Source organism: Chenopodium album, chromosome 8 (assembly GCF_948465745.1).
Source record: "Chenopodium album chromosome 8, dcCheAlbu1.1, whole genome shotgun sequence".
Lineage (NCBI taxonomy): Eukaryota > Viridiplantae > Streptophyta > Magnoliopsida > Caryophyllales > Amaranthaceae > Chenopodium > Chenopodium album.
The window spans coordinates 68,807,966-68,879,796 of record NC_137841.1 but is presented as its reverse complement, the minus strand read 5'-3'; the positions used below and the strand labels follow the sequence as shown (position 1 = coordinate 68,879,796).

Sequence of the window (71,831 nt, the reverse complement as noted above, 5' to 3'; positions counted from 1 at the left end):
GTTAGCAAGAGTACTTTCTATAGAGAGAATTATACTTCCAGGTGGCAAAGTTGTACTTAGCTGGACAGAATAAGGGGAATTTGTACTTTACAATGATTAATGATGGGTTGGATCATGGGGGGTTATTTTCGTAATTTTAAATCATTAGGCTTAAGACAATGGACTTTGCCTAAATAGTTACTTTTTTTTACTACTAATAATTATTTTTAATCCTTTTTATTTGCACTACTGTTATATGCATGTAATTCATTTGTTTTTGAAAGTTCGAACCACTTAACAATTGTGTTGTCTATAACAATTAATCGTCTTTGACCATGAATATTTTCGACTATGCACAGGTCAAAAATATAAAAAATTGATACACGAAAAATCTATAATAAGGAAAATCTAATAAGATTACACATGTTAAGTTATTCCTATTGTATGAATCATAATGTGGTCAAAGTATATCTATTTTGACCACATAAATAGCAAGTGAGTCCAACTTCCAGAATTAGTAGAGGAAACAATAGGTTGGGCCGGGAAATGTGAAGCTTAATTCAAGAGAAAGAAAACGAAGATAGGGCAACTAAATTGAGACACCGTACCCAAAATGACAATTGGCTAATCTATTTGATAGTATATATCATAGGGGTTGGACTAGTTTCTTGATCTACAGGTGTAGGTAAATTCAGATGAATACAAATAATTTTATACTATTTTATTTGTGTAATAATTTGAATTACATAGTTATTGCGCGTGTGGTGCATGCAATTTATCTATATTAATTAATTAGTTAATACAATTGAACAATAATTATCAATAAGGTATATACATAAAATCCTAATAACGATAGTTGAAATTTTATTTTTATAAAAAAAAAATGGAGTTATATCAAATTATTTATGCTCTAAAAAATGCCTCATGTAAAATGAAGTGCTATATCTAACCATTTAAATTGCTTGATCTTTAATTTTTTTATATAAAATATGACCTAAACAAACCCGCAAACAACATTTGTCCCTTCATTATTTATTTCAAACCCTAATTAAAAACCTTAATATGGACAGTAAGTTCAACCCATAAACCAATTTGCGATTGAAATTATTGAGAGATGAAACAAACAGAATGTTAAATGCTCTTCGTTGCCGAAAAAAACCCTTGACATTACTTCCTTAGTGATCGAAAAACATTTTGGAGATGGAATGGTATAGGTAAATATTGTGCTAAATTTATTAATATAAATCTTAATAATGAAGTGTTAAACCTGTTAAATCATAATATAACATTGATTATTAGAAATCAGAGTGAATTAAACTTAAATTAGAGTGAAAGAATTGGCGAATATTTTATTTTGACCTTTTTCTGTTTAATTTATTTTCCTTATTAGTTATCTTAAAAATTTTGTAGCAAAACATATAATTGCATCAAATTATTATGCTAAACTCTCCACCCATGATATGTTCTATAGTAATATTACTTATTATTATACATATAATAATATTACTGCTCCATTTTAATTTGCCTTGATGTGGTATTCACTTTAGATAAATTTATAAATTTTGTTTGTGGGTGGTGAATAGAGAAAGAAAAATACACTGGTATGTGATGAAGAGAGATGAAAATAACTAAAAAAAGTTATTAAAAATAAATAAATTAAAACATTTGTTGCAAATATGTAAATTCGAACAGGATGAGAATTGTTAAATATTGAGTACGTCAAAAATTTCATGTAAAATGAATTAGACGAACTTTGTAAAGCTAACTAGTTACTCTTAAGTCTCTAACTTCTATCTTGCTTAAGACTTTAACATGTTGACCTAAATATCATATAATTGATCAAACATAAAGCTAAACTAATAACTAATATATAAAGCTGAACTTTTTTTACCCCACACGACAATATCACTTGGAATTTCAGTATTTCGTTAAGTGTCGTGTATGATACAACGACAAATAAGCATTAGCATAACACACATTATACCAAATAAGCAAACTTTGGAAGAGATTTTTAAAGAATATAAATGGTGCTAGACTTTTAAGTTTTAATATCTTACATATATGAAATAAAGTACATCAAGTCTTGTGTGTGGTTAGCTAGCTACATGATATGAACATATTTGTTTAATTTATAGGAGTAACCTTTTATTTTTTCATAAGAGAAGCTTATTTTGTTTATAAGAGTAACCTAATAATTCATTATATGAGAAACATTAATTATAAATAATAATAATAATAATAATAATAATAATAATAATAATAATAATAATAATAATAATAATAAAGGTAAACCCCATTATTGTTCATTCGAGTAAAATCTATTTTCTTTTATTATGACAATTAAAAGCTCTACTTGCTCAAAATTTCTCGTTAAATAATATAACCATCTAACTAAGGGTCTGTTCACATTTACTTAATTTCAGTTCAGCTCTAATCAGTTCAGTTCAGTTCAATTCAGCTCCAATCAGTTCAATTCAATTCAGCTCCTAATTTCCCTCTCTCATGTAACATTCATTTCAGCTTAGTTCATTTCACTTCAATTCAACTCCAATCAGTTCACTTCAGTTTCGTTCAGTTCAGCTCAGGTCAGTAAATGTGAACAGACCCTAACTTGAGTAATCTCATAATTTGAACATTGCTATAACCCTCACTACTCAATTAATTGTCTTGTATGTCAAGTTGTCACACCTCAAGTATGATTGATCACATATACTATGTAGGAATTTGTAAATTTATATAATTTTCTTATAAATTAATTTGCAATTTTTACATCATAATTTTTGTATCTAGAAAGTACTTTAAAATATGATACATTTAACTACATCCCAACCTCTACTTCCACACCCTCTACTTCCACACCCTCTTCAAGGAAAAAAGTAACATAAGTGGAATAGCGGTAATATTGGGATCAATTCCAATGGCTGACTACCGTACAATGTACATGTTCTTATGACATTATTCTTTTTATTTTAATTCAGATAATTATAAGATGATTATGAATTCTTAATTATATTTTTATAAATAACAAAATAAAAGAGACTAAAATTGATCTTAAATTCAACTCCTTAGGAATCGATCTAGCAGGTTTGTCGCTGCGACTCGTGCATTAGCGTCCAAGTTTACAGCCGGATTCTCTTCCCCTTTACTTTTTTTTTTTTTTTTTTTTTTTTTAAAAAAAATCTTTAAATTTTTTTTCTTTTTATTTCCCTTTATTTAGGGAACTGTGCCCTTTTTTTTGTATTTTTTTTTTTTTACTTTTTACATTTTTTTTAATTTGTCTAATTTTATCCATTTAATAATTCATTTATTGTTTGTTAATTAATTAGGATTATCTCAAGCTCTACCAGTCTACCCCACTTAATAAGCACGATGTTACAGCTCACCATGTTATAAAAATTAACAGTTGGGACGTCACTGACGTGTCATTCAATGATTGGCTTAACTAATTTTTATTTACATTTAACTGATTACGTTAATTTATGTCTAGAAAAAAAGTACATTTTTATATAAGTGGATTAGCTGACACGTGGTAGTACCTGATTAGGTATGGACTAGGTGAGTGGGACCTTCAATGTAGTGTCAATCCCGAGGTGTAGAATATGTGGATAATCTTAAGGAATAATCTGAGTATGCTACTCAATTACTCATTAATAACACAAGGAAATGTAATAATAGTAATTCATCCCCCATCCCCCCCCCCCCCCCAAAAAAAAAAAAAAAAAAAAAAAAAAGATAAAAGAAAAAGATTAGTATATAGTTTTGTGTTAAGTGGTAACATAATGTGTAGTGCAAACACATTCAACCTACTCATTACTAATTGCATCCAACTCACTTCATGTACATGTAAAAAATCCATTTAATTTGGGATGGATATGATCCCAATATTATATGAAATCTTTTATCGCTTTTGTTTGGAGCAATTTCTCATAAGGTTATTATCATTTTTTTTTGTCTTGAATATACTACTGTGTTACCTTTATTTGGTATGATTTGTGCGACTAGATTTCTTATATTAAAGAACAAATTATGCTTATAAATTTGATCTCAAAATTTTAATCAAGTGAATTAACTAAGTTAGTTAGCACCTATGTACGTTAGTTAATAACTATAGCAATACATCAGATTGTTTTGCTATAAGGCTATGCGTTGATAACTTAATTTGAGCCTTGATCTATCTAATGACGATTCCTCCTTCAAAAACACATTTGATAGAAATTTTATTGAGGTTGGTAGCCATAGGCCACAAGTGACCCTAGTGCCACCAAATTTGCAAGCAAATACCTTCAATAATACCCAATTGAGAGTTCCTATTCAACAATTGTGACACCAAAATCATAAAAGGGCATAAGAAGATACATGCATCTAGCAAGCTCACTCCTTGTAATTGTCAATAATGATTTAGTAATGTTGGCTACTAAATTCAGCTAATGTCACGCCAATCATTTTAGTAAAAAGATTCAAGAATTATATTTTGCTATGTGTATGAGATGTACTCCGTAGCATGTATGAAATGAGAAAATTAATTAGCTTATTGATTTTGTAAACAAAGCTTAGCTTTATTGCACGGATAATGAATAGTTAATTAATGAAAACTATGTAATTCTCCCTTAATCGTAAATTAGTTGACAGTTGATGATCACATGCGCATATTTACTTGTCCGTTAATTAAATGTTATGTGCAACTTTGAGGTATTGTTTGTGAGCGAGATGTGAAATATTTCAAATTTGCACATAACATTTAACGGATCTAGTATAATAATTGGTAAGTTTTTCAATTAATTTGTTTATATTTTCGATAAATATTTTCACTCTATTTCTTTTAATTACAACAGTTTGACTTTTACACTAGCAGCGAGAAACTGAGAATTACTTAATTTTGACCAAATATATAATTGATCACATATATGAAAAATATACTTTAACACTCTTTTACAAATTATTACCATTTACTTATATATATTAGTAAAAATATATATGATAAGAGAATGAAAGCTAGACCTATTAATTTTCGACCCAACCCGTGAACCTGACTTGTTTTCCTAGGTCTTGAACAAATTTTTTTGACCCATAACCCGATATAACCTAAACCTATTTAACCCGTAAATTTATGGGTCAAACCTGACCCAACGACCTAATTTTATGGTTTTTTTTTTTAAAAAAAAAAAAAACAAATACTACTATATATATTTTTGAACATTAATTTTAGTTTATTGATTAAGTTTGATTATTTGTCTACCATCAGACATTCATTTTTATCACTTTTTCATTTATCTATCTCATATAACTCTTACTCAAATCCACACCAATTACCTCCTACACGGCTACACCAATTATCGATCCACATTAATTACATCCGTATAACCCACATCACCGCATACATACCACCGATCGATAGGTACGATATACTAAAATTATGTCAAGAGATATTATACTCCACGTATATGATTATGTTGGCCTCTTCCTTAAATAATGGGATGTTTAAAAGTTTTATTTTAAAGTTTATTATCATTTTTTATTAGTTAGGAATTGATGAGCTTTAGTGAAATTGTGACGATTTAAATTATGTAGTATGTAATGGCTAAAAATAATATGGTGAATATGTTTGATTAAAAAATTGAAAAAAAAAATAGCAAAGTAAGCTTCAAAAACCCGTTGGGTTCACCCGAACCCGAAACTTAGGGTTAGGATTGAACATTTCTCGACCCGTGACCCGATCCGAAATGACCTATGACCCGAAGTGACCCGACCCAAACTCGACCCGATTGACAGGTCTAATAAAGGCATATAAATAGTTTAAAAGTAAAAAAAACTAGCGACTAAAAGAGAACATAGGAAACATGGTTAACAAAGGGAAGGAAAGATTAGAGTACAATGCCTAAGTTTGAAAGTTAACTTTACACAATTACTAATTGCAAGCTTTGAAAAGAAAGCAACATAAAGACAAATATCTACTTGCGATGATATTATTGTTTATGAAGATATTTTTATAAAATTTACTAGTAATTATTTTCCATAAGATAATTAAGCATGATATATATACATTCAATAAAAGTTTCAAAAGGACAAAATTATATAGAGAGTGAAGGACAATCATGAGATCGCAAGGCTTGATGATCAATGAGCATATTGTGTCTAGCTCGATAAATTTTTTTTTTGACACAAGCTCGATAAAATTAGGATTTACCTAAACACAATGATAAATATAGCTGATGCAGTTAGGCTTTCAATTGCAAGTTGCCATAATGATCCATCTTTAATTCTTTATAAGCAGTCTATATTTTTTTTTTTGAAAGAATTATAAGCAGTCTATATATTACCCCCTCTATTCCCATTAATTAACACATTGAAATGTGAAATGGATATACGGAAATAATGGTGGGTTATTGCCATTTTTAGTAATATGCCAATTATTTTAAAAAGGAAAATGTTATATATAGCCCTTAGGGCTACATATAAGCATTAAATTTATACTTGAAAATCGTAAAAAGTTAAGAAATCATCAAAATATAAACACTAATAACACTAATTTACGCGTGTTTTTGTCATGAATTCTTAATTTTATACAATTTTCAAGAGTATATTTAATGCTAAGGGTTATATATAACATTACCCTTTAAAAAAGGCTTAAAAGTGAAAGTATATCAATTATTTAGGAACGTCATTAGGCCTTGGCAGTGGCCTAGTGGGGGGGGTGGGGGGGGGGGGGGGGTAAAGAAGCACCTTTTTTTACAGGAACTTTGTGAGAAAAATGGAATTATCCCTATCATGAACTCTCTACACGGTTTACTCTACTCCCCAACAAAATGGCATTGCTTGGTGAAGAATAATAGAGCTCTTAAGGAGATGATAAATGTAATAATGTTAATCAGTTTTGGCTTGTCTATTACTCCGTCCGTCCCTTAACTACGTGCCTATTTAAAAGATTTATTACTCACATAATAAAGAAAAATAGACACATAGTTAGGACGGAGGGACTAATATGTAGGGATGAATGTATTTATGTGTTGAACAAAGTGCCCACAAAAAGCTACTCGTACTTGATACTCTCTCAATCCCTATATTTTTGTCCCATTTGACTGTGCACGATCTCTAAGACGTGTATTAAAACATTCATATCTTATTTTCATACACGTAAAAATTATAAAAACGTGATATTAATAAAATATACAATGTTCCAAATCTAACAAAATCACTCATGACTAAATTATCTTTTACATTCACGATAATTTATGGTAAAAGTTTTCAAAGTTTGACCCCAAACATAGCAATGGGACAAAAATAAAGAGACGAAGGGAGTAGTTGATATAACCCCCTATGAACTAATGAATTATATATGGAAAGGCTATGCTCCTAACCTTAACTACTTGAAAGTATGAAATTAAAGTATCTTGCTAAAGTTGGTTTACCATTTTTCAAACGAGAAAATATTGAACTTAAAACTTTTGATGAAATATTTGTTGGTTATGCTTGAATGATAGATTAATGTATAAAAATCTAGAGATGCTTAATTTTTTTAGTATGTTTTCTCTTTAAAGAAAAATTATGTTTCTCATGATATGCCTTTTGCTTCTTCCACTTCATCTACTATATATGCATGTGCCTTCTCATGTCAAACTAATGAAAACCATCGATTGACACTAACATACTAATTTATCAGACATTCTTTTGAACAACCATTTTTTTTTTTTTATTATTATTATTTTTTATTTTTATTTTTAGAGGGAATTCTTTAGAATTGAACAACCTAAAACTTGGAAAGAAGAAAGAAATTTAAAATTAAGGGTCCGTTCTCATACGTTGAAATTAAATTCAGTTCAGCTCAATTCAGTTCAGCTCTTAATTTCCTTCTCTTATAAAATATTCATTTCATTTCAGTTCAGTTCAGTTCAGTTCATCTCAGCTCAGCTTAGTTCAGCTGAGTTCAGTCAATGAAAACAGGCCCTAAATCATCTATTGTAAATTTGTAATCTTGATTCTTGAAGGGACTTCCTCATTGCGAAGTTGTTTCAGTTGGGAAAATGACCTAAAATACAACAAAATACAACGTAACCATTCCATTAAGCTAACACTTACTATAAAATAATCCAATTTATATCTATTACTAAAGTAAAAACCACTATTATTTTTTTTTTTCCTTTCTAAATTCCTTCAATTTCTATTTTTTTTTTAATTTTTTTTTTATTTATCTCTTCTAATTTAAATTTCTTTCTAATTTTTTTATTATGTATTCCTTCAATAGTATATATGACCGTGAAAAAAAATAAAAAGAACTTTTAGTAACAAATGAGCCGACAATAAATATAAATTAAGCATTAGCACAATCTCCATTTAAATTACTCCCATCATTTTTAAATACTTGCTTCATTTCTTCATTTGCGGAGTTTTAGAAGAAATTGGAAAAAGCAATAAAATATGGAGGTAGTGGGTTTGTGGAGGAATAAAAAATTGTAAAAAGCAAAAATAGTTGAGAAAATTGAAGAAGACAGGATATGAAATTAATAAAATATGATTTATGTTGGGTCCATTAATTGAGAAAAATAAATTAAATATTATAAAAACTTTTCAAATAACTAATTGGAGCAAGAATTTAAAAACGGACTAAAATGAAAAGTGGAGCAAATATTTAAAAACAGGGACTAGCTAGTTGATAAATTTAGTATGATGGGCCTAGCTTAAACTAAAAGGAACCAAATGTAGGGTTCCCATTGATAGTTGCTTAGAGAAGAGGGTTTAATTTTTGAGAAAAAACATAAGATCAACTAATAATACACTTTATTAATTTAAGTTTATGGAATAATGATGAGTTATGATTTTTGATTAAATTGCACTTTTTTCCCTTTTTATTTTAAGAAGGGACTAAAAAAGGAAGGGAGGATGGGTACCAATACCAAACGGCACGTGATTAGGCTAAGAATACTGTCAGTTAAGGTCACCCACATGTGAGGGAGTGTCTTAGATACCGTCAAAAAGCCAAATCTAACGGTGGTCAATGCCACGTGGCAGGAATCAGTGGGTCCTTTTTTCTTTTTCTTTTCTGTTTTCTTTCACCGTCTGATCTGGAAGGGTTTGATCGATACAACGTGAGCCCACGTGCCACGCTGTCACGTGATGTGTGTGTGTGTGTTTTTTTTTTTTTCTTTTTTTTCCATTTTATTTTATTTTATTTTATTTTTTTGTTATGTTCATGTACTCGTACTTGCGTATCTTGTGACCCGCACGTCGGTGGAAGTCGTAGATGTTATTCCGATACTCTTCTTGTCTCCCTTTAATTTCTTTTGACCTTCATACGTTTTGTGCACTTCTTATACTATATCTATATGTGTCCTTCCGTTTGGAAAAGCGTATATTACTATATTATACTCGTATCAATTACTACGTATTGAACATGATATACTAGCTCGTTAAATTAAATTATACTAGTATTAAGAAATATATATTTGGCTAAATTGAAAAAAGTTTTACCTCGAATTTGATATTTGAGATTTGAAACCTATCAATCTAAATGAAAATGCTTGGGTTTAGATATTGCTTACCTTAATTGCCTTCTTCCCTACTCCAAAATACCTAACTTGCTTATAATAAAACGACTAATGAAATCGAAAGAGTTAAGAGTCCTGATAATAAGATAATAATAAGGTTCTTCAAAAATGATCAAATCATACTATGTATGCTCAATTTACCAAAGATAGACCTACTATGTAAAACTTACCTCATTACTCCAAAGCTCATGACACATAGATGTTGCACCAAAATTTTAATGGTGTTTATGAACAAAAGTTTAGATATTGGTAAAAAATTAATGACTAAGAGTCTGTTCATATTTACTGACACTACAAAAAAATGTCCATATAGAAACGGAATTCTAGCGATGGAATTTTATCCGTTTCATATTTACTGAAATGATTGGAGTTGAACTGAAATGATTAGAGGTGAACTGAATTGAATTGAGCTAAAATGAATATTTTATGAGAGAAGGAAATTAAGAGCTGAATTGAATTGATTGGAGCTGAAGTGAACTGAATCGATTGGAGCTGAAATGAATTGAACTAATTGGAGTTGAACTAAACTAATCTGAAATGAACTGATTGGAGCTGAACTAAACTGGACTAAACTGATTAGAGCTGATCTGAACAAAACCGAACTGAAATTAAACTGAAGTGTACAGCCCCTAAGCTACCTGGGTCAATTTGCACCCGAATGTAAATAAATATAGAAAGTGAAAATCATGCAAATATAAATTAAGCAATTTATTTTCTATAAGTAATAGTCGAACTTTATTGAATCATATAACTATGTACTTGGATTTAAAATAATGCAACACTTGTTAATGCATATATAGTTCTGAACACACTAGATAGTAAGATTAATACCAGCAATATTTTATTTAATAATTATGATAGTATACACACTATATATGTAGTAAGATAAATACCAGCAACATTTGATTTGATAATTTTGGTTTAGATTCAATAATAATAATAATAATAAAAGTGCAAAAGTTAATTGTTTCAATTAACTTTGAAACTGATGATGAAATAATCAATATGAAGTATTAGTTATTAATTAGATTTAAAATCAACAGTTGGAGAGAACAGAGAACAAGTAAATGTGAGTTGGCCTAGCCTCACCAAAAACTTGTCCAAGTAGATGTAATCCCTACCTTATAAAAAGTGGGAAGTTGTTCTTATGAATAGTGGTCGGACCTTTATACCCTCAAAATTGTTTATTTATCTTATTACCCCCACAATAATTAACACCTTCTGCCTTCAGCTTTCTCTCTCCTCTCCATGTGTCTTTCTCTCCTCTCCATGTGTCTTCATCTCTCCAAATTGCCGAAGAGAAGTGAATTCAGATTTGCAAAATTCATCACTCACTACTACAAAAATAGGCAAAGAGACCCGTTCAAATATGCCTTAGAGACCGCACTTGGACGGGTCTCTATCTCAGGGGTCTGTTTGATTAAGAGACCGCATCTAAGAAGGGGTCTGTTTTTAAGAAAGAAGAGAGCCAATATTTGAGAAATGGGGTCTGTTATCCTACTAATTTTTAGTATTAATTTATAGGGGAAGAGACCCGCCCTTAAAGAAATGAGGTCTCCCTGCCATATATATAATAGATCCCATATCAAAGTAATGGGGTCTCTTTGATCACTATTTTAATAAAAAAAAATGGCGGTTTATTATTTTGTTTTGAAATTTGAAATTTATAATTTAAAATTTGAAATTTTATACTCTATTAAATTTGACCAAAAAAAAAATGTAAGTAAACCAAATCAACAAAAGAATGTGTAATTGCTTAAAATTAATCATCAAAAAAATTTTATTATCTAAATGAAATTGTTACAAGTTACATTTATAAACTAATTTGAAATCTACAAATACGAACTAATATTATAATAGGAGGAATGTATTATGCCGATTTGCAGTCCTCAAAGCTCGAATAAACCAACGATATCTACAATGTTATCTGCAAGTTCAATTAACAATTTATAACAAACAAAATTTAGAAAAGATTAATCTCAATTTCATCCATTAAAACAATAAGTCAATAAAGTAACAAAAATGAATTAGTAACACATCTGACATCTCTAAGCCTCTCTAATTCAAAGAAATCTAACTTATCAATGCTAAGCGTAGCTAACCTCAATATTTCCCAACAAGCTATGGACAACACTTTAATTTTGCAACAACATACCAATAAAGTACTTCAAATCTGCAATTCATCAAAAATTCAAATATGTAATTATAAGTAATTAAAGTAAAACTTATACATTTCAACAACAAATTAACCCACGATAACTGGAAATTTGTACTTAGTAATTCATAAGAAATTATAAAAAAAAAAAAAGCACTTTATTTCATACTCCGTATCTTCTTTTTCTACATTATACATGAATTTTAAGAAGTTAAAAAAAAAAAAAAAAAAAAAAAAAAAAAACCACCAATCCATTAATTCTTAATGACAAAATAAAGCAAATTGATATCAAATTAATCGAGCAAATTAAAGTAGGACAATCAAAATTTTAACACATACCTTTATCAAATTTAGATATCAGTAACGATTTCTAGTCTTCTTGTTCTTCAATCGACCACCGCTATCGACCCGCCTTCACTTATACAAACGTTACCACCACTAACCACCGATTGTCGCCAATTAATTTTTCACCGCTATCGACCCGCTAATATTGTTTCCTAATATTGTTTTAGTGTGACTTGGAGAGGAAGGAGAGGATAGAGATTGAGAAAGATTAGAGTTAGGCGGAAATGACGAGGAAGAACAGATGAAAAATCCAGGGAAGAGGAATGAATACTTGCCTACTTGGTGACTATTAAAGTTTTAAAAAATCAAGGCAAGAGGCCCGTCAAGTCTAATAACGGGTCTGTTATCTTTTTCTTTCTAATTTTCTTACCTAAGTATTGGGCCCTACTACATATTAGAGATCCGTTGGATTTGACAACGGATCTCTTAATTTTTTAATTTTTTTTTAATCTCCATAGTGGTGGGGCCTAGTACACATTACAGACCCGTCATCTATAATATTAGATCTCTTACATAAATCAAACCTGTTGATTGATATGACGGGTCTTTTATTTGGGGTCCCTTATCCAAATTTTGTAGTAGTGACTTCAATGGAGAAAGTTCTAAATTTACATCCCTACCTTATAAAAAGTGGGAAGTTGTTCTTATGAACAGTGGTCGGACCTTTATACCCTCAAAATTGTTTATTTACCTTATTACCCCCACAATAATTAACACCTTATGCCTTCAGCTTTCTCTCTCCTCTCCATGTGTCTTTCTCTCCTCTCCATGTGTCTTCATCTCTCCAAATTGCCGAAGAGAAGTGAATTCAGATTTGCGAAATTCATCACTTCAATGGAGAAAGTTCTAAATTTACAATTCTCCATTGAAGTGCTGAATTTTTAAATTCTGAATGTACATTTCCAATTGAGAAAAAATGATACAAGAGATGACATCAAAGGAGCATGTCGTGGTCCATCGGCTGGTGACGACCACGGTGAGGAAGGTGGTACGACAGCACAGCTGCCTGTCGAGGGGGCGGCGGCGGAAGATGACGACCGGACTTTATGGGAGGTGGGTCATCGGTGCCTCTTTCTCTCTCCTCTCTATACAGTGCAAAAATATAAGGTTTGTACAAAATATTAGCTCTGAATTGTAGCCAACAATTGGTTTAGTATTGATTTATACTCACAATTTTCCCACCAATCAGAGATAGAGTGTGTTCTTCTTTTGATAGTTCAGTATTGATTTAGAGTACTTAGTTGATAAATAATTGAGTCTGGTTTTTTAGTCGCATAGTTTAGTACAGAGTATTGATTTTTGCTCCTAAATTTGCCACCAATCAGGTCTGGGCTATTGTTCATTTTCAACTGTTGAAATTTGTGACTATAAATTTGAAGGTTGTGAATAAAATTTGGATAGGCAAAAAGGGTTATGATTGTTGTTTATTTGATGGCTATATTTGTAATAGTATAAATACATTGATTAAATTATTGATTTTTCTAGCTGGGAAATTCATAAAGTAAAATTAATATGTAGTTCATATTCGTGTAAATCAATGGCATGTTTGTGAATTAGTGTGAGTCTTTTGTTCAATTTTTATGTGTAAAAGTACACCATTTGGTATATGATTTCAAACTTTCAATACATCTACTCTTAATTGTTCTATTTTCCCTTGATGAATTAAAATGAATTTCCCAACATGGCCTTAAATATTGAGCGTAATTACCAAAAGTACTTCATTTATTCTTTGTATAGAATTGATATGTTACCGGATCCCTTTTTTAAGCTAATGAGGTTTGATGAATTATTGTAGTTTTTTTTTGTTTTGTTTTTTCTTATAAAGAATCACTTTTAAGCTGACAAATGAATTAACTTGACTCTTATTGCATCAATATGCTGGTACATAGAGTGGAAAATAAGGGTATTAGTGTTCAATTGTTCGCCATTAGTTTGCTGAACGGTAATCATGGAAGGTCAGTTTTAGTGATATTTAAATTTCATTGTAGCAGTAATTCTTAATAACAAATGCTATATAAAAGCCACTTAAAATTAAAAAGTGTTGTATGTGAGATTAATTTGATCAAGTGTGATTGCTGTAGGCCCATTGTGATTGCTGTATGCCCAAAGGGAATGGTGCCTTATGTAAGGAGGTTGTATGTCCAGCTTAGAGACGTCAATGGTGCTGGAATCAACTCTAGCCTTGTCGTTTACCAGGTTTGGCTCTTTTCATTGATTCTTGCTTATGCATTGTTGGCGGTGTGGCTCTTATGCCTTTTCTTATGCTTGAATTTCCACTCAATATAAACGTGTTTCGTCACTGCAGAATTTGTGTTTTGTTTAGTATCTTATACTTCTGGACAAGAGCGTTACAGTATGTACTATTCTTTTCTATCAAAGAAGATAATTTATATCTACAATTTCTCAGTTACTATTAATTTTAACTTCTATCTCTAATTGGTAACTCAGTTAAATGGATGAATTTGAAAGGTCTACTCAATTAATAAGTAATTAAATGAGAAATAGAATAAGTCCATGACAACATTAGTTACTGCCTACTGAAGAACCAAAAGGTTGTTGATGCAGGATTATGGTACAAAATAACCACGGTGAAAGGTGGAAGAAAGCAAGTAGGGATTCAAGGGAATAATCAAAGGTTAAAAGAAAGCAAGAAAGCAGGAGTACAAATCAGAGCTATTTACAAGCAGCAGGTTCTCGAATTGATTCTCATTTTACTTGTCCAACAACTGAAATTTTCACTTTTATATGTGATGGGTTAGCACAATGTTTCTTTTACCCCATGAATTCCCATTTTTTAAAAACTGAGAAACTTCACATTATTTAAATAAGGGTATTTCATATTGTAGCAGATTTCCCAGAATATCCTACAACATCAAAGACAAGAATGAGTGCTCGACAACGGGCGATTTTAGGGATTCCAAAACCTAAACGCCAAAAGCAATCAAAGACAGGTGAATGCCTCTAAATAATAAGCTATGCATTTCTCTGAGTTTTAAAGAATTGTCTCGACTGAATATTTATTTAAAACTGCTTATAGCTGGTACTGCAATAAATATCGGCCAATCGCTGCCTACTAAGCCCATGGAGTTTCCTGCCCCTCATTTTTGCGATAAGTGTCGTGCAAAAAAACTAGCCTTTGAGTCATTGCATTTTTGTTGCTGTGATGGTGAAGTTGAAATTGCTTCTAATGCTTTACCCCCTGAATTAGATAAACTTTATACTTCTAATGACGATGATTCGGATCATTTTCAGACATATTCTCGCCTTTACAATAACCTCTTTGCTTTTAGCTCAATTGGTGGATCAATAGATGAGGATATTCATAAAGGAATATATGCTTTGAAGGTTCATGGCCAAATTTATCATAATATTCCTGACCTCTTGCCTGATAATGAACCACCACAATATTTACAGCTTTACTTCTACGATGCTATGTTTGAGGCAGAAAATAGACATCGTCTTTTTCCAAACTTACGTCCGAGTATAATTTCCTTGATTATGGCTATTATGCTTTTGAATCCATATGCCAGGTTTTTCAAGTCTCTTCGGGAGACTGAAGTCACTGAAGAGACTGAAATCAGGCTCAATAAACACCCCGTTCTTGATCAACGTGTTTACAATGCTCCGACATCCGAAGAAGTAGCTGTGATATGGAGTGAAGGTACTTCATCTAGCCAAAGCAACAGCCCACATATCATTGTTCATGGGAAATCAAACAAGAGCCATAGGATATATCATTATTATGGTTGTTACGATCCTCTACAATACCCGCTTCTATTTCCTCGAGGTGACTGTGGGTGGCATCACGGTTTACTAAAAATGTCTCACGGAGGACGGTCCCAGGTGGAAGACCTTTCAAATATTGTCATTTCAGACAATGTTCAAGAGGCAGCTGATTTGGTAACTGAAGAAGGTTCTGGTAAGACAACTAATTGTGACTACTTACACCAAAAACATGTTATTTCATTTATGTCATTCCCGTATTAATCATGTAAATGTAACTACTTTTATAAAAACAAATGGAATTGCAGCTGCTGCTCGGGGGAAGAAGGGCAAGCTTATTTCTTGTAGGGAGTATTATGCATACAAGTTTCAAATGCGTGCTGGAAATTTCATCCTACGGGCTGGGCGGCTGTTCTTGCAATATATTGTAGACATGTATGTGAAGATAGAGAATACTCGGCTGGATTTCTTTAGACAAAATCAGGCACAAATTAGAGCTGAGCTATATCAGGATTTAGTAGATACACTTGAAGGCGGTGAAGCAAATGCATCGAATGTAGGTCAGTGTGTTATCCTCCCTCCTTCATTTTTAGGGGGGCCTCGTGATATGCAACGACGTTATCTCAATGCTATCGCTCTTGTACAACGTTTTGGGAAACCGGACTTATTCATAACAATGACCTGCAACCCAAATTGGCCAGAAATCAAAGCAGAGCTGGCACACGGGGAAAAAGCACAAAACCGACCCGATCTTGTAGCTCGTGTTTTCAGAGCAAAGCTTATAGCACTGAAAAAAAAATAAAAGAAGAACAAGTGTTTGGAGAGGTGGCTGCGTTCATTTATGTAGTTGAGTTCCAAAAACGTGGCTTGCCACATGTTCATATGCTCATTATTTTAAAGCCGGAATTTAAGATAAAGCATCCAGACTCATTTGACAAGTACGTGTCCGCTGAAATTCCTTCCCATGAAAACCCACACTTACGAAAAGTGGTCTTAAACCATATGATACATGGCCCATGTGGGAAGGATAACCCTGAATGCCCATGCATGAAGCATAGAGGAATGGAAGGGAAGTGCAAATACGACTACCCTAAGTCTTTTTCTGATATTACAACAAGCCATGAAAGTGGGTATCCTGAATACAGACGCCGGGACACAGGGGAGTCTATTGTGATTCGAAGGAAAAGGTTGGACAATCGTTGGGTCGTTCCATATAACCCTTATCTATCTGCCTTATTCGACTGTCACTTGAATGTGGAGGTATGTTCAACAATTCAAGCAGTTAAGTACCTTTACAAATACGTTTATAAAGGACATGATCGGGTATCATATAACGTACAAGCTTCATCAGGCTCTGTAAATGAGATTGATCAGTTCCAAGCAGGTCGTTGGGTATCCCCTTGTGAAGCCGCATGGAGAATCTTTGGGTTTGACCTGTTTGAAATGAGCCCACCAGTAGTAACATTGCAAATTCATCTGCCTAATCAGCACAGTGTGAGGTTCTCTCCCAATGAACAACTAGCATATGTTGTTTCAGATAGGCGCCGAGCCAGTACTTCATTAACCGAGTTCTTCAGAATGAACAACACTGTCCCAAACATACCAAAATACACATATGCAGAATTTTGTGAGCATTATGTGTGGAATCATGCTACAAAAACATGGTCTAAGCGGGCTAATGTGCGAACTGCAATAGGGCGTCTGACTTTTGTGGCTTCATCCGAAGGGGAAAGATATTTTCTCAGGCTGCTACTAATCAATGTAAGGGGACCAAAATCATTTGAAGATTTACGAACAGTCAACGCCCACCTTTGTGCAACATTTCAGGAAGCAGCCTTGAAACTTGGCCTCCTGGCAGAAGATGACGCCGTTGATAAATGTATGGTAGAGGCTGTTACTGCACATATGCCAACAGCTTTGCGTAAATTATTTGCTACAATATTGATTTTTGGAATGCTAAGAGATCCCCTAGTCCTTTGGCAGAAGTACTACATTCATTTGTCCGAAGATATCAAACACCAAAATCCAGGAATGGAAGACAAAGTGAAGGCCCTTACTGTGCAAGGGGTTGAGCGTTTCTTAGAAGAAATGGGGAAAACTTTGGAAGAATTTGGCCTAGGGGTGTTGATAAGCAATGCAGACTCCGGACTACGACAAACAAAGGATATTGCTGATGCACTCAATGCCACAATACCGGTTGAATACATTGAAGCCATTGACAAGCTCAACCTTGCCCAACGCGATGCCTTTGATTGCATCATTAAACATGTGCAGCTTAACAAACCTGGTTCATTTTTCGTTGACGGTCCGAGAGGCACTAGCAAGACATACCTTTACTATGCATTGTATGCTGCTGTTAGAAAAATGGGCAAAATAGTACTTCCAACAGCTACGTCCGGAATTGCTGCCTGAAACATAGTGACTGGGAGGACAGCCCATTCACGTTTTAAAATCCCCCTTGATCATACAGCTTCCATGTCTTGCAATGTATCTAAACAAAGCAGCTTAGCTGGTCTTCTACGAGAAAGCTCCTTGATTATTTGGGATGAAGCATCAATGGCAATCAAGGAAAACGTAGAGTCATTAGACTTGCTGCTTAGGGATTTATGTGATAGCCGTACATCTTTTGGAGGCAAGGTTGTCGTCTTTGGTGGGGACTTTCGGCAAGTATTGCCTGTGGTACCCAAAAAATCACAAAAAGAAGCCGTACAAGCGAGCTTAGTCTCTTCTTATCTATGGCATGGTTTCAAACGAATACACCTTAGTCAAAACATGCGAGCACGTACAGATCCTGCATTCTCTGATTTCTTGCTTGCTTTAGGGGACGGTCGTATGCAAACAGAAGAGATAGCTGACATTCATCTACCAAGACAACTGGTTGTGCCATTTGAGGATGAAAACTACTCTCTGGACCAGCTTCTCAGCCAAATATTCCCAGAACTGACCGCAGGTGGTTTCAGTTCCAGCATCTTCGCCGAACGTGCAATCTTGACTCCCCTCAACGATGATGTTGATGAGATAAATACTCTGCTAATTGCAAAACACCCAGGTCAGGCTGTAACCTATAAGAGTTTTGATGTGTTAATTGATGAAAATTGCAAAATGTACACAACTGAATTCCTAAACACTTTATGCCCCGGAGGAATGAGTCCACATGAATTGGTTCTAAAGGAAAATTGCCCCGTTATTCTGCTGAGGAACCTTGCTCCAGCCTTTGGCTTATGCAATGGGACATGACTCATATGCAAAAGATTCTACCCCAACATGATTGAGTGTGTAATTGCAACTGGCCATCATACTGGTGAATATGTATTTCTGCCACGCATTGACTTGCGGCCCTCTGCCTCAACTAATTACCCGTTCCAGTTCCAGCGAAAACAATTCCCAATCAAGCTTTGTTTTGCTATGACAATCAACAAAGCCCAGGGACAAACACTCACTCAAGTAGGGATATACCTTAGACGACCTTGCTTCTCTCATGGACAATTATATGTTGCCCTTTCTCGGGCCCGGAATTCTAAACATGTAAGGGTACTGACCAAGCCTACAACTGAAGATCAGCATGTATACAGTGCAAAAAATGTTATTTCGTTTGAGATCTTACTACGATCAGGTGTTACACAGCAATCTCCTTCAAGGTCAGTATAATTACAACCTCCTGATTTATTTTTTATAATGTATGTCGTTTACCTAATGTGTAGCTGCTAAAGTCAAACCCATTCTTTTATGACAGGAACAACTGAAACAGGAACTTCGGTTTGGTTATCTTCACGATGTCCCCTATCAAAATTTCGGCCAATTTAAAATTCCAAATGAAGGAGAATATTTCAATAAACTTAGTTCATCTTAAAATTTAACAAAATGTTATTGTTTCTTGAAACAATCTATTACTTCTTCTTCTGAAAATGACAAGCAACTACTTCCTAATTACTGTGTCTTTTGTTAAGATTTCTACTTTGAATGATATCTACATTATATGAATGTTTTCTTGCTTCAAAATTACCCCTTTATTTCTTTCAAAATCATTTAAACATAACAAGAGAATAAGATTTTGGTGCAGGGCAGATGGTACCCACCATATATGGCTGCTCTGATGCAACTATAGTTCTTGGAGCATGCCTAAATGTGAATTCTGAGTTAGATGTGAAACTGACAGCACAGTTGTTATGACAATGATCATGTCAACAAGCTCTAACAGTAGAACACTGTGACCGAGTTCATGTCATCTCTGCAGCAAAACGAATTTGTATTGCCAACTGTCGTGAGTTATGTTTTACTTGGGAGTCAATCAAAGACCTCTTATTATTGGTGATAATCATAAACTACAGGTATGCCACTCTTATTTGCAACTTCGCCATCAGTCTCCTAATGTATATGCTCCATATTTATCTATGTTTAAAAGTACGGTACCCAAACTCACGGCCCACAACCCAAAAAAAAAGAAAATAAAAGAATACTGGCAGTTGGGTCGGGTGGCCTTAGTGCCATCTCACTAAACAGGTCTTTCTATCTCTAAATCTATTTTTCCTGCACTCTACTAAAATAGTTTTGGTTGATTGCATCCATTCATCATGTGAACTTGTTAATATATGTGAAATGTCAACACAGAGTGTATATCATGTTCATAGCTTAGGCATTCCAAACGATACCATGGAGTTCCATCTTCATTGTAAGCTTATTGTCTTTAGTTCTCTGATAATTGTTATTGATTCAATTCTTACTGCTTATGAGTATAAATCAAAAGCAGTTCATTTAATAATTCTTACTAATAATTTTTACTGCTAATTGCCAATCACTAATTTACAATGGGGAAACTGCAAATCTTACCACTCTTAACTCCAATTTTTGTCCTAAGCGACTTTTCTTTTATAATAATAATTTACTGTGATTTATAAACCCACCAACTCTGCTATAAGAATTTCACATTTCCTACTCTTGTTATTACAATCTTGCTGTTTTGCTTTGATTAACTCTATTATTTTCTGCAATTTTGATTTCCTGAGTTGATGATACATTCTTTTTAACTTAGTAATGGCAGATTATGAGAGAAAATATAGTGGGTGTTTAATAATTTGGTTCATTCATTTTGACATTTCTACTCTTAGTATTACAATTCTTCAGTGCTGCAAATGTCTGCTGCTGCTGCTCTCTCTCTCTCTCTCAAAATTCCAGCATATGAGCGTTTACAAAAAATTATGTACTATCTTTAAGTATTTCACAGTAATCTTTTACTGGATGTTTCTGATAAATAGTTTTATTCATTTTTATTTCATTTTTTATTTTAAATTTTTTTTCCACGGGGCTTCCTACTCTGAGTGGGATTAGTATCTAAATTTCTTTTGAATTTTGTTCAGCTTGCTAATGTTTAAGTAACTTTTCTATTAATATACCTGTCCTATAATTTGCAAGTTACAATCCCAAATAATACCATAAGGCATTCAATAGAATACATTAACATGTTACTCATAATTGTTGGCAGCCTTGGGAATTTGTGGTTCACCATGTTTTGCATTACCAAAATTCTAAACAGGGCAAGCTACTTAAACGTTTTTTTAGCAATGTCAGACAACCAGAATATAAGAATGCCAACCAAATAAACCATTAGGTTGTTAAATTGAGAGGTTATAGTACATTTATTGCGCAGCATCTTCTGTTAACAAACAGTCACAGGAAGCTTCAAATACTACTTAGAAATAATTAGCAATAATTACTCCTAATTACAAATAACTACAATATAATTCTTTTCAAATTCTTTGCATTAAGTTCCTATTATAAATACAATTAAACTCTAATTAAAACCAAGCACAGGAAATGCAAAAGTTTGAAACTGAAACATTGGTCTTAAACAACAATATATATCTATATATATGTGGTTTATTCTCTGTCATTTCCACCAACGCCATCCAAAGTATCCTTCACTTTTAAAAAAGGTCAGTATTGTTTAGTAAACAAGTATTATATCACATTGGTCATATCCATATTGTTTCTTAACTTACCCTTTCTGTTTTGCATTGTACATATATATTGCTGCAGAGTTTAACCATGAAGCCAGAACAAACTTCACTCGGGAAACTAACTCCAAGCACCAAAGCTTACAAAGTCAGAGCCAAAGTGATAGAAAAATCTCAGCCACAACAATCACCAAACAAGAAGCGCTACCAACGCCTTGTATTTGAGGATACTGAGGTTTGTTCACTTTCTTACTAGGCACTAAAACCAGTAATATAAAATTTACAACTGCTTGTAATTATGCTATCGGCAATAAAACCAAAAAACATAAGGAAAATACAGATCTCATTCACAGATTTAATCAACATAAGGAAAAACTCACAACTTCAACAGCTAAAAATCACTTAAATATTCAACATGACATTTATTAAATTAGTTTATGGAATTGTCATGACTGCCGAGCAAACAAATCTAAGAGTTAAACACTATAATTTACATTCCCATGCAATAAAAAGACTTAAAGAAGCAGGGTCACTTTAGTTATGATCAGGTCGATTGGATTTTTATGGCACATATATTCACTTGAACTATGCTATGCAAGGTAACCATCTTGGAGGTACTCTTTTTGGTGATGAAATAGACACTTTCAAGGACGTCCTGCAACTAGGGAAAGAATACAAGATCGCAAATGCTCCACTTAAACCAATAGATCCAAAGTACCAAAAAAGAGAAGATGAGTGCCAGATGACATTCGGCGGACAAACGATCATCGAACCACTGGACCCAAATGCAGGTCCAGTTCTGCCAAATTATGTCTCCATCAACTTAATTCCAAAAACAAGCTTAAAAAATGAACGCTTTGGTAAGTACAGTGCTAACCAACATCAACTATATTGGTAACAACACTTTATGTAGCAGTCACTAACCGTATGTAACATGTCACACAGATTTGCTTGCTGTTGTCCTTTACATAGAAGAGGTCAGGAAAGTACCAACATCAGGAGGAAACATGATGGATGTACGTGAAATCATAGTCACTGACCAAAGGTACGTAAACAATGACGATAATAACCTATTATAACAATGTAATCCACCATTTATACAAAACTACAAAAGTATCCATGACTCTATATGCCATGATAAACAACACTGAACAGCCGCTCACCATCTCAATGTGGGGAGGCCTTGCTGTTATTGACACTGAGAAGCTTGCAGGTTGGGTGCTAAGCCCAATAGTTGCAGCCTTCACTCACTTACGACCAACCACATATAAAGGTAGCCTATCATTTCTTGTCAAATTGTTAAAATACCTTAACACACTGCCTAATTCAAAACCTTAAAACATGTAGGGTTCTCCCTTGCAAGCTCAATGTCAACTACTATCATCTCAGATCCTACGGGGGAGGAAGCACATGCTCTTCGAACATGGTAAGCAATGAAAAACACAATATACTTACAATATCTAATGCTAATCAATTGTACTAAATTCGTTCAAAACATCTTAGGATGAAAGAAAAACAAGAAATGCTTCTTGACCAGGCAACAAAAATACTGCACATCAGAACACCATCAAGAACAACAACAGCGAAAACTATCTATGAAATTGAGCAAAAAAATGTAAGGACAACAACCCCCACCCCGCTACATAACAAATACCTACCTATTAGCAGAGAACTGATGCATTTTCATACATCGCAGGCTGCAAACACAATGCAAGAAGAACGCCATTGGATACAAGCCACTATTCCTGATGCTCAGTTGGAAAATCTGCTAGCTTACTTAGGATGTAACAACTGTGGAAAGCGCTGCCAAGAAGCAAAGGACGCAACTTTCAAATGCCTACACTGCTAAAAAAAAAATAGTACTGCCGCAGTCAGGTAAGAATCAACTCAAATCAACAAATGCAACAACTACAATAACCAAAATACTAATGTCCTTTTACACACAGGGTAAATTTCACAATCGATGTGAGTGACGCCACTGGGACACTAAGACTCACTGCTTTTGCTGAAGACTGTGAAAAGCTCATTGGTCTCCCTACTTCAGAGATATATGAGAAGAAAATGGCGGTAAGAACGGAAAAAAAAAGGGGAAAGGCCATATAATTCAAATAAAAACTTAACAAAAACAGTCCTAAAAAAACACGCTTTCTGATTTTATTTTGTGCATTATTGGGCAGGGTGATTGGCCAGAATTTGAAGATATAGCTAGCAACCTAAAGGTGAGGACCATCAAATTCCAAATAGCACCAACAACTTCTCTAACTAGAATCGGTGTGCTCAAATGGGCTATCAAAGACGTTGAGATTTGACGACACATGAAAGTCCTACAACAAAAAACAAGAAGTAGTCGTTTGTCCTTAAACGACACCTTATACTTAGCTACATATTTACAATAATTTAGTACTACCATATAAGAATACTTACTGCATATCATTATATCTATCTAAGTACTCCGTACTATTAGGATTAATCTTAAATTATGTGCCATGTAAGAACTCTTTTATTGAAATCAAATAATAAATGGCAAGTTTAAAGATCATTGCACCACTCCAATTGATAGTCACAACACCAACTCATTGCAATTACACATTTCAATTACTGTACATTTCAAGCTAATAGCACCACTCCAATATGATAGCCACGTAAACCACAATTCCCTTTACAAAACAACAGCCCACAAACAACTCAAATAAAAAATAATTAACCCAAAAAACAATTACCAAAACCTCATAAACAAAACACAATCTAAACAAGAAAAGGCAAACCGCTCCGCGCGCATCGCGCGCGTTGGCTCCCCTAGTTATGTAAAAGGTCTCAAGTGAGTTGGATTTTATTAATCAATACTTGTATATGTTAGGTATTATTTCCTACTTATTATTACTCGTATTATTACTCGTATTATTACTCCTCAACCCCGTCCTTCAAGAGATTGTTATATATATTCGGGTTTATACTCATTTTCATGATTGTTTTTCATTTAATCGTCAAATGAAAAGCAAAAATTAACCTTGGATTAGTTAGGTGTATGGTGCACCCGGGTGTGTATAACAAATTCTATAATTAAAGGTGCTACTTTCAAGCTTAGCTTGTGCTCAATTCACTACTTTAATGCTCGAAATTGAGTTTCAAGCAATCACTTTAAGCAAATAAAAACTTTTAAAAAAATCGGGTGTACAATAATTATTGTACATCCATTATAAAGATAACCTAAAGTGATTAAAAGTTACCCCTGAAATGAATAAAAGTTACCCCCAATATGCGTTAAAGTAACCCCATTCAAATAAAAATTATCTACGCTTTATTAGTAAAGAATCACATTTTAAATGACTATAAATCAATTATTAGTGATTGAATGTAATTAAATTACCTTTATAAAACTTTTCTTGTTGTTGATTTATATAAAAATTGTATTATGTTTAAAGTTACCCAAAAAAAGACAAAAAGTTACCCTAAAATTAGCTAAAAGTTACCCTTATACTGCTCGATGTACACTAATGTTAGTGTAAACTGGATGTATACAAAATTTTTTGTTAAACAAATATAAGTTCAAAAAATTATTAGAGGCATCATATAGTTGCTATCCAATCCAATATCTAGTAAATTGTGGTTAGTACATAGGTGTGGACGTGTGATAACCAATGAAGTAGAAATACTAGTATAATTATCAACTCATCATGGTTTTTTTTGGCCACTATGCAAGACTTGACTCACTTGATAAGAGATTTAATTTAGTGGTTTAAAGATTTTAAAGGTTTAGGATTTAAATTTCACCGAGTAAAAGTAGTTGGTGGTGGGAACCCTTCACCTTACCTAGATGTGATAAAAAATCGGGCCAAGCCGGGCCTTAACACAATTTCTCGTGTTCAAACCCGCAAAAAAATAGCGGGCTTGTCGGGCCAAAGCAACTTTTCGGGTCGGGTTCGGGAATTTTAACTAAAAATACGCTTTTATGCTTGTCCTAACCCGCCCTGTTTTCGGACCGGATTAGCGGATTGAGCTAATGTTGATCACCTCACCCCACTTCCATACATTTAAGTATTAAACACGTAAAACAAGCTAAAAAATCGTTAAAATTGAGGTATGATCAAGGTCCTTAAATTTTCGTTGATTATAGTAATTAAGATCAACAAAAATTTCTATTTCCCAAAGACCAACCCATCAACCCAATGGGCTTGAAACTTTGAAAGCAATCAGTCCAATTTTCTCAAAGTTTTGGTTTTCTTGGTTTCTCTTGAAAAAAGCCCAATTCTAAAAAACTCAACACTCCTTCTTCTTCCTCCAACTTTACAGTTTTCAGTGAAAAGTTAGAAAACTGAGAACTGAAGGAACAAAATTCAGCATCTGAGAACAAAAAATTGCAGATTTTTGCAGGATAATTTGATTGATAGATCGATTACAATTAATTGAAAGCAATGATAAGAAATCCATTTCAATGGCTGAATACAGTAGTTACAGAACCACATTATTTCTTCCATTTTCTGGTTTTCTTCTCTTACCTTCCAATTCGTATTTCTGCTTCTTCCATTTTTCCTCATGATGTTTCTCTCCTTCTTCTTCGCCGGGTGATCAATCTTTTTCTCTCTCAATTATTTAATTGTTTGTCAATTTTTTTTTTTAATTTACTGATTTTTTTTTTATTATTATTTTTTTTTTGGATTTTTTCAGGAGATTCAAGCAATTCTTGCATTTACTATCTTTTCTGTTGTCAGGGTATTTCTTATTAAATTTATTTATATTTAATTTCAATATTTTTTTTTAGCTGTGATATTGATTATAAAATGGGTGATTGATTTTGAATTTTTGATCTTTTGTTGAAATTTACCCAGATGGTAAGGGAAGAAACATGGGAGGGAGTTATTGCTGATACATTGCTATTTGGGAAGGTGATACCTTGATTCAATTTTTGCTGAAATTCATTAATTTTATTATATGTTATTATGTTGAATGTAGATTGTATGAGACTGTGAGTATGATTAAAGTGATGGTATTAGGAATTAGATCAGCTTGAGTAATAAAGTAAAACCCTTCATAGATTGGTTACTCGAAATCGTGTGTGCTTAGAGCCCCAATTGTCTTAGTGCACCTTGCAGGTAGGCTATAGGAGCCCTATCGCTTTAGTGTGCCTTGCGCCTTTGTTCTTACACAAGGCAAATACCCATTTTGTTGTTTCTATAGAAGATTAAGGAACTATGGGAGAGTTGGAGTTAGGCCAGGTAGCTAAAATTATAGCAATCGACTCTCTAAGATAGTCATATAGCCATATCCGGCTTTAAAGATAAAAGGCAATGGATTATAGAACCGCCAGATGGTTTCATGTAGTTATCTAGTTATCCCTTGAGAAAACCTGGTTAACTTCTGCCCTTGTTTTCATGGCTCCTTGAAGATACAATGGCCGATCGAAATTCTTGAATGGGGATCAGATGCTATAATGATCAATTTTATCACTTAACTACAGCAACAAAACATGTTTAGCTACCATCTTTTACTTCTTGCTTATGGTTATGCTGTATATTGTAGAATTTGGTTAATGTCAATATATCATTAGGATTTTCACTGTAAAATATGATAAAATTATTTGAATGTGTGATGCAGATGCCAAATAACTAACAAACTAAACCTTGTGAGGTTGGTAAACATTAGGGTTGTGTGACTGACATGTCATAAACAATGGTAGCAACAACATCAAACCTTGTATGAATCTCACTATATGCATGTAATGCACCTAAGTTGCTGAGAAACAGTAAAGTTTGATGCAAATTAGGTAATTGGGGAAACACTTTTTTTTTTTTCCTTACAGGTAGGAGCCGTAGAAATGTGGAATAAAGACAATGATTCAGTAATTTCATTTAGAAATCTGAAATTTTAACATCAACAAAAAGTGCAAATAAAGAAGGCATTAAAGGTAGTTTGGTTTTAAAAAGAGACTTTTAAAGAAAAGGTCTTATTATGCATCTAAAAATTCTAGAGGGGTAAATGCAGGTCACATAATAGGTTTCCCATTGAATTTCCTTGAGTTTTGAGCTTCCAAGTTTTGGAAAGGGGAACTTTGGCCTTACTGGGAGATTTAGATGTATACAACCTTATACCTAAACAACATTATCACATAAGTGTTATTACAAAATGACCTTGTTATCAAAAAAATTATATTCTGTTAGTATTATAAATGACGGATAGTTGTTTCATTGACTCTCTATTCTCATGGATATCTTTATTTTATAGATTTTGTGTTTCACTGGGGGTTAAGTTTTCAGAAAAAATGTTAATTATGTTTTTTTTAGCGTGAATTTCACCTTCTGTTATATTAGTGATGGATGATTGCTTAGTTTATTATGATAATATTTGAATTGAACCTATCAACGAACTTCTGTCATTATGTCCTTCAACATGAATATCACATTCTGTGTTTTATCTGCAACGGATGATTGTTCAGCTTATTGTGACAATACTTGAATTAATCAAGGAGCTTCTATTGTTATTGCAATTCATATAATGTAATATGATGGACTTGAAACTAAGAGAAATCTTAGAGTGTTACTGACAGGGATGCCCATAACAAAAAAAAAATTCCCGCCAATTTTATTGTAATAAAAGCAGAGTACTCCATAGTTATGGTAGAGATGTTGCTGATTGAATTATTTAAATCTTTGCTTGTTCTAATTCCAGTTTTTGTTCTGACTCCAGGCATTTCTTCTTCTGCTTGCTCTATATGTGGATTACCATTTGGCTTTATGGTACATGGTGGCATTTTTAGGTAGGTCTTGTAATCTTTGGCTTTTAGTAGCATGTTTGCATGTGGGCTGATACATTGACATAAAAAAAAACGAGAGCAACTTTGGATAAAGACACACTTTATAAGGTCACAAACATATGAGTAATGAGTGTGTGTGTGTGTGTGTGTTTTATTGGAACAAATCCTTTGCAAACCTATAGTCTTATACCCACAAATACTTAAGTTTTGAGCGCTTTCTCTAAATAATGCTACAAAGAGTTGCAATTCCAAGTTTACAGCTATTTTTTTAGAAATTCCCAATCTACTGTCCACGTCAGCAAGTGGAGAAAAAAAAACTTTTTTTATCGGTTCATTGAGAAATCGTTACTTGAACTCTTAAAGTAGGGGTTTTTAACTGTAAACCGTTACTTCATGTAGTGGTTTTTTAATAAGAAAACTGCTACTTGAGGGCTTGTTTGAATTTTTTTTTGATTTTGTTTTCTCTTTTTTGAAAACAAAAAATCAAAAATAAGAAACAAGAAAAAAGTGTTTTTACTTTTCTGTTATCAGTTTTCATAATAATCGTGATTTTAATAATTTTGAGAAATTTTTGATTCATTATATGACATACCTCATATGATTTGAAAAACAAAAAACCAAAAACAAAATATCAAAGTGATACCAAATGAACTCGAAGTAGCGGTTTCTACTTTTTTTTTTTAATCTTCAGCTAGCTACAAGATGTTCTTATCCAGTCATCCAAAATTACACAGAATTTCACTTCCATCCCACCTCAAAAATTTATCTAAATTTAAATAATCAAAACTCAAAATTAAGGCAATAAAAAAAAAAAAAAAAACAAACAACAAACAAATTATTAAAAAAAATAATAAAAAAAATCACATAATGGTAATGTTTAAAGATTGATAGTACTCAGAGAAAGAACAAAATCAAGTAAATTTGGTTAGGTCTAGATTAAATAATTACAAAAAAATTACATTTGGGCATATATTACATTAACCTTGCTGCGACAATCTATGACCAAGAAGGCTGTAGAGAAGGTGGCAAAGGTGGAGGCGAAATCAACCTTGAATAAAACATAAAGATTGATAAAGAGATTTGCAAGATAAAACCATGAAAGCATCCAAAATCTGAAATTAAAAAAAAAAAAAAAAAAAAAAAAAAAAACTATTTCTCAAACTTAATTTATCTATGCCCAATTTGAATCCACCCAAAACTTTGAGGATGAAGGACATTGGAGAATGAAATTAGAAGAGAGAATGAGAGAAGAATGTGTAAGATCTGAATATTGGATAAGTATGATGGCAAATTGGCATTAAATCGCTGATATGGACGGTATATTGGGAATTTTAAAAAAAGTAGTTGCATACTTGGAATTGCAACTCTTCATAGCATTATTTAGGGAAAGCGCTCTCAAGTTTTGGTTTGTTTTTAATTAATTTATTTGGAGGTTATCATATTTTTTTTGTATGTTTTCTTTTTAACCAGCTCTTATTCATTCATGTATCATGTAAAAACATCACAAGTGTCTAGCCCCTTACTCCCCAAGTGACATAAATGACTTTGAAGCCATTTTTGCACCAGTCAAGCTAATGAGTGGAGTGTTTTTATTTTTTGGTGACTTGCTTTAGTTTTGGAATCACTATGTTATACAGTTTATGTGCTGAAGTTGGTTGTCACCTGTGACTGACTCAATTTTGGTATTTTCTTCTTGCAGTACTATATATACTCTCTCAGCAACCTGCATTTCCTGAACTGGGTAAGCCCGTAAATGTACCCATACATCTCTCTCCCCCACCCCAGCTTCTCTTTTTAAAATGAGATATCCATCAAAAGTACCTGAGCTCTGCCATTGATCTTTGCATGGTTTTCCATAGGTGTGGCAAAGACTATGACGCCATTGCAATTGGAAAGTACATTGATTGAAGGGGTTTCATCAAGATATTGGCTGGTGGGTGAACTCTTCATTAGATCTTTTCATGTTTCACTTCTCATATTGAAGTAGAAGGCTGTACTTTCTGTTTAATGATGTTACGATAGCATTTGTAAACTGCAACCTGTTATCTTCTATCCTTCTCTCTCTCTCCCATGCTCCTTTCTTAGGATTTGTGGATTGTTGCTGTAAGTTCAGTTTTTAGGAACAGGAAATATTGACCATTTTGAATCAGAATGAAATTCATTTGCTGGCTTACTAGGTCTGAAAAATATCAATATCCCACTAAGTTAAAGGATTAAGTCTATTATGGGGACACAATGCAACATAATTTGAGGAAGTCTCAAGGTATGGGACTTAAGTCCCACATTGATTATTTGGAGGGTCTGGTGTGGAGCTTAAATAGGTCTATTGGCTCTACTCCCTTTTAGTTAGTTTTTGGGGATGGTTCTCTTGTATTAACATGAGGTACCTTCAATTATCTTGATTACCTTTGGATTCTAATCCTACCTAGTATTAGCTTGGCTAATTTAAGGACAATGACTATATGATCCCTTGGACTTGGTGCTTTGTTTATGAACAATCTGCTTCATCACATTTTTATGAGGATGTTATGGACTGATTTTCTGATTATGTATTTGTAAATAATTGAATAATAATATTGAAGGAAGGTTAGAAGCTTGATTGAATTTGAGTCAAAGGATACAAAGATAAGTAATAGCTTGAGGCTATAAGTCCTCGACCAATAGTAACTTGAGGTTACCAAGCTCTAACAATTCTAATTCATAAAAAGCATGCCTTCCCCGTTTCTTCCCCCTTCCTATATTATACAGATTACTACTAAGAGAGTTGACCATAAAAGTGAATCTCCTTTTAATTGCTATTTGTCCTTTACTACTAAAAGCTCAAACATTTAACTTGAGATTGTCTTTGTTACTACAATTAGAAGCTTCACATGTTCACTTGGTCAGCTCCTTGGTTGCTGTAGCTTAGTTGCTTTTTTTGTTCCTTCTTGTGTAAGTTTGGATTGCTGGTGTGAGTGGGCTTGGGCATATTTTTACGCATTTTTTACACAGAACCTGCATTTTTTACGCAGTCATATAAGTATATACCAATTACCAAATTTGTAGTAACATACAACAATTCCTTAATTTGGATTTTAGTATTGGTGCACTCATTAACTGAATATCCTTGTAATCATTTGAGCCAATCATCATGTTATATAAATACTGAATTTCATGTCAGTTTGGTGACTTAAAAGTTCTGTATTCATGCATACTTGTTCATGTTTAGTCTCATTTTTCTCATCTCTTTATGGCCTGTTTGGTGGGGGGGGGAATAAAGATGGCAATAGTAGTGAATTTATATGTAATCTTGTAAGGGAAGTCCCATGTCAAATTGTCAATGTACTTGTTAATGCTTGTCTAGGTTGAACATCTCTTTTCTTTGTGAATTTTCAATACCATCTCTAAATTGATAATTGGATGATAATGGAAAATTGAAATAATAAAAAAAAAAAAACACATGTTTGGAGGTGGAGTTGAATTACAAAGGAATTTATCAAGGGACTTTTAAATATAAACTCATTACCATTACTGTCATTCCTTTTCACCTATCGAACATGTCGTTGAGGCTTTTAATGGTTGAGGACTCATTACTGTCACTCAAATCATTAGTTTATTATGTCCTACCAAATGGCTTGTCAAGTTGATGACTCTTTGAATTCCACTGTTTCAGGTTGAATTTCGTACTTTAAGTTCATCAACGTGTGTACGGAATAGTCGGAATTTTCCTGAACTCTCTGTTACGTAAGTGTGTGTGTTTTTTTTTTTTTTTTTTAATAAATAAATTATCTTTAAACTTGATGCTAATCATTCTGTCCTAGAGATGTCAGATTCTGATGAAATAATCTTATTTCTTATCTCTCTGTTCTACTGAGTACTGACAATCATTCTTTAATTTTGAATATTCAATGCAGATATGTAAATGATAATTTGTCCTTTGGTGTAGTTGATCTTGGGCTTTTCCCTAACGTTGCTGACAAATTTGGAATTTCCCTAAAAGGTAAATTTTTGCCACGGATAGGATTATTTGCGTGTCTTTTTCTGTAGATTTCATTGCTTATGGTTGGTATTAGTCAGTAATTGGAATTAATGATACTAGGAATGCTATTTTTTAAAACATGTATCTATAGGAAATGTGGGACTTCCAGCATACATATTATTTGAGAACGCTACCGAGGTAACTCGCTACCCAAAAGTGGATTTCGATGCAAAAGTTTTTCATCCTTCTGTAACCAAGGTACACACACTATATGCCTGATAACTGCATTTACTGCTTTAATTTAGTATGTTAATTGATGGTTGAAGATGTGTTAAATTAATAATGAGGAAGACCTTTTTTACTTGTTAATACATGCTAGTACTGATTCCCAAACTTTCCCCCTCTTCAGTTTTCTGTACATGATTGAATGTATGATTTTGACATTCCTTGTGTCTGCATATTCTGGCTTATTGGATCTGCTCTCTATATGCCTAGTTGATCTGGTACTTTGCCCGTGGATTATCATCAATTCATCACCTCATTCATAATTTTAGGATGACATATTAAGGACTTCTTGTGGCATATGTATGAGCTTTATCAAGTTTAAACTCTAAAGAATTGGTCTAAATATAACATCCCATATCCCTATGTCTATCTGTCAATGTTATTTCAATCTGAAGGCGAATACAGCCGCATCAACGAGTGATCTTTACTCTTCTAGTTTGGGTTGGTTTGCACAGACTTCTCTCTTCATAAGGGCATAAGGCATGCAAACAAAAGATAATGACTAGGATGAGGAAATTTTCTACTGTTCAATCTAGTGTATCAGATTCAATTCAATGCTATAGTCGAAATGACTGTTGGGGCATATATTATGTTGAGGACCCATCCCAATTAGTTTTTCCAATTTGGCTTCATCACACATACTAAGAAATGTAGTAGGAAGTGGTTGAATGTTAGATGTGACCAAAATTTCTGAAAGTGGATGAAGCTAATGAATATAGTGATTGTAGGAATGGTTAAGAAAATAGTATTAGGCCCTGTTTTCTTCACCTTAAAAAAATAATATTAAGTAAAAATAATTTCAGTTCAGTAAAAATAAGTTCAGTTCAGTAAAAATAATTTCTGGAGAGAGGAAAGGTCATAAGCGAAAGTGGTTCCAAAATATTTGATTGGGATGGACCAAAAATGGAAATATACAATAAAACTGGGACAGACATACTTGCTAGCTAGTACATGAATAAGATGCTCCATTTATTCCGTGATAAACTGAATAATATGCGAGTTTTAAATTCCGACATTTTTTGCCTGTGCCTAAAGGCAGTGGATATTCACTTATTCTATTGTTTGGGGGCATGAAGGATTTACTGGGTGCAGTACCTTTGTTTCACCAGTAGTTAATCTTTTGGTCTTGTTTCAATGTGATCTGAAGATTGCTCATAGTCACTTTTACATTTATTTGTCAATATTGAATTTTTGCTGGAATATATGTCTGGTATTTCGAGATTTTCACACTTGTTTGTCGATATTGAGTTTTTGCAGGAATATTTGTCTCGGCATTTTGAGCTTGATCGGCTTCTACTTGAATATGTACATAGCAAATAGGCATATGGTCAAGACTCAAGAGTTGTATCTCCTCATGTTGTAATTCTTATAGTTCTCCAGCACACGAGATGTATTTGTAGGCCTTTTTTTTTTTTTTTTTTTTGAGGGCAAGATGTATTTGTAGCTTAAGCTTCATTTGTTTGATTCATTGCTGGAAGTTTTCTACCCAAAATTTTGTCTTTGTTGCAATCATATACGTATATATGTATAAAATCCAAAGCTTTTGTATTTTATCTATGCCCGAGTTATTACTAATTAGTTAGGGTCAGAAAATGAGAACGACTATAGATCAATGTATTCTGTTTTATCCCCCGGTAGATTGGATTTGATCTGAGAACAACGGAACTCCTTAAACAGAGCTCTTTGTTTGTGAAGTCAAATATGAATGTTAGGCTAAGAATTAAGTGAAAGTTTAACTTGTGCCATGCAACCAGAATTACTAAAACAGTGCTTACATTGGCTCGTGAAAGAAAAAATGGGCACAACCGTGCAAAACAGCACTTATTCGCCATGCCAATCATACTGATAATGAATCTTTGTCGTACAAGTTTTATTGATAAAACAAAATTTATTAAAATTAACTACCTAATTATCCTCACTTGAAAATTTGAATAAACTGCTGTAAAACCCAATTAGGTCATGATGATACAATTCTAACTCAACTTAGCTTAACTGACCAGAACAAATCAACTTGTATCAGAAGTTACAACACAAATTTTAAAATTTCTTACATGCCTTTTTCAAGCATCGCCCTCACTCTTATGGGTAAACCATAGAGTCTGATAAAACCACCAGCATCAGCCTGATCATAAATCTGCCCGTTCTCAAATGATGAGATATCTTCTCTGTACAAGCTATACGGACTTTTTCTACTGGTTACCGTGACAGACCCCTTGTACAGCTTGAGCGTTACTGAGCCAGTAGTTGTTCGTGTAATTTGCTCCATGAAAGCATCCATGGACTCACGAAGAGGGTCAAACCATCGACCTGCATAAACAAGCTCTGCATACTTAAGGGCAAGAGAGTCTTTTACTTGTATTGTTTCCCGATCAAGGGTCAAAGCCTCAAGTTCCCTAACAGCATTAAAAAGGATGGTTCCACCAGGAGTTTCATACACCCCACGACTCTTCATACCCACCAATCTGTTTTCAACCATGTCAATACGTCCAATTCCATGTCTTCCTCCAATCTCATTGAGCTCAGATAATAGGGTTGCTGGGGAGAGTTCCTTTCCATTAAGTGATATGGGGGAACCAGAGACAATGCCAATTTCTATGTATCTGCACATTCATTTAATAGCAATGAGGACAAAGTTGTAGAAAAGGAATTCTTAATGACTAAATCAAAAAGATATATTAACAAAATGCGTACTCGGGTGTGTTTGGCGCATCTTCTGGATCAACACTCATCATGTACATATCCTTCTTCGGCTCATTCGCTGGATCTTCCAGGATATCACCCTTCAACATCATAAGGAAAAGTCAGATCATTTCTTGAATTCAAATTTCCATCAACAAAAATAGCAATGCAAGAGACAATCATCAAACAGATTTGTTCAGCGTTGGATTCTCTATTTTCTATGGCAAGTATTTCATAAAAATCATACAATTATGAATTACTACTTTGATCAAAATAATTAATGACTGAATAATAAAATTGGAGTCAGCAATATAATTCTCCACCAAGAATCTAGCATCAGATTCTGTAACTAACCTAAAACCTAATGCAAGCATCAACTCTCCCAGCAAAATTTCCCAGCACAACACACATCTAGGAGCTTTTGAGACTGAAAGGAAGTAATATGAGAAATTTACCTCATGGCTAAGGTGCCACAAATTCCTGTCTCTGCTATAAATAGATTTTTTTGTTACAGGAACAGGTACGTTGTGTTTTTTAGCATATTCAATAGCATCTTCTCTTCCTGTGATGTCCCACTCCCTCCATGGTGCAACAACATTGAGAGCAGGATTAAGAGCGAAGAACGTAAGCTCAAAACGAACCTATAATTGAACAGAAATAATGGTTTGTCAGAGAGAGAGAGAGAGAGAGAATGAAACACAGTTCTCACTCTACACTGTTTGGAGAGGGTATAACATGCCTGATCATTTCCTTTTCCAGTGCACCCATGACAAACAGCATCAGCTCCAACTTCTTTAGCAATATCCACCATAGCCTACATAATAAGCAGGAAGCGCATTGAGTCTTTACTAATCTGTTGAATTCTTCACGTACATGATTGACAAAATAGATGGTAGTATTTTAGATGGTAGTATTGACTCTCTCTCTCTCTCTCTCTCTCTCCCCCCCCCCCCTCTCTCTCTCTCTCTCGAGAGAGAGAGAGAGAGAGAGAGGGGGGGGGGGGTAACCAGACTAACTAATATGCGCACCTTTGCTATGACAGGGCGCGCCATTGACGTCCCAAGCAAATACTTCCTCTCATAGACAGCACCTGCACGCAAGCAAGGATATATGTAGTCTTTGACAAACTCCTCTTTCAAATCCTTCACCACTAATTGACATGCACCACTCGCCTTAGCCTTCTGTTCCAAGCCATCTAATTCTTGCAGCCCCTGCAAAAAATTTAATTATATATCATGTAAATGTCCAATTTCACTTATATCATTCAAGCACATTGTCATTTGTAATAAAATTAGAAATCTTTTTGATTAATTGCATCAAGTAAACTTGTTAAGAAAAAAATTATAATGGCATTCAAACCATAAAAGAAAATACCCATTTCAGCAAATAGAAGAATAAAATGAAAAGTAAAGGTTCAGAAAAGGGATATTCAGGTGAAAAAAAAAAGCCATAACCGCATTGAAAAATGATAGCCAGTGTTAGTCAAAGATTGAACCTGGCCGACATCAGCAGTAAAACAAACGACTTCGCAGCCATAATTTTCCCTGGATCAGAGAGCAAGTATTCTCAGTATGCGCATACTTAAACCCAAAATTTCAAATTGAAAACAGAGCAGCTATAGGGTGAGATAAAAGAACAGAGAGGATTATGTTTCTTGATTATTAGCTGTTATCCCCTCAGCTCTCCAAATAAAAATGGGACATGATCATGACCCATAGGCTCCAATATATAATAAATCAGTTCATCTCTATAAACATAATAATAAAATAATGATTTGGTACGACATTATTTTCATTTTCAGAACCTTATGGTGAGATTGGAGCCATTTGAACGAAAGGCCCAAAAGTACACAGATCTACTGGCAATTTTTTCCACTAGCCCTTCAAATTTTATAAGACAAAGGAAAGGAAAGCATAGTAACCCATAATCTACAAAAATGGAGGCATGAAAACAACTTAAGTATACAATGTCCATTAGCAATGCTTAGGGTTTGGTAAAGTTAAGTGATTTAGCCAGCTAATAATCTGCAAGTCAATCTCCATTGCCTTCCACAACTAGGACAATTTGCATTGAATTTTTGGCACTAAAATACTCTCCCTAGGAGCAACAAGTAGCTTAGCTTGTTTAGTGAGTGACGTTCAGCATTCTATTAACTCCTGTTAGTTAGAGTTTGTTATCATTAGATGGATAAATTCGAAAGCAAAATGTATATGGATTTTTTATTTACAGTGAGCTCAGTTGAAATAAATAATTCTATAGTTTCCTCCTCTCTCTCAGCCTAAAAGTCATAATAGTGAAACTCAAAGCCTAAAAAATACATCTATAGACAAAAGAGTTACAAAATACCTCAGCCAAGGAACAATAACTGATGTGTCCAAGCCTCCACTATAAGCTAAAACAACTTTATTCAATTTTCCACGCAGACCTCTACCATTTGTTTCTACCTCTTTTTCACTTGATAAAATTGCTTTGATAGCTGCAACAGACAAATTAGGTCATGGGGATAACAAGGTAAAAGTTATAGCATAGAATCAAATCTAATTAACGCAAACCATTCAATAAAAGACAAGTTCATAAACAAGCAACTTTTCTAGGTTGCTCGGGAGCAGGGTCACACAAGATACAAGTGCAATAATACCCATTCTTTTTAAGAGAAAACCTATACAGAACAATATCTACAAATTTATATTCTCACCCTGTTTCTTCTGAACTTCACTTGTGCACCTGCTATTTTGGATAACTGCATTGCCACAGAACTCGCTCACATTTGCACCAAACTGACAAAAGATAACCAAGAATATCAAATTCAAACATGGTCCCAATGAAAGAACAGAAAAAAGGAAAGGAAAAGATGATGCAGAAACACTATGCTTTGCTTAAGAACACGGCATATAAATAGTTAAATTTCAAGCAATTAAGGCAATCCATGTACCTTGTTAAATATTGACAATCTTCTTGAGCAGCATAGTTTATCTTGAGCCTGGAAGAAACCTACAAAACAGATTATTGATCATAGTAAGTGATAATCGATAAGAAAATCTCAATAAATAATGTAATTTGTAACTATAAAGGGACAATGATGTAGCCGAGATTTATAGCACCAACATTCGAAAGACTTTAACCAACTAAGCTAATCGGCATCCACACAAAAACAGGATAACTACAACAATACATTTTGTGCGAGCTATATTTGAGAAATGGCAAATTCAACATAGAGTCTAGTATTTACATCAAAGCAAACATCTCCTATCTATCCCCCCTTATAATTAAGTAATCCAAGTATAGCTAACTATTGCAAATATACAACAAATCCATTAAAGGCAACAATTTTGATGTAATTAAACGCAAACCCATTGTCATTTCATCTTCAAATTTCAATAATTTCCATCCTCCATTACCATTTCCATTTCAATTTCTATGAATAGTATTCATCAAATAACAAATACCCATCATTTTAATTCACTAAAAAATAGATAAAAATCCCATCATTTTAATTCACCAAAAATATAAAAATCCCATCATTTTAATTCATTTAAAAAATAAAATTTAAAAAAAAAAAAAAAAAAAAAAAAAAAAACCCAGAACAGCTAAAGAGTGAAGAAGATGGAAATGGGTACCAGAAGATTTAGGAGAACTGAAAATTGAATTAGAAGGAGCAGCAGCAGTAGCAGAGAAGGCATGCAATTGAGCCATCGTTCTTATCAACTTGGTTCTCTCTTTCCCAGAAAATAGTCGTCTGAATTCTAAAATTAGAGGGGTTTTTAGGGTTTAAGAGGAGTTCCAAATAAGCAGCTCACAAAGATTTATGGGCAAAGCGGGTCATGTTTTCGGGCTCAATGGGACCAAACAAAATATTCTGGTTTTAGATATTCCTTAAAGTATCATTTCATTTGTTTTTTTTAGAAGTTTTTAGAATCTTACTTTGAAAATTATCTCTAAGTACGGACGGTTCATTTGGTAATCCGTTATAAACAATAGTAATGGTTTAATGGGAATGATTTTTTTACATGAATTTTAGAGAACAGATCATCGGCTAAGGTTGTATTTTCGCCATGTTCGTTTTATTAGTTAAGGTATAACACTATTATCATTCGCTATCTATGATGATATTGTGGTTGATAGTGATTAGTTCGATGTTTGTTATTTTTCAGATATTATAAGAGCATGTAACACCATAACTCACCTCTTGGCAAGGTGGAATACGGAGAATAGCACATAATATGTACGTTTTGAGTTCCTTTCTATAGCATTATAATTTTGGCAGATTTGGATATTGCTTGATTATAATAGTGCTTTTTTAAAAAATAATAATAATAAATAATTCAAAAATCACTCTTAAATCATCTATTTTTCTTCATAAATTTTCATTTGCATCTAGTATCTTGTGGTGATGGATGATTGTACTTATATGGAGATTTATCGGCTATTTTTACACTTAAAAAAAAAAAAAAAAAAAACATTTTCATTAGCATTGCCTCACTACTTGCCGACAAAGTATTTTTCACCCAGTAGTAGTTAGATAAAATGTGTTATGTCACAGCTTCAAGTTTAAAGCTCTCGCTCCCATTTATAATTTATATTTATAGCTCATTTGAATTATTAGAAAAAAAAAAATATATATATATATATATATATATATAGGCATTTCTTTCATATATTAGCACTCTACATATATTTAGAATTCTGCAATATTAGGGTCTGTTCTCATTGGCTGAAATGAAGTGAACTGAATTGAATTGAATTGAGCTGAACTGAACTGAACTGAACTGAAATGAATATTTTATAAGAGAAGGAAATTATGAGTTGAACTGAACTGAATTGAACTGAGCTGAACTGAACTGAACTGAACGAATTTCAACGTAAGAGAACAGGCCCTTAATATTTCTAAATTTCTGAATTTCAACGTAATAGAACAGACCCTTAATATTTCTAAATTTCCTATTTAAGATCTTGCTAACGAGCGCCTCGGGGCGTTAGATAAGGAATAATTATATTGGTTGAAATGGTATTAAGTTAGGAATGCATGACAAAATCACGCGTCGTTCGGTGTAATTAATGTTAATTTTACTTTAATATTCCCACTTTTAATTCTCTTATCTAACGCCCCGAGGGCGCTCATTAGCTTTTGCCTTATTAAATTAGTTCTAACATATTAATTTTGGGTCAAGTGAGATCGGACCGAATTAGCTCGGACTAATACAAGCCTATTAACAACGCGGGTCAACCGGTCAAGTTTTTGGTTGGATGTGGGCCTAATAAGAAAATAAAGAAAAGGGTGTTTTTATTGACAAATTCATCACAACTGGCTCAAGTAGAGCTACGCCGCCACAAACATCATATCACTCATCCGTTTTTTTTGTCGCCGATCAGAAACCAATCACCATCACCATTTCTCTTTCCTAATCTGCCAACTATACAAATTCGATTTCTTGATAATTTAACAACATTTTGTCCTGAAAAATACGTGAATAGTATAATTAAATAAGGAATATCCAACATAAAAGACCGCATAGCGCAGTGGATTAGCGCGTCTGACTTCGGATCAGAAGGTCGTGGGTTCGACTCCCACTGTGGTCATTTTTTTTTTTATCCCTTATTGAAATGCAATTGACGTATAACGTATGTGATATAATGAAAATACGAGATAAGTTTAACAAGACATCATAATATCTTTAGAGACCGTTTGGCTAAGGGTATTCAACAATGGGAATGAGAATCAACTACCATGAATCCCTTTGTTGATGTTTGATAGACAAAATCAATCATTCCCTTTACCCCTCCCATTACCCCATTTTCCTCTATCTTCATTCCCCACCCCCTCCAAGGGAATCACTCAAACCCCCAAATTCCTCTTCACCCAACTACCTTGACCAAATTTCTAACTACCTTGACCACTCTTAAAAACACCAACTAACTACCGACGCCACCGCCTAGCCATCATCCAGCCACCCTGACACCACCAGAACCACCGCCTAGCCACCCTAACACCATCAGAACCATCGCATAGCCACCATCCACCCACCAGATCTACCAACTGACCACCTGAACCACCGCTAACCACCATAACATCGCCGACGCCCCTGCCGCCACCATCGAAACCACCTAAAACCAACATTCACCACCGAAACCACCCAAATCCACCCGGAAAAAAAACCCATCTTCCCCAAATTACCCAACTTCATTCGAATTAACCCTCACCCACCACGTTCACCACTCATTACCCACGAAATCTCCACACCCACCATGAAAACCACTACAAAAACCACCCCAAAACCCTAACCATCTCAACAAAAAAAAAAAAACCCATAAACAACCCCCAAACACCCAAAAAAACAACATATGAAACTATTAACAATCAACCTAGTAGATCTATCAAACAAATCACTTAAAAAAGAGAGAGAAGAGGGACAACATCAACAATTAGAAGGAAAAGGAGCGGCGGCGCGGTGGATGAGGGAGGGCGGCGGCGCAGTGGATAAGGGAGTAGGTCGCCGGCGGGGTGGGGACCGACGAAGTGGGTGGGGGATCTCGGCGCCGCTGGGGGGAGGGGGTTGGAGTTGGTTGTTGGTAGTGAGTTGGTACTTTCATGTGAAGTTCCATTTCATTCCCTTTCTCCTTTGTGAACAAACAACCTATAATAAATAGGGGAGTTGCTTTCCATTCTCCCTCTTTCCCTTTCTCTTAGTCATTCCCTTTCCTCTTGGTGAACCAAACGACCCCTTAATTATCAATAAGAATAAATTTTAACAATTGAAAATTAATGATCTATTCATTGAGATGATTTCGACAAGTACCCACAAGACTATATTTTTTCTTATATATAAATCACAAACATTAGTCAAAATATGACAAATGAATAGTGCAAAAAATAGAAATGGAGCAAGTATTTAAAAACGGAGGGAGTACCAAGTAGAGTTTGGTCTAAAGACACTTTGAGGGTAGGAATTTTTCTTACCCTTCTCCCCCACTAAAGCGTAGTGTCTAAACTAGCCCATAAACTCGACTGGGTTGACCAGTGAACGATTCCAGTTTGATAGGGAAGTTCATCTCACCTACATTTTTTGACAATTTTTTTTTTTTTTTAAAAAAAAAAAAAACCTATACTGTACCCTTTTTTCGTATTTATAATTTAGTAAAGAAGATCAATAAAATGATGTAAATGGTGCCTAAAGTCAATATGATACAATTAAAAAACGAATGAAGAAAATGACAAGTTTAAAAATGGATCGAACCTGGCCCATAGTCTTCCTAACAAGTTACAAGTGAGCTAAAAAGCCCATTTTGGTAAAATTTAAGTAGAAGCTTGAATTAATGCTTAAATACCCATCTTAAATCTATGGACCAGCAAAGTGGTCCACTAAACCATTTCCAAACATTTCAACATCAGCTTCAATGCTTCATCTCGTAGTATGTCAACCTTATACTTTGAACATGTGTATGATATTATGATGTATAGTTGAATTATGATATATAACTAATATAAGCATTCTTAATTATTATAGATTAATCAATCTCCTCGTGCTGTATAATCTAACGGGCTAGGATCAATCAAGTATTTCAAACCAAGAGATGTAATTTTAAGTAAATATCTTTATGCTTTACTATATTTATGTACACTACAACTCTATATTTAAGACCTGTTAACTAAGATTGTTATCACGTTTTTAACAAATCCAATGGTGTTGTAATGCTTTAAGTTGTCAAAAAGTTACTAGTTGTTGGTTAATGTTGACAAAATATAAGAAAACATCTCTTTATTAACTTTTGTAACTTATATGATTATGTTTTCCAAATGATTGGATTTTCTTGATTAAGCCATCTAAAAAGGTAGAGCTCTTTTTTCCATCCAAGAAATTTATCATGTCAACAAATTGAAAGAGAATTCTATGTATTCCTTGCCTAACTAGCTAGCAAAAATACAATTCAAGTTTTACGTAAACCACATTAGATTGATTTAATGTAAACTTAATACAAGTCAATACATAGATGTTGTGCGATTTAGGCTGGGTTTCTAACTAAGCGGGCTATGTTGAAAAGTCGATCTTAACATAAACGTATTACTTACATATATTAATATATAGCCTTCTTAGTGTGTCGGTCCATGTGGGTTAGAATTTAATTATAAACATGGCCGGTGTGGTTCGTATTTTGCTAGTCCAAAACTAGAATGGAGTACGATTTTCAATCAATAAGCTTTGTTTAATTGGCTTGTTTTAAGTATCAATAGCTTCATATATAATAATAATAATAACTACAACAACAAAATGTTTGTGGTTCACAACTTCCACTTCCAAGCTTGCATAGTCTCATTTTAATCCAACTTCCAAGCTTGCATAGTTGCATTGCATTTAATTAGATTAAAGTCGTCTATATTATGGAGGATTTAACAACATCAACTCACAAATAAAAGCATAAGAATACAATGGACCCACCAAAGCAACAAACAGATTTGATTATCATCTTCAAACCAATAGTGTTAATAGTGTATCATAGTTGGCAGTGGGGTTCTAGATTAAAATTCAAGATACGATGGTTGGTGTGGGTGGTGATAATTTTGTGGTGGGGTTTCATTTATTTTTTCAATTTTAATAGTAACATCAATTCATTCATTAATAAAAATCATACAATATGTTATAAAAAAAATAAATAATAATAATTTAACAAATATATAGCATATTGAATTGAATAATAAAAAATAAAAAAAAATTGTATAAATTATTAATGTTAAGTGGATCTTGCACTGTGGAAATCTCTCGCTTACTTTGGTGAAAAATTGTTTTGTACGGAGTATAAACTTTGGCGGATTTGAGTAAAGTATTGTTTTGTATAAATTATCAAACTCCATACTAGTTAAAATTTCGTGTTAACAAGTACTACCTTCAATTATGAAAATTATTTACTCACTATTTGCACAAATTCTAAAACAATATTTAACCAGCTGTATATTCAATTTTGTATCTAAACATATTATGAAAATTTAATGTTTGAAAAATATAAATCAAGAAGTCTAACGTGAAATGACTATGTTTTGAAGTATATATACATGCAATATTGGGGATTAAGGCCTGTTTTGATTTACTGAATTGAGCTGAACTGGACTGATTGGAGCTGAACTGAACTGAACTGAATTTTATATGAGAGAATGAAATTATTTAAGAATTGAACTGAACTGAACTGAACTGAAATTAAGCTGAAAAGAACAGACCCTTAATAGTCAATACAGAGTATTTACTAACTTTGGTATGGGTATGTTGATCAAATTGGAGCACTACCAAAGTGAACAATTATAAATAAAGCACTACTTAATTCATAATTCGAGTTTTACGGATACAATAATTTAGCATGATTCAAATTTTAAATATTTCATACTTCAATAGATCTAGGTTCTAGACCTTCTTTAATCCAGATCCAGATACCAGAATTGGCGAATTGACACCTTTAACCAAAAGTAATATGCTGCCGTCGAATATTTGATTGAATTAAAAAAAATACAAAACACAAGAAGCTTAGGCTATCAAATCAACAATAAAAATTATACTGTATATCATATGAAGTGATATGTCCTTTATATAAATGTGTTACTTTCCGGCCATTAATTAATATTAGGCTATCAAATCATACTTTCCGGCCGTCTCCAGTGTGAGCTAGAAAGCAGTAGACCAGGTGCTGTGTATAGCATATTATGGTATATACGATTATCAGATTTATTTTTGCAGTGCAGAATTTATGTGATTTGATTTGACTAACTAGCTAGCTACTGTACTAGTCATGCATTTAGTAGGCGTATTCTTTTGCGAAAAGATTAGGAAAATTTGCAAATTGCAGCCATTTAAAGTTCGTATTTTGTAAATTACAGCCATTTAAAGTTCGTATTTTGTAAATTGCAGCCCAAAAGTTCGTATAAATTGTAAATTGCAGCCCGATTTAATTTTTTCATCGGTTTACATGTTGAAAAATCTTCGGCTAAGGTTTTAGGGGTCATTTTAGCCCTTAGGGGCCCGAATTGAGCTCGGAATCAGAAAAAAAAAATAACGTAAGTGTCTCATATTTATAGTTTTCCACAAATCGATACATTTTTGTTACGCAAAACGAGATACTTACGTTATTTTTTTGCTAATTCCGAGCTCAATTCGGGTCCCTAAGGGCTAAAATGACCCCTAAAACCTTAGCCGAAGATTTTTCAACATGTAAACCGATGAAGAAATTAAATTGGGCTGCAATTTACAATTTATACGAACTTTTGGGCTGCAATTTGCAAAAAAAATTTAAATGGTTGTAATTTGCAAAATACGAACTTTAAATGGCCGCAATTTCCAAATTTTCCAAAAGATTAACCTAAATATAGTGTATTGTGTATATTTGCCATGTATTTCAATTCTCTCCTAGGAATTCTTTTCTTGTCAAAATTTGAAGTTGTGCCTCGCATACATAATAAGGTAAATCTTGTTGAATTTCGATGAGTTCTATTTTGTCATAAAATATGTTTAGTACAAGTTTAATCCCGTGTCCCTATCTGATCTGATCGATGAAAATAATAGTAATAATAATAATAATAATAATAATAATAATAATAATAAAAGGAAGTAGTGTAAAAACTCTAATTTATTACAACATCGTCTCATATTATATATGATTAACAGTATGATAGCTCAAATAATACACCCATATTTGGTTAAAGAGAGATTAACACAAACATAATTTTGACGAGGAATGATCAGGAGAAAAAGTAATTTGTTCAATCCTTTATTTTATTTTTTTTTCTTCTATTAAAAAAAAACCCTTTATTTTTCTACAAATGCACTTTGCTTTGGTTTATTTTTTAATATGTTTCGTTAATTAGGAGGAAAATATAATCAGGCTATGCTAGGTTAATTGGTCACATGTTGTGGACTTTAATTAAGCACAACTCAACCAAGATTTTTTGTTCTAGGCCAAGTCCATTCATCATGTCGAAATATATGTAGCACAATTAGCATCTCGTGTGATAATATGATTTGAGTGTTTTTCTTATACGTTGACTAATGATATATTCTCTTCAGCTTAATTTCAATTCAGTTCAGTTCCTAATTTAATTTCCTTATCTTATATAAACAATTCAATTCAACTCAATTCAGTTCAGTTCAGTGAATCAGAACAGGTCCTAATACATTGTATACTCATTGTCCATATAAGATGTTTGTCATGCATGTAATTTGTGCCCATGTTATGTTGTTATGGTGCCTCTTGTTAACGAGAAAGACTAAAAAATCAATGAGCATGTTATTTATTTTTTTTCACAACAGCAGAAATAAATGTTTAGTGCTGTTTTTATGTGAGAATAGAACTAATTTTTAAAAGTACAATGTACCTATAGATAGACCTGGCAAACAGGTCATTCGGGTCGGGTTCGGGTCGGGTCAATTCAGGTCGGGTCAAGTTCGGGTCAACAAATGTTCGGGTCGGGTTCGGGTCGAGTCGGGTCAACTCGGGTTTCGGGTCAAATTCAGGTCAGCACTTCGGGTCAAGTTCGGGTCAGGTCAAGTTCGGGTCGGGTTAAGTTCGGGTCGGGTCAATTCGGGTCGAGTCTTTTCGGGTCGGGTCAATATTTAGGATCAATTTTCGGGTCAATTTCGGTCGAGTCAACTCGGGTCGGGTCTATTCGGGTCAAGTTTGTGTTGGGTCACCAATATAAATTCACTTTAAAAAAAATAGTTGGAAAATAAAGTAAAATCGTTAAAAAAAAAAAATCGTGAGTACCTATTACTTAGAAAATAAAGAAGTCTTAAAACAAGTAATTAACCATTTCATCCTATTCTCTTATTATTCGGGTCAATTCGGGTCGGGTTGATTGGGGTCAATCAATTCGGATTAAAATTGGGTCGGGCCACTTCGGGTTTCGGGTCATTTCGGGTCGGGTCAAGTTCGGGTTTCGGGTCAATTTCGGGTCAGGTCATTCGAGTCGGGTCACTTCGGGTCATCGGGTCATGTTCGGGTCAACTCCATTTCGGGTCGGGTTCAGGTCGGGTCGGGTTAGTTCGAGTTCGGGTCATTTTCGGGTCAATGATTTCGGGTCAACTTCAGGTTACGGGTCGGGTTATTCGGGTCGGGTCAATCGGGTCGGGTCAGGATTGCCAGGTCTACCTATAGAGAACATGTTCCCTCTCTAACCTTTAATTTCTACTTGCTTGTTAATAGCCCTGAATTGATAGAACATGCATGTAATTATGAATCTCTTACCTACTATTATTAGCGTTTATAGAAAATGAGGATAAATAAATAATGTACTTATGGCTAAAGGATTGAATCCACAGTTTTAACCTGGATTGAAAAATGAATCATATCCAAGTTTAGTATGATCAGATTGCAAATATAGTTTTAAATTAGTACTAAAAATAACTATCATAAGATTGTACTACAACATTAACCAATGATGAACTTTTTATATTTGTTTGACAAAAGTTTAAGGTTAAGTTTAAGGTTTTTTCATCCACTAAATCATGTGTGTGTGACATATTATATTTTTTTTTTTATTTTTTGACAACAGCGTGTGTGACATATTATAAGTATATAAGTTTTATCCAACGTTTTGACCTTAAGAGCTCAAATAAGCTTATTTTTATGCATTTGTTAATTGTTATTAACCGTTAGTTAAAATAAGGATACAATAATACTATTCATTTATTTACAAAAAGAAAATTACATTGAAATAGTTTTAATTTATACGTACCATTAATTATAATTTTTAGAGTGTATTCTGTATTAAAATTATTTTATGGATCGGAATGAATTTGATCCATTCAAGTGTATCTAAACTAATTATTTAAAGTTATTGTACTTGTATTTCCAAAAAAAAAAAAAAAAAAAAAAAAAAAAAAAAAAAAATATCTATTAACATATACTAAAAGCAAATCCATCTATAACACTTGTCATTACCTTATAAAAAATTTTCCCGCCTTTTTCACTTATCACTTTTTTTTTTTTTTTTTTTTTTTTTTTTTTTTGCAAAATTTTTTTTTTTTTAATCCTATTCTATATATACCTAAATAAAATATGTTGAATATATTTTATATAACTTATATTTTGATTGTAAAAAATATTTAACAACCGTGCATTATTGCACGGGATTTTAACCTAGTTGTACATGTAATTGTAAATATATAGAACTTAATTTAACTCATTATTTTTCTAGATGAAGTTAGATAATAAGTCAAACAATACTTTGTTTTTATTTATGTAAAAATTGCTTTTGATAAAAACATTTTATTTGGATGTGTAATATTAAATATATTTGATGGTCTGATGATCAAATACAATGGGTGTAGTATTAAAAATGTGCAATTTGCAAAAAGCTAAGCAAATACTCCATAAAACTTAAAAGAGACAATTATAGTGAAATTAATACTCCGTATTATATTACTCGTATTAAACATCAAAATAAATTTGACTAAATTCGAAATTGAATTTAGCTCATCATAGTTTTCAACTTTTCACTAGTCTATATATCCTAATAAAATATACGTAGTATAAATCAAGCGCAACTATACTAGAATAAAATAGAGCATTATAATTGTGTTTTTGCCCTTATATAATCAACTAAAATAATTGTATTTTGGCATATATAAAAGCTTAATTATTAAACTTAAAACTCTTCTGCAAAATTCACACTCCTTATCTAGGAGTTAGAGCTACCAACTTAATAATGTGGAAAAATGAAGCACCATATATAACCCATCATGTAAACTCTATCTATATCATAGGGGCAAAGGGATATCATCATGTATAATTGCAGGTCTTATGTTAATTTCATAGGTTAATTAGCAATAAATTCTGTTACAATATTAACAATTCCAATGTTATTGTAACACTTTATACAACCAAAAGTTTACTAGCTACTGGTTAATGTTTACATATGTGACAACATTTTTTGCTAACTTTTGTACAAGTATGAAATTTATACGTGTAAGATTTTGTCTTTGAAAATCATTGGATTTGTTTCTCAGTGGGTAATCAAATAGTCTGTGAGAAACCCTACCTTTGTCATGAGCAAATCATGCTTAAAAAGTCCCAAACTTGAACAAATATACAGTTGTATGTACTATAGTAACTATACATGTTACCTCCAGACCAAGTGGCTGGTGATAAGCATATTAATCTTGGCGTGTGTATGTGTGATGTTGTAGTAGGGCCGCAGGGGTGGTCGAGCACTATATGTTGTCAGTTTGTGCTTTCAGGGGTATGAAATAATTTGTAATTACCCGTAAGCTTATTAGTTATGGAGTACCACATTAAAATATGAAAATATTATTAAAACAAATTCAATGATAAAATCTACGTACGTTCGATTCTTATCAGGATTCAATTCATTCAAGTTCTATTAACCGTCTAAATCATGTTCCTTCACTTAAGTTTACAGTATCAACATGATTATTCCGTCAACATGATTACATATTAATTTCAAATAGAGTTTATTCTGTATAAGAACGGACATATTCGCACGCACGTAGTGCACTCGATCCTACATCCTTAAATTAGGAAAAACGACACACGCACAAAAATAATGTGTAAGTGATGGAGAAGGGAGTGGGAGTGGGAGTGAGCGCATGAAGGAAGAAGCAAGAAAGAGGGCATGCATGGGATATTGAAATGGGAAGGAGGTGAATGTCTTGACAAAGGCAAACCAATCACTAAAGTCCGTTACACTGACGATACCTCACTCTCGTCCCTCCCTAGGAGAATGTCTTCTTACCTTTCCCCTCCCACGCCGAAAGTGACACGCATTCTTTCCTTCTTTTCTGTTTTTTTTTTTTTTTTTTTTTTTTTTTTTTTTTTTTTTTTTTCCAAATAAAATAAATGGAGTATATATAATTATAAATTGTATGTATAATTTATTTTATGGTGAAGAAAATAAATTAATAACCATGGGATCTTCCATTTAGTCCTTGCGTGCCTATAAACTACATAATTTTTTTCTATATTCTAACATTAGTGCCATATAATACTTGAAGTATATATACTTCTTGTAGTTTTCAAAAAAAAATATATACTTCTTGTACTTTTAATAACATGATTAAATCATCAAAACTTGTTGCAAACTTGGATAAGTTTTCTACTTTTAGTATGGTTGCATATGTAACAAAACATCTAAATAAATATTACCCCTTCATTCATTTGTAAACTTGAGTTCATATAATTAGCCAAATGTCTCTCGTACAATACAATTTCAACAACCTATTCGAACAAGTAATTTTTACAGCCTTTACTTGTAACATTAGTTGCTTTGCCCTAGCTAAGGGTTTAGTAAGAATTATTCAATCGAAATAGGATTCTGCAGAGTTTAGTGATTGAGTCGTGACAAAATAAGAGAGTTAGAAAGGGTCACTTGGTAATTAATCCTGACTTTCTTAATTAATTACGCTGTTGTTGTAAATTTCTAAATAATATTAAAATAGGTAACGTTCACTATAATTTCAATTTAAGAAATAAAAAAAAAAAAAAAAAACAAAAAAAAGTGGTAAAATAAGAAAAAGGAATAGTAGTCGTGGAAAAGGGCAGGAGAAATAGAAAAAGAAAAGAATAGGTGGGTGGTGGCTGAAAAAGAAGAAAGAAAAGGAAAGAAGCAGCCCTAAACAAAGAGTCGACCCATGTGAAAGTGATATTTTAAGTGAAATGAGATGGTCTCACTCTCACGCGTGCGGGGCCAATTAAGCTAAGCTATCCTCCTTACTCCTCTTCTCGAGTCTTTCTGCTCTCGTTAACCGCACGCAAGGCCCCTCCACCAGAGGAGTGGGCCTCCGACTGCGGTAATTAACCCACTAGAGAGTACAGATACACATAAATATATATACTCGCGCGTATTAAATTAAATGTGTTAGAAATATGAGTGTATGACACTGATACATATATTTTCCAATATTGATCATATCTCATATTTCTAACAGAATGATATATATAATTTGATAACTTTTAATTGAAAAAGCTAATTTAACACTCCTCGATATTTATCATGGTATTAGAGCAAGGTTGGGTTGTGTTGTGATCTGGGCCAATATTATGGACAACTCACATGTGAGGGGGAGTGTTGAGCCCATGAGAAACTCACATGTGAGTGAAAGTGTTGTCCCACATTGAAAGAATATAAAAGTGAAGAGAAATATTGGGATGTGTATCCCACATTGAAGAAAAAGAGAAAGTCGTGTCCACTTTATAAGGCTAAGGGGCTACTCCCCTCATTGCCATATGGTTTTGAGGTGGAACCTCCTTGGTCGTATATAGTGGACAGTTGTGACGGGTGTGGCCTAGGCCCGTTTATCACTTTTGAACAATAATACTCCTCATTTAAAAGTATTAAGTATATGCATTATGCAATAATCTAACTTTAATTTATGAGTGGTCCTCTAATTGGAATTATTATTATAGATAAGATCTATCAAGTTGGCAACGAAATTAAGAGATAATTTTTAAATTAACTACAAGTAAAGTTTAATGTTTATATTTAGTATTCATTTGTTGTCATTTTGACCTAATATATTAGGGATTTGATGTCATGGATCTTCTCCTTAAAGTGCACTTTTCAGAGTTATATTATTTTAACATCATCCCAAATTAAATAATTTGTGCTGAATTTACAAGGGATAAAAAGATGGGTAATAAAGTCATGATCAAATAAAAAGTCAATAGATACGAAGTAGGTTTTTAGTTATTTAATTTTTATTTTTTTTAACCAAAGTGAAAGTTAAGAGACCAGCTGAAACTTAAAGCTTACTGCTGTTACTTTTCTTTAATTCACATTTCACAATATTATAATTTAAGATATCTAATCTTATCTAACAAGCAGAAACTTTAATCTATGCAGAAAAAATATTGATTTATTTCAAAAGAAAGTTAAAATTTCAATTATAGTGTAAAAAGTAGAAACGTGGTTTGTTATATAAGTTTATCTTTGAAATGCAAAGAATCAAAAACCACTAGCATTTGTCTGCCAATATTATGCAACCTCAATTGACCAATCAGTGGCTGCCGCTACTCATTTTCATACCTTTGAAGGAACCCTAATAAAATATATACTCTTGTATATAGTATACCAGTATAATAATGAATGAGAATAAGTCTTATATAAGTCCGACTTATTATAAATATTAATCAAAATATTTATGATAGGTTAATAAAAGTTTTTCTCCAAAATTATTATAGTCATTTTATTCTCATAAAATTGAGTATTGCTATAAATTATTATAAATTTAGCTCTCGTAATGTTATATAGAAATACTATGCATATTACGGAATACATTTTTAATTAACTAATGAGGTCTAGACCTAATATCAAAGTTTGAGCTAATACATGTCTGTGATGATATAGGTCACATATTCAAATCACTCTTCTTCATTGATAGTTTGTAATGTCCATTAGTGACTCATTTAGACGAAAATAAATATAGGCCAATCCATTTCCACACATAAATAATGTACTTTTACTAGATTGTGGCAAAATCATTGAATTTTCTGATTGCTTAGATGATGACGAAGTATTGACTCATGTATAATTGATTCTTCATAAAACGACATAGACTTTTTAATGGGGTTGAAAATTTAGAAGCAAATTAAAGTTGTGAAACATTCTCTTAGTTGACCATATTTGACAAATCATACGATGTTATATTTCAAAAGAAAAGGAATTTTATGTTTTTGGCATGATGATGGTTTATACTATTTACCTTTGCTCATATCACATGCTATCAACCACCAAAAAGTTTTGTAATGTTTCTTAACAAATACTCCTTGCTTTTTACCATACAAATTGAGTTGTCTCCCTCACTTATAATTTGATTTTAAAGGATAATGTTACTCTCTTATTCGCATGCCTAAACATAAGGAATTACCATGCATTTTTCTCCATCTTCAAAATTTACGGAGACATCAATGAATGAGAATCATAGGTTGGAGTTTCACCGTACCAAACAAAGCGCAACAAAATATTGATCAATTTATATAAAGTGTAACTCGATTTCTTATTATTTGCAATATATGAATTTTCTATATCTTACAAATAATATCCGATCTTTTTATTGTAAATAATAAATAACAGAGATAGTAATTATTTTACTTTGTGTGTTTATAAATTTAGGCGAAACAAGTCGAATAAGTTAATTAACCTCCATGTTACTATTGACCCTTAAATCTTGAATCATGTAGGAAATTATTCAACTTTGGCATGTTGTAAAAGAACGTATCTATTAAGCTCAAACTTACAGTTTTGTATGTTATTACTACGTAATTATTTTGAAAATCAAACAATAGTTGTACTAATAGTTTCTCAAATTAAAGTTGAGAATAATTAATTAAGTTAATAAACGCCGTGATGTCACCTCACTTTTTGATTTCAATTAACCACTGCACCATATATAAATCCTTCTTTGATGAAAATGACTCTCTTCTTGTTCTTCAAACGAGTAATAATCAACTTAAAGTAAATAATTCTGTAATAATTACTAAATCATTTTTTTTATTATTCCTTCATCAATAATTGCATTTTCATTTCTTCATATATAACTATTCAAATTTCATACATTTTCAATAAGTTATTGAATATGCATGCATGATTTCAGTATGATAGATTGATAGTTACAACTTATATGGAATATTTTTAGTCAATACATCTAATGCTACTGCTTAAAAGTTTGCCAGCATTATGTATATATATCCAAAAGGAATTATTGTATGTATGTATTACTTATTGTAGTTTTTTTTGGAAACTTTGAATTCAGATCAGATGAAGATAAATAGATATCATACGTTAGAAGTTTGAAATGGTCCTCCATTGATGACATTCATAAACATCTGATGATATCAACTATCATCGCTCAAAGTTAATTATTTTGTGTACTGTCGAGTAAAAAGTACTCCGTATGAGTTATTTACTATTAGCCGAATACATTACCAAGCACATTATTCCATATCCATATTGATCCATATAGACTTATAGTTATCACATTCACACATCAATTTCATCGATCTTATCTGGTTACACGAGTAAGGTAAGTACATACACATTTAAACATTTTTCAAGATCACACATACAATTATATATTAAGGGTCTGTTCTGATTTATTGAACATAGCTGAACTAAATTGAATAGAGCTGAAATGGATTGTTTATATGTGGGAAAAGGAAATTAGGAACTGAACTGAACTGAAATTAAGTTGAAGAGAACAAATCCTAAATCAACAATAAACAATGACATGTTTGATTGAGAATGTTGAATGCAAATTGCATTATGTAGAATGAATTTAGAAACTTATATAACAGTCTCTCAGCTCAGTCATATATGGTGTACGTAAAAACTTTAAAACTTAGCAACCTAAATTACGTGATCTACCATTCCATAATACAATTAATGATATAAGAAGATTAAAAATAATATTTGGTGACATAAAGGATGATTTAGTAATGAATAGATTTGAAAATGAAGTAGTACAAATTAAGCATAAGATAATAAGATACGAAATGATCATATAATAAACATAAGAAATGGTACATAAACACCATGGCATGGCGCATGCAGGAGGCCGCATTATTCTGTTCTTTAATCTTCCTTTAATTTCTCTCTCCTAACTACGCAGTTTTTGCCTTTTTTCTTGTTTGAGATTCCTTCTTAAAAAAAATAAAAAATATAAATAAAATATAATAAAAATAAATAAAAATAAGAAGGAAAAAAAATTACAAAAAAACAAAGGATTAGCTTTTTCCCATTACGCGTGACAAGCTTTTTTCTGTTTGTCTTTAGAGTTTTATGGTGGAGTGGCCCTTAATCCTCATGATCAAATAATCTTGCAATAATTTCGTTTTTTTCATTGTACTAAGTCAACTAAAGTAAGTTATTTTTGTCTATTAAAATTACTTATTTCATACTCTTACAAAGAAGTCTAATGTGGACAATCAAATTGGGGTCATGCATGTGTATGTAAGACATTGGTTCATATATACGTGGAGAATGGATGGAATTTGAGGCTCATATTAGTCATATAAGATTATTTTTCTTGTGTACGATGATATATATCTACAATCATCTTCTTATTACCTTTGTTTATTTTGTTTGCTCTACTTAGACCTATTCACATATACTAAATTGAGTTGAGCCGAACTGAACTAAACTAAATAGAGTTAAAATGAATATTTTATGAGAGAAGAAAATTAGGAGTTGAACTTAACTGGTTGGAGTTGAACTAAACTGAAATTAAGCTGAAGTGAACATGCCCATTTTAGTTATTGAGTACTATAAATTTACAAATCAAGAAAATTTTTGATGAAGGTGTGTCGATGTGTGTATTGATATATAGGTGGGTGAGAATAAGAAAAATATTGGTTTTATTAGAGAACGTGAACACTATTAGATAAATTATGGGGTAAGATGAAAGATAAGATATCTGCCAAAAAAAAAAAAAAAAAAAGGTTAACTAAAAGATTGTACGAGTAAAAACAAAATTGAATTAAATGTTTTTCACATAAAATAGAATTAAGTGATAAGTACAATAATTCAGTCATCAATAAGTTGTTGCTAAATAATTTGAGCATAATAAGTCACTCGTCAACCATATGGAAGATTAATCCCCTGATAGATCATCACAAAACATAATGTAGTAATTAATTTGATCTAGAGCTTGTTAACATCACAGAAGAAACATCATCAAGCACTTTCTAGGAAGCTTAGGATTGATTAGGTTTCTATCGCTAGCTACTTAAGATTAGGTTTCTATTGATAGCTACTTAAGACTCATCTACGTATGTACTCATAGATTCGTAAGAAATGTACTTCGTATATATTTTGTCTTAAAGTAGTACAAGAAAATACTCTTAAATATCCAATCTTGTCAACCAAGAATTAAATCTTCAATATTAGTTTAATTTTTAATAGAGGTTAGATTAATAATCCAAATTATACTCCATCCATGCATACATATTATATAGAGGATTGATAAATATAGACATAAATCCTTGATATTAACATGTTGAGACTATGACAAAATTGAGTGATTTGAATAGATAATGTACTTTAGCTTCATAATCTATCTAGTTAGAGAAAGTCGAAAATTGATAAAACCTGTTTAAAAATTAAAACAAATTTTTAAACTAAAACTTTTCACGCACGTCATATATGATATGACAATAATATCTATTGATGAATAAAGTGTACAATGTACAAATTCTTCGTATTAATTTTCTCTTAAATTTAAAGACAAAAAGTGTACTACAATTCTACAAACCTTTGAGAGAGAACATTAGGTAAATTACCAAAGTTCAAATTAAATCACAAGGTAAAAAAACACTTAATAATGGGGAGGTAATATAAAGAGTGACATAAGCAATGTTAAGTTGCATATGAAGCTCTTCTTTTCAGTTCATGAGTACAATTACTTGGCTTACAAATTGAGGAATACAAAGCAAAAATAGGCATGGCAATTGGGCAACAAGGCAAGGTTCAAAATCACGTCTTACCGCAATTGAATGACAAGTGTTTGCCCTAGGATTGGTGAGACATAACTTCATTGCTTATTTTGGACGATTAAAAAGTACTACGAGATAGGAATTGACATGCATGCATGTTGGCAAAAAGATATACTCGTAACTTCTACGAATTATTGCTAAGTTTTATGATATTATTTGATTAATACAAAAGGATGATCTTATTGATTAAATATGGGGTAGGTTCTTGATTATGAATAGTATGACATACTTCCTAAAATAAAATAAAATTAATTAGGTTGTTACTAATATATCATTTGATGATACTAATTTTGAGACATAAGCTAGAAGGGTAATCCATTTACTTATAAGACATTAATGAATAATGGGTTTAAATGGGCCGAGATTACCTTGATTGATGAGGGTAACTCTGATGATGGAAAATTGAGGTTAATTTCATAAACACATGGATCGGAGTTGTTATTTCTTTTTTGAACTAATTGCTATGGAGTTGTTATTTTACGAGTAATAAACAAAAGTGTATAAGTTAGAACTCTTTTGAATGAACAAATAAGGTTTTTTTCTTTTTTTTTTGTTAATTTTTTTTAAAAAATGAACTAATGTTACTCACATAATGATTTAAAGTTATTCACATGGATTTGAAATAAGGTCATTATATGAATAAATGGGGTTATTAATCAATTCAATAATCATATGAATAATTAATATGATTCAAAGTTATGCACTATTAACAAATTTGGTCACGTCGTTTGATTGTCCTGACTAACCACATAGAATACTTACTGATTTGAGTATGACGTGAACTATATATATGTACTACGAGTATAATTTATCTTTAATATGACTACTTTTTACAAGTTCGTAATTGTATAAATTAAATCAACTATTTTTTTTAAAGAAGTCTTAAATAACGTTAAAATTTATTAAATAAAGTCATACGACATCTACAATTGACAATTAACGACAATGAAATCAGATTCAACAAAATCAAACAAGAATTAATTGAGGAAGACAAATAATTTGAATACATAGATATAACACTTTGGCACATTCTCGATTCGTTGTCTCATACGACTTTTCGAGTGAATTCGTCGCGCTCCTTCATAATTTTGTGGGAAAGAAAATTCTTGTACTGATTTTGTTACCCGAATATGAGCCATAATCAATCGTAGCCCTACACAACTAGAGTCCCTATTAAGCGCAAATAAAACCTTGTCTTTCGAAGGGGTTCTAAAAACCTTGTCTTTCGAAGGAGATCAGAAAATCCTTATCTTTCGAAGGAAATAAACCCTTTATGTCAAAGGAGACATTATTATCTAAAAAACAAAAAAAAATGTAAAAGAAATGAAGATTGGGGCTTTCTACTAGTGAATTTCGATGAAAGCCCTTCAAAATTAACAATGGAGGCTGGAGTTTAGGAGAAAAAAAAAGAGAGAGAAGGCTAGGTTTTTTTTTCTTTCTTTCGGTTATGTACTATAACTAATATTTTTTTTAAAAAAATATGTACATATCTATCTAAAATCACGGGTATACATTTTGAGTTTAGTTTGCTCAGTGCTAAGTTGTTCACTATATATGTACTACATCTGTCAGATATTATGCACAATTTTTAGTTATTATTTCTGAGACATACGAAATTTAGAAGTTACACATGTAATATATAATAGAGCTAGTATGTACCTTAACTATTTACATTCTCTTATATGTAGTAAATTTAATTATCTTTTGTAAATTATATGTAAGGAAAATTAAATTTGCTCATATATTTGATCTTTTAAGTTTTTTTTTTTTTCTTTTCTTTTTTGTATTAATTAATGTCTAAACTTATGCATGGAAGGGTATGTTATTTAAGTATTCAATACAAGGGCTGATCAAATATCATAGTAGACTAGTAGTCGGCAGATTTTATTAGTTGAAGAGAATTTTGGTTTTTATTGACTTTATTTGGATGAACATGAACTAGGACTAGTCATTAGATTAAGATATGTATGTATGGATAAGTGAAGAACTAGCATTGTAAATTAAGTAAAGATGTACGTATGTGACCTTGTTAGTTCTTATCTACGTAGTTATTAGTTTTGTCCCACCTTAGATTGAAGTTGTTTTTACAAGCTAGCTTAAGTTTAACCCTTGCATGAGTGCCATTATCGATTTACTAAGCTACAGAGTATCCATCAATATGCTCACTAAATAAGTTAGTACCACTAGCTATATAAATAGTGTAAAAAATTTTAAATGATGCATTAATCGAAAAATAGAAGTATATTTGTTGGTGCATCGACATAATTTTCCAATTGTGCAAAACATTATGATTTGATATTGCATTCAATTGTAATAAATTCTTATGCATACAAGCTTAGGTTGGATATTAAATATTTAAAAAACGCCATGTATCAATCTTATTTATAATTCAAATTGAATCGTATATGGAGTAGTAATCTCTTCGAAGATACGGAGTATATTGAATGTCTCAACATATTTCTCCGTACAACTTTAGACATGTTCTCTTCAGCTTAATTTCAGTTCAGTTCAGTTCTTAATTTTCTTCTCTCATAAACAATTTAGTTCGGCTCAGTAAATCATGAACAAACTCTTAGGGCCTGTGTCACATTTACTTAATTTCAGTTAAGTTCAGCTTCAATCAGTTCAGTTCAACTCCTAATTTCCTTCTCTCATAAAATATTCATTTTAGTTCAGTTCAATTCAGCTCTAATCAATTCAGTTCAGCTTCAATCAAATAAGTTCAGTTCAACTCATTTCAATAAATATGAACAAACACTTACTTTAACAACTACGTAAATCATACCATCTCCAAATAACTTGTCTAGCTCTAATTTTCACATTAAACATACTAGTTTAATTGATTAATTGCATATCGAATTATGACATATTCCATGTGGTCTATGAATCAATAAAAACAACAAACCAAAAATTATGATATCAACTTAAGTACTAATGACATCATCCTTAGTTAGGAGTAGTAAACTACAAGTTCAAGTATAATCTACGCGCTACAAAAGAGAGTGAGCTTAAAATACCAAATCTTTAAAAGAAAAAACCTCAAATTTCGCAAAATAACAGGGCACTCCAGTCCAAACTGTCGGAAGTGCCAAGACCAAATTCAGAAAAAGCAAACATACAACCCCACCACACCCAACAAAAATTAAAAATTTTAAAAATTAAAAATAAAATTAAAAAAATGAGGAGAGAGAAAGTTGCCATTTTGTCCGGTATTTGAGGGGTTTTACATTTCACTATTTTTTGCTCAAAATGACAGAAAATTGAAAGAAATTTCCATATAAAACAACCAACCCCATTACTTCACCCTACTCACTACTCATTTCATTTTCTGCATATCTTCTAAAATCTCCTCTTTTTACCCCCCACTTTGTTGTTGCACAGCAATGTTCAAGGCATTGAAGTCCTTTGAGGTAAAAATAAAACAAAAAACCATCAAAATTCTTCTGACTGTTGAAATTATATATTTTTAGGGTAAAAGTTTGGTTCTTTATTAGAAATAATTGATGGGTTTAGCCTTAATGTTCTTAACTTATGTGGGAAATTTCTTAATCTGTTTGTTTCTAGTTTCAGTTTATGAGGTAATAATCATGACATTTAGTATGGGTTTCTAGTATTAAGTCAATTGACACTAACCTCTGTTTGTGGAAAAGTTTGGATCTTTTTTGATGGATAATTGATGATGGGGGTCTGTTTATGATTTCACAATTTGTTCTTATTTGAAGTGGAATGAGCTTAGTTTACTTGTTTTAACTTTGTTTGAGGTAAAAACCATGAAATTTGATCTGGGTTTGTAGAAATGACTTAGGTTAGGGGTTAAAGTTTGGAGCTTTATCACAAACAATTTATGGGTTTTGCTTAAATTTTCGTAATATGCTGTTAAGTGGTGTGGGAAAAAGCTTAATTCACCTGTTTCTGTTTCTTTGATGCAAAAAGTTTCAGTCTTTACCTATAGCATGGTCCATAATGAAGTGAATAAGAGTAAAATCTAGCTTATTGTGCTTCTCTGTGTTTTTAGATTTATTTCTGAACATCTTTATGTTCTATTAATAAATGAAGGTAGTTTGTACTTTGTTTGATTCCATATTTTTCATATTTTTTTTGGTGTTTGTGTATTTTTTTTTTTGATAAATTGATATCAACTCTAGTTTGTAAAAGTTTATGATAAAGGCCCAAGAAGCTAGTATATGGATTTATTTGTTCTCTAAGATTTTAGGAATTTAAGAAGGTGTATAGCTCAAGCTTTGTGAGTAATTTCTTGGAAGATTTTTGAATATGCTAGTTGGAAAAAGGAAAAGTATAAGGGAAAACTTCTAGATGCTTCATATAGTCTTAAAACTTAATCCTTTTTCTGGGTTGTTCAAAAATGGAATCAATATTAAGAATTTAGATGTTCTTTTATCTTTTACTTTCCTAGGTTTTGCTGTTTGACTGGTGTTCAGCATTGAATACTTTGGGTGTTTGATTCTGATTCTTATATTCTGACATAATAGTTGAAATTTTCTAGTCCTATTTCTAAGACTTCACTTGTGTATATTGTAAGTATATTGCTAGAGCTTGAAGCATTATAGGTGACTATTCTTTTGATTGCAACATATATTTTATATTAGGGTATTTATAATGTGATAAATATATAAATCTTAAGGGATGTCTGTTGTGAACTTATTATAATCTGATTTACCTTTTTTACAGATATAGTCTTAACTCTTAAGGTTTTTTCTCCTGTAATTTATCTGAGGTCTTTTGTTTTATGTTGGTAACTATTGAAGCATTTAAGTTACTGTTTTATAATTGGATATGTTTCTTTATCTGTAGGGTTTTCAAGATTGAAGTAAGTAAAAATCTAAAGCGATGATGGCTGTGAGCTCAGCTTGTCGGGATGCAAACAAAATGGCGGCAGATGCTGGAAAATATGTCCGGTATACTCCTGAGCAGGTGGAAGCCCTTGAGAGGCTCTATCATGAGTGCCCCAAACCTAGCTCCCTTCGTCGCCAACAGCTTATTAGGGAATGCCCTATTCTCTCCAACATCGAGCCCAAACAGATTAAAGTTTGGTTTCAGAATCGAAGGTATATAGATTGTTCATTTGCTTTAATAGTTTGCCTTTTTAATTTTGGAACTTCTTACTAGTATATTACATCTTTAACTAATATATGTTGCTGCTTGGAATTCCAGATGTAGGGAGAAGCAGAGGAAAGAGTCGTCTAGATTACAGGCGGTGAATAGAAAGTTGACAGCAATGAACAAGCTGTTAATGGAGGAAAATGATAGGTTGCAAAAGCAAGTGGGACAGTTGGTTTATGAGAATAGTTATTTTCGCCAACATACCCAGAATGTAAGAACTTTTTTCTTGAAGACTCAATTTGTTCGTCTTGTCATTATCCTTTCTTGAAATTGTATGGCTTGTACTTGTAGTAATCATTTTTTTGCACAACTCTTGGTGAGGTTTTATACTAAGTTGCACGAAAATGGAAAACAGAAACATCAAAGCAAGGGAGTGTAGTAGCACAATTTTGATACATTAGTATTCATGGTAACACACATCCTAGGGCACTATATCATACGATTTGCTTTGTAGAGTGAATTAATTTCTTTGATTATTGCATAAGATATTAATAAAAAGGGTATTGAAAGTTAGATTAGTTTGAAAAGGTCATTATTTGGAATCTGAAGATTTTTGAGGGGAACTTACTGGCCTTTCAAAGAAAATGTCTCCCCTGTATTTCCCTGTATCAGAAATGAAAAACACGACTTTAATGAGAGCTTTCGTTCATCTAAGCTGTTTGCTTGTTATCTTTCATGATAGGAATATTATGATATTACTAGTACAGATTATGCCTTGTGATTAGTGGCAGTCTTTTGGTTTTACAAATCCGCCTATATATGAAGTATTAAGCTTTGCCACGATTCTTGTACAGGCGGCAACACTAGCCACCACAGATACCAGTTGCGAGTCAGTGGTGACAAGTGGCCAACAACAAGCAACCTCACAGCGTCCTCCAAAGGATGCTAGCCCTGCAGGGTAACTAGAATTGCTAATTTGTTCCATCTTTTGGTCAAGTATGAGTTCATTACTTTCGTATTGACTACTATCTCTTATTTTTGGTTTCAGACTTGTGTCTATTGCAGAGGAGACTTTAACAGAGTTTCTTTCAAAGGCTACTGGAACCGCCGTTGAGTGGATCCAAATGCCTGGAATGAAGGTAAACACTTCTATAATTCCTTATGCGATTTAGTTGTTCAGTGTAGAGAAAATCAACAAATAAGAAGTAATGTTTGTCTAGATTATGTCAATTTTCTCTTTGATTTTGCTAGACATAAACTAGTAGACATATAAGTGATCTGAAATCAGATCCAATAAATCAGTTTTGTTAAGGAATTGATTGTTGTTCCTTTTTGATTTCTTAAACAGCCTGGTCCGGATTCCATTGGAATCATTGCTATTTCTCATGGATGCACTGGAGTTGCGGCTCGTGCATGCGGTCTTGTGAGTTTAGAACCAACAAGAGTTGCTGAAATCCTCAAAGATCGGCTTTCATGGTACCGTGATTGCCGAGCTGTTGATGTGATGAATGTGATGTCTACAGGAAATGGGGGAACAATTGAACTGCTATATATGCAGGTAACCCAACAATCCTATTATTTCAGGCATTTCATTGTGGGCTATATTTGTAAAGATGACCAAAAAACTAATGTTTCATTTTATCCCTGAAGCTCTATGCACTTACTACGTTGGCTCCAGCACGCGATTTCTGGTTGATGCGCTACACATCTCTCCTAGAAGATGGCAGTGTTGTGGTAAGACTTTCTCAAACATAATAGAAAAGCATCAACATTTCCTTATATCTTTTGAATTCATCTCTAATGATTTGTTTGTGCTTTAGATCTGCGAGAGATCACTAAACAACACTCAGAATGGTCCTAGTATGCCATCAGTACAGCACTTCGTGAGAGCGGAAATTATGCCTAGTGGTTATCTAATTAGGCCCTGTGAAGGGGGTGGGTCTATCATTCACGTTGTTGATCATATGGACCTAGAGGTATGCAAATTCTATCTAGTGTTTGCGGATTCTGTGTCAAACTTATTAGATATAGCGTTTATCTTACTTCTTGATTTATGGATGAAATAGCCATGGAGGGTACCTGAAGTACTACGACCACTGTACGAGTCATCTACTTTGCTTGCTCAAAGAACAACCATGGCAGTAAGTTTCATAGCTCAGCTCATCCGCAGCTTAAAATGTCTAGTTAGAATCCCATGAATTTCTGTGTGGTGTCATCTAATCCTTTCGTGTGACAACCTTTCAGGCTTTAAGGCAGTTGAGGCAGATCTCTCAAGAGATTTCTCAACCAAACGTTACTGGCTTTGGAAGACGTCCAGCAGCCTTACGTGCTCTCAGCCAGAGGCTGAGCAAGTAAGTTCTTGACTATCTTAAGACTGTATTACTATATGCTTTTGGTTGTTTGCTTATAAGTTTATTTCTATGATGTTTCACAGGGGTTTTAATGAAGCTGTCAACGGATTTATGGATGAAGGATGGTCTATGATGGACAGTGACGGAATAGATGATGTAACTCTTCTAGTTAATTCATCTCCTAGCAAAATGATGGGTGAAAATCAATTCTACAGTAACGGATTTCCATCTGTGGGCACTGCAGTGCTATGCGCTAGAGCCTCCATGCTCTTACAGGTAGGTGATCAGATATTGTTTAACACTAGTAATAGCAATATACATAGAAAACTAATAAAAGAATGACAACCTATTCACTTGATTACAAGCTCAAGTACATGATTTTGATTTTGTGAAGTTGTAAAATATCAATAAAATTCAATATCATAATAACTAGCTGTCTTGGTTTGATAATATTGACCCAGAACTCTACTTGTCTAATAAAATGGTCATGGATTCAATGTTAGCTTTAGTCATCTAAATTGAAATGCATATTTTTGTGTTTCTTGATTCTGTTTTAGGCATAAATGATCAATCTCGCCCCATTACTTTAAACTCATTTTCTTTTTATTACTGTATTGCAGAATGTGCCTCCTGCAGTACTCCTTAGATTCTTGCGAGAACATCGATCTGAATGGGCTGATAGTGGCATTGATGCTTATGCAGCAGCTGCTGTCAAAGCTGCTCCTTGTACCATACCAGTTGCTCGTACAGGATGTGTTGGGGGTCAAGTCATTCTTCCTCTTGCACACACAATTGAAAATGAAGAGGCAAGAAATTATCTTTCATCATTTTTCTTTTGATTAATTTCATTGATGTTTTATAGCTGATATTGACAGTATAATTTGTTTGTTTGCAACAGTTCATGGAGGTTGTTCGGCTTGAAAATCTAGGTCATTATCGTGAAGACATGTTTATGCCAGGAGACATATTTATGCTCCAAGTAAGCATACTTTTGATCCTGTTTTTAATTACAATTGATGAATATGGATTATGGTTAAGAGCCATCTTAATTTCTGAATTTTTTGATTTCACAGTTATGCAGTGGAGTAGATGAAAATGCTGTTGGGGCATGTGCAGAACTCGTATTCGCTCCCATAGATGCATCTTTCTCTGATGATGCTCCTCTCCTTCCATCTGGTTTCCGAATCATTCCAATTGACTCTTCCAAGGTGATTATTTTCTTGAACTTAAACTACTCATTTGCAACGAATTTTGTTTTGTTTTTGCTACCTTGTTATATACTATACCCTCAAGACCTTAACTTAAATTGGTGGTAATATGACAGGATGTTTCAAGTCCGAAATGCACTCTTGACCTTACATCCGCCCTTGAGGTTGGCGCAGCAGGAAATAAATCACTTGCTGATAATAGCGGGTCTGGTAGTGGGAAATCTGTGATGACTATAGCGTTTCAGTTTGCTTTCGAGATTCATCTTCAGGAGAGTGTTGCAACTATGGCACGACAATATGTTAGGAGTATAATATCCTCTGTTCAGAGGGTAGCATCTGCGCTCTCCCCTTCTCGTTTTGGCTCTCTTAATGGTTCACCTTTATCTCCTGGAACTCCTGAAGCACAGACGCTAGCTCGTTGGATTTGTCAAAGCTACAGGTTTTTTTCATCTTTTACCAAACTATCCGAATCTGAGTAACATAGCTTGTGATATGCTAATCTTCAACATGTTACTGATAATAGTTCATCTACTTTGACAGATTCTATCTAGGTGTTGAGTTGCTTAAACCAGGTAACGAGGGAGGAGAGTCCATTCTTAAATCTCTTTGGAGCCATTCTGATGCCATTTTGTGCTGCTCTTTGAAGGTATCATTTTTCATATCAACAAACATTTACGTTCATTGTGGAATCAGCCCTTCAAACATTATACGACCTTTGTTAACTTGTTATCTCCTTTGAAACTTATACAGGCGTTGCCAGTTTTCACATTTGCAAATCAAGCAGGACTTGACATGCTAGAGACTACCTTAGTTGCACTGCAAGATATTACATTGGAAAAGATTTTCGATGAGCAGGGCCGGAAAACCCTCTTCACAGAGCTGCCTCAAATAATGCAGCAGGTCAGTGTATAGAGATACTTCGTATAATCTCATTTTAACCCCCTCTCCCCTGTCTCGCTTAATCTTTGTTCATGTTTTTAACTTTCAGCTTGATCCTTAAATATGTACTAATCATTTGTTTTCTTGTGCTATTTTCAGGGTTTCATTTGTCTACAAGGAGGTATCTGCATGTCAAGCATGGGAAGACCGATTTCATATGAACGAGCAGTTGCTTGGAAGGTGTTCAATGATGCCGAGGATGCACAGTGCATGTGCTTTATGTTTATCAACTGGTCTTTTGTATGAAAATCATGGTCATGTAGTTTCAGGGATAAATCAACAGTTTAGAAAAGTTAGAATTTTTCTTCTTTTTATTTACTTAGGAATGTCTTAGGGAAGCAATGAAGAGGGTTCTCTGCCTTTGGAATGGCTGATTTTGAGCTGTGCCCTAAATCATGTAGATCTTTTCTATTTTTGTGATACTTCCACACTTTGACCACCTAATTTATGATATATCATGTTTATGTTAAATACATCTTATGTCTACAATTATTTCATTCAGCGTATGTCTTTTTCTTTCTTCTCTCGTACTTTTCCTGCATAATTTACCACATTCAATTACTTAGCAGGTCATGCAGTTTTTATTTTTGCATTATCTTCTTGATTGTGCTCTCGATTCTAAGAGGAGTTACTGGATACCGTGAATTACTACTTCAACATTGTAAAATTTTCAGTTGCACAAAACTTGCAAATCAAAGTTTCTGAATAATTAAGTTGCTTCCTTTTGTATATGGAATTTTGGCTATTTGTGACATTGTCTATGCACATGCATAGGGGGTGAACCCAAAGGTAAGGCGATTCAAACTGCACTACTGCACTACAACAAACCCGAGCATCCTCAGAGATTGGGAATATATAGCAGCTTCACAGCCTCATCTAGTTTCCCCTGTAGTACATATTTAGTAATGGAGAGTTAACTCTCGAAATCATATGGGATTTCGGATGATAGCACAGCCTTTCTGGAGTTAGTATTCCACAGTTACTGTCAGTTGGGTAATTGGGTTAGTTCCTACAGCTTGCCATGCTTATACTCTTAGGACTCAACTATGAGTTCATGCGCGTTAATATCCAGCTTTTTACCTTTAGATACCAACATGTTTGTGACTAGAACAATGGAAGGTGAAGTGTTTTTGAGTCTTTCTAACAGAAATTATGAGTTTTAGTAAGAAATATTTAATGCTAAATGAGTAAATGGAATTTGTTCATATATATATTGGTGTTTAAATTGTGTTCCTAACAATTCAATTTAGAAGCTCCTTTGTATATATACCTGCTGTCTTATTACTTCTGTGCTACAAGGATGTATGTAGGTCGACCATATGTGGCTTACACTACATGAAGGCAGGCTGCGCGCTGAAAATGTGATCTCACTGATCTGCAGGTTAAGATAGATGTCAATCCTATGTGTAAAAGTAGCAATATGATAAAGAAATTGTGCTTTATTTAAGTATTGGCATGCTTGCTGCTGGGCTTGGAGGAAAATACTGAGATGTCTGAGCATCAATTGAGTACTTTTTCGTGTGCAGCGAGTTGATGAGTAAGTACTGCAAGAGCTAAATTTAGAGGAAAGCAAAGAGTGATATTAGTTCGAACTTCTTTTGCTGAATCAATTTTGTTAAGTTGCATACTGTTAGGACTAGATGTACAAATGAATCAGATGCATGCCTATAAGTTTTCAGCCTGTTTGACTTGATACGCCTTCTTAGCTTCTCGTATCAAACCAAACCTTCCTAAAGGTGGCTATACTCTAGCTCTGCCTCTACCTCGGGCTTTGGTTTATTTGATTGATCTAGTGTTTTATACATTACATAACCATTTGGCCACCTATGATATACTCTCTTTGTCCGGAATTAATTGTCACGTTGATACCTATAGTTGGCTGGGATCGGGTTTGGATGATTGCTGAAGTACTTACTGGGCCATCCAGGTGAAACACTTATTGTACGTAAATTAAATGATTTATAAGGAAGGTAGTACAAAGAGCATGTTATGTCAGTTTGATAAGAGAATCTGATTGCTAATGTCTTATACTAGCACTTTAAAAATGCTCACTATTTTTTTTTTCAGTAACTGTAATTGTAGCCCGTGATTATATAATTGGACCACTGTACCTTTATTTTGGCTAAATTAATAGTACTAAAAGCTTTTGCTTTTTCCTTATGAGGAGGAACAATTCATAATGCATGTCTAAATGAAAGGTAAATTATATGTGTAATACAATTAGATGTATGGATTGTTGGATTTATGCTCAATATAATGTTTATCAGAATTGGTTGTTTGATTGAATTATGCTTGTGTGGGCTCCGCCACAACATCACATATTATGCACCCATGTTGTGGGATACTTGACTGAAAGATGGAGCAAGCATATAGACTTGTAGATATGCACGTTGTACTCAGGTGTATCTAAATATTTTAACTCCATAAAATTGATCCGTGTTTGATAGTTTAAATTTATATATCGATGATTCATAAATTGTTTGACTTAGGACCTGTTCTCATTGACTGAACTGAACTGAACTGAACTGAACTGAGCTGAACTGAACTGAACTGAATATTTTATAAGAGAAGGAAATTAGGAGCTGAGCTGAACTGAACTGAACTGAACTAAACTGAACTGAATTGAATTTCAACGTAAGAGAACAGACTCTTAGTTTAATTTACTGCAACCAAAATAGACGACCTAATATGAGCTTACTCAAAATTTAATGCGACAGGCAATCTTGGTTAAATATATATAATCAAGCATAAGCAAGACCTAACCCGAGTTACCCAAATTGAACTCAATTCTACTTGAATAATCTTCTACATCAACTCTAGGTCGTACGAAAATGTAAAATGGGCTATAAACGCGAAAGCGAGGAGTCTTGAAATGCAACTATGGATGCATTTGCTTATTGAAAAAGAGAGATAAAGATCGAGAACAAGATAGGAGATTGATTCAATGTTGAAAAAAATCGGTAACTCCAGTGAGAAAACGTTATTTTCGAGCTTTATAATATTTGAAATTTCATAAACAAAAACAGTGTCAAAATCAAAAACATTGACACCAAATAGAGTAAACATACAACATACTAATTTGGGGGTTATTTTATTTTATTTTATTTTATGATAAAGAGAGATACAAAGGGTAATGATGTAGACGAGATTTGATCCACTATCAACCCCTAAAGCTTTCGTCAACTAAGTTAATTTGCATCCACAACATGCTGCTTACATGATTAGTAAGAGTTAGCCGTTCAAAAAAGTTGCATACCAATTATTTCTTCAACTAACCCATCATTAATCCTTCAATCTTACTCTTAAAATTAAGTTGGCTCCGCCATGAAATCACGTATTATGTACCCATGTTTTCTGAATTAAAACAGCCTGGAAGTTGTACGTGACGTTGAGCCAATACTAATTCAAGGGTCCACCACCATGCATGTTGCAATTAGAGCCCATAATTGATCATATCATATCCCATTTATATTAAGATGAAATCAAATCACTCCTAATTCTATCTTATCTAATAATACAGTCTCATGCACATAATCAAAACCCTACTACTTGAACCTCTATATTGTACTCAAATAAATTATCATCATTTTCTAGGACTGGACCAGCCTATATACATAACTAAGGTGTTATGAAGATTTATGTGGCCTCGATAGCCTTTTTTTTAAAATTTTTTTTTATAATTTTTATTTATTTATTTATTTTCAATATGCTCAAGCTAGGGTCAAAGAAATAAAGAATAATCAAACCTTTTAATTTAACCTTTGGAGTCCATTATTGTATGCATGGATTATGTGATTTTAATCTCATATATGTTTTTCCCTAGTTGAGAATTTTGAATGAAATTGAGGACCGTCTATATTCTACGCACTTTTGGTGTAAACTTGATCAATTTGGTTTCGATACAAATTCGTTTCTCATTTAATGTTTGTTTCATAGAATTGTATAGGTGTTTTGAAAACATTATTTAACGGCCTACAACTGAATAAATAAGGATGATTGAGGGAGATGGTCATGTGACAAAACTTGCACAAGTGAAATTTGAATTCCTTAAGACATTGGATGTCTTGGTGAGATTCCTGGTGTTTGATGTAAGAGTGGAATTGTTGAAGCAGGCTTTCCAAACAACACATGTACGTAAATGTCCACATCGAGAAAAGTTGAGAGAGTTGAACACTTTATAAAGCTAAGGAGCTACTCTTGGCACGTTGTTGTCATATGGTTTTGAGATGAAAACCCGACTTGTAAAGTGAACTCTTTCTCAGACTCGTATGTATAGTAGTGTTATATGTCAGAATGTTAAATGAAATCAACAAATTAAAAAGAACAAGAACACATATTTTATACCATCAATTTGCTTTATTAGAGATTGATAGTGCAAAGGCAACGTCTTACCAGAAATCTGTATAGTGACAATCAACACAACAATTAGGTTATGAATGCACATCTCAAATTATGGGAATAAATTTAATGATATCAATTTCTTCAATAGGCCAGGCTATTACTATTTTTTGTGCCTTTGCAATAAAGATTGTGCAAAAAGTATGTGGTTAGGATGCAATTTAAGATTTTCTTGATAAGGTGATGATATATAAGATATATAAAAACAAGTTTTTAGATATGATTTGCATGTTGAAAGTTTTGGTAGCAAAAGAACTACCTTTTAAAAATCAAAATGCAAAAAAGGTGCTTTTGAACCCTTTTGCATGGTCTTCAAGAAATTTAATTGAAATCTAGCTATTGTATTGAGGCTTTTGAGAAGAAAATCGAATTTCACTTACTTTGTGAAATAGTATCAATCTTTTTTGCCAGCAAAATAGAGCTGTTGTTGGCCTTAATGTTGCTATAATGTCAGTTGATTATTGGATATTTTCTTTGATTTGTCTGATGAAGAGACTAATGCAACGTTTGGTGGTGTGGAAATGTGGAATCTTCTAAATATGAACGTAAGCCAATCCACCCAACGAGTTTAAGTCCTTCCCCATCATTGCTTAAATATTGCATAGAAGCAACTAGAATGAGCCAAAAGATTTATAGGAGAAAACGATCGGATCGGAGAAATGATGATCAATCCGTCTTAAATATAATAACAAAGGTGATTAAATTTATTTTAACGTTCATTTTAACTTTTTTATTTACCTATGCAAAAGTAAGTTGAATTTTAATTAATAACATTGGGTGATCCTATATATTTATGTAATAGTATATTTATTTCTTTTCTTTTAATCTATGTTTTGAAATTAACATGACTTACATTAGATTTTTTTAAAAATAAATTAAAATTCATAAAAGATGGGGCTATATGATCCACGATAATCCTTGAAAAAAGAGAAGCAACAACATATGCATCATCATTAGGTTGTTTGAAGAAGTTGAATTGGTTGAAGAAAAAAAAAAGTTTGTGTGGACTTAGCATGCATGGTTCAAAAAGTAATT

The 71,831-nt window shown here is 33.0% G+C and overlaps 6 protein-coding genes, 1 long non-coding RNA gene and 1 other non-coding gene across 8 annotated transcripts; 6 read left to right on the top strand and 2 right to left on the bottom strand.

Annotated features, from left to right (window-relative positions):
• Positions 1–11,223: 11,223 nt before the first annotated feature.
• LOC145556408 (uncharacterized) lies at positions 11,224–12,290 on the bottom strand. Its single transcript, XR_014091853.1, has 3 exons — positions 12,013–12,290; positions 11,621–11,691; positions 11,224–11,445 (listed from the first exon to the last, which is right to left on the bottom strand). It is a non-coding gene; the product is annotated as an uncharacterized LOC145556408 (long non-coding RNA).
• Positions 12,291–13,893: 1,603 nt separating this feature from the next.
• Positions 13,894–18,153, top strand: LOC145555422 (uncharacterized). The gene is made up of 7 exons (XM_081617167.1): positions 13,894–13,973; positions 14,100–14,214; positions 14,562–14,772; positions 14,868–14,969; positions 15,056–15,937; positions 16,050–16,495; positions 16,642–18,153. The coding sequence occupies exons 1-7, from the start codon at positions 13,894–13,896 to the stop codon at positions 18,151–18,153; spliced, it is 3,348 nt and encodes a 1,115-aa protein (XP_081473293.1).
• Positions 18,154–18,216: 63 nt separating this feature from the next.
• Positions 18,217–18,978, top strand: LOC145555421 (uncharacterized). Its single transcript, XM_081617165.1, has one exon. The coding sequence runs from the start codon at positions 18,217–18,219 to the stop codon at positions 18,976–18,978; it is 762 nt and encodes a 253-aa protein (XP_081473291.1).
• Positions 18,979–22,661: 3,683 nt separating this feature from the next.
• LOC145556407 (uncharacterized) lies at positions 22,662–24,221 on the top strand. The gene is made up of 5 exons (XM_081618059.1): positions 22,662–23,118; positions 23,196–23,307; positions 23,389–23,567; positions 23,639–23,759; positions 23,870–24,221. The coding sequence occupies exons 1-3, from the start codon at positions 23,060–23,062 to the stop codon at positions 23,539–23,541; spliced, it is 324 nt and encodes a 107-aa protein (XP_081474185.1). The 5' UTR covers positions 22,662–23,059; the 3' UTR covers positions 23,542–23,567; positions 23,639–23,759; positions 23,870–24,221.
• Positions 24,222–25,974: 1,753 nt separating this feature from the next.
• Positions 25,975–34,235, top strand: LOC145642119 (uncharacterized). Its single transcript, XM_081693210.1, has 10 exons — positions 25,975–26,254; positions 26,358–26,402; positions 26,519–26,575; positions 28,374–28,443; positions 30,140–30,181; positions 30,300–30,373; positions 32,093–32,163; positions 32,334–32,419; positions 32,550–32,656; positions 33,941–34,235. Exons 1-10 carry the CDS (start codon positions 26,105–26,107, stop codon positions 34,001–34,003), a joined length of 765 nt encoding a protein of 254 aa, XP_081549336.1. The 5' UTR covers positions 25,975–26,104; the 3' UTR covers positions 34,004–34,235.
• A 204-nt stretch (positions 34,236–34,439) lies between these two features.
• LOC145642118 (argininosuccinate synthase, chloroplastic-like) lies at positions 34,440–39,144 on the bottom strand. The gene is made up of 10 exons (XM_081693209.1): positions 38,980–39,144; positions 38,295–38,353; positions 38,058–38,139; positions 37,709–37,838; positions 36,858–36,906; positions 36,391–36,573; positions 36,102–36,176; positions 35,818–36,003; positions 35,375–35,463; positions 34,440–35,283 (listed from the first exon to the last, which is right to left on the bottom strand). The coding sequence occupies exons 1-10, from the start codon at positions 39,053–39,055 to the stop codon at positions 34,731–34,733; spliced, it is 1,482 nt and encodes a 493-aa protein (XP_081549335.1). The 5' UTR covers positions 39,056–39,144; the 3' UTR covers positions 34,440–34,730.
• A 1,721-nt stretch (positions 39,145–40,865) lies between these two features.
• TRNAR-UCG (transfer RNA arginine (anticodon UCG)) lies at positions 40,866–40,939 on the top strand. Its single transcript has one exon. It is a non-coding gene; the product is annotated as a tRNA-Arg (tRNA).
• Positions 40,940–60,021: 19,082 nt separating this feature from the next.
• Positions 60,022–66,871, top strand: LOC145642117 (homeobox-leucine zipper protein ATHB-8-like). Its single transcript, XM_081693208.1, has 18 exons — positions 60,022–60,249; positions 61,652–61,905; positions 62,012–62,171; positions 62,755–62,858; positions 62,949–63,039; positions 63,249–63,458; positions 63,551–63,634; positions 63,721–63,876; positions 63,967–64,041; positions 64,145–64,251; positions 64,335–64,527; positions 64,872–65,057; positions 65,150–65,230; positions 65,325–65,459; positions 65,576–65,898; positions 66,000–66,105; positions 66,210–66,359; positions 66,498–66,871. The coding sequence occupies exons 2-18, from the start codon at positions 61,688–61,690 to the stop codon at positions 66,642–66,644; spliced, it is 2,526 nt and encodes an 841-aa protein (XP_081549334.1). The 5' UTR covers positions 60,022–60,249; positions 61,652–61,687; the 3' UTR covers positions 66,645–66,871.
• Positions 66,872–71,831: the final 4,960 nt, after the last annotated feature.

Coding starts and splice junctions, on each gene's coding strand:
- LOC145642117 (XM_081693208.1), top strand. CDS start 61,688: ATGATGGCTGTGAGCTCAGCTTGTCGGGATGCAAACAAAATGGCGGCA. Junction 65,058..65,149: donor ACACAATTGAAAATGAAGAG/GCAAGAAATTAT, acceptor TGTTTGCAACAG/TTCATGGAGGTTGTTCGGCT. Junction 66,106..66,209: donor TTTTGTGCTGCTCTTTGAAG/GTATCATTTTTC, acceptor AAACTTATACAG/GCGTTGCCAGTTTTCACATT.
- LOC145642119 (XM_081693210.1), top strand. CDS start 26,105: ATGATAAGAAATCCATTTCAATGGCTGAATACAGTAGTTACAGAACCA. Junction 26,255..26,357: donor CTCTCCTTCTTCTTCGCCGG/GTGATCAATCTT, acceptor GGATTTTTTCAG/GAGATTCAAGCAATTCTTGC. Junction 30,182..30,299: donor ACCTGCATTTCCTGAACTGG/GTAAGCCCGTAA, acceptor GGTTTTCCATAG/GTGTGGCAAAGACTATGACG.
- LOC145642118 (XM_081693209.1), bottom strand. CDS start 39,055: ATGGCTCAATTGCATGCCTTCTCTGCTACTGCTGCTGCTCCTTCTAAT. Junction 38,140..38,294: donor GATTGTCAATATTTAACAAG/GTACATGGATTG, acceptor ATCTTTTGTCAG/TTTGGTGCAAATGTGAGCGA. Junction 36,907..37,708: donor GTTATTGTTCCTTGGCTGAG/GTATTTTGTAAC, acceptor TCTCTGATCCAG/GGAAAATTATGGCTGCGAAG.
- LOC145555422 (XM_081617167.1), top strand. CDS start 13,894: ATGCTGGTACATAGAGTGGAAAATAAGGGTATTAGTGTTCAATTGTTC. Junction 14,773..14,867: donor TTCACTTTTATATGTGATGG/GTTAGCACAATG, acceptor ATATTGTAGCAG/ATTTCCCAGAATATCCTACA. Junction 15,938..16,049: donor GGTAACTGAAGAAGGTTCTG/GTAAGACAACTA, acceptor ATGGAATTGCAG/CTGCTGCTCGGGGGAAGAAG.
- LOC145555421 (XM_081617165.1), top strand. CDS start 18,217: ATGTCTTGCAATGTATCTAAACAAAGCAGCTTAGCTGGTCTTCTACGA.
- LOC145556407 (XM_081618059.1), top strand. CDS start 23,060: ATGTCAACTACTATCATCTCAGATCCTACGGGGGAGGAAGCACATGCT. Junction 23,119..23,195: donor GCACATGCTCTTCGAACATG/GTAAGCAATGAA, acceptor AAAACATCTTAG/GATGAAAGAAAAACAAGAAA. Junction 23,308..23,388: donor ATGAAATTGAGCAAAAAAAT/GTAAGGACAACA, acceptor CATACATCGCAG/GCTGCAAACACAATGCAAGA.